The sequence below is a fragment of the Vespula vulgaris genome, chromosome 9, assembly GCF_905475345.1.
Source record: "Vespula vulgaris chromosome 9, iyVesVulg1.1, whole genome shotgun sequence".
Lineage (NCBI taxonomy): Eukaryota > Metazoa > Arthropoda > Insecta > Hymenoptera > Vespidae > Vespula > Vespula vulgaris.
In genome coordinates, this window is record NC_066594.1 from 2,085,001 (window position 1) to 2,142,500 (window position 57,500).

General features: G+C 38.6%; 1 protein-coding gene and 1 long non-coding RNA gene across 4 annotated transcripts in view; both read left to right on the plus strand.

The window, feature by feature from the left end:
• Positions 1-6,612: 6,612 nt before the first annotated feature.
• On the plus strand, positions 6,613-14,480 carry LOC127066282 (uncharacterized). The gene is made up of 4 exons (XR_007782347.1): positions 6,613-6,956; positions 7,518-9,813; positions 10,510-10,719; positions 13,423-14,480. It is a non-coding gene; the product is annotated as an uncharacterized LOC127066282 (long non-coding RNA).
• Positions 14,481-48,169: 33,689 nt separating this feature from the next.
• The window catches only part of LOC127066270 (uncharacterized), a 40,119-nt gene continuing 30,788 nt past the window's right edge, over positions 48,170-57,500 (plus strand). For 2 of the 3 annotated variants that reach the window (XM_050999775.1, XM_050999779.1), the window contains exons 1-2: positions 48,170-48,306; positions 56,737-56,874. In XM_050999775.1, the coding sequence (XP_050855732.1) occupies positions 56,872-56,874 (3 nt within the window). In that variant the 5' untranslated portion in view covers positions 48,170-48,306; positions 56,737-56,871. The remainder of the gene's footprint in view (positions 48,307-56,736; positions 56,875-57,500) is intronic. The other variant, XM_050999778.1, reaches the window with a different exon arrangement.

The following is a 57,500-nucleotide window of genomic DNA, read 5'->3' on the forward strand; positions in this document are numbered from 1 at the left end:
TTTACCAGAAGACAGGTACAACGTATAAATATTCTCTAAGTAATTACAAGAAATTGCGCGATGCCGGACGATGAGTATCCATAAATATTAATGCGACGTGTTATTAATAAGAGGAAAGGTGCGACAACGTGTATTAGACGGAATTAAAGCGAATAGAAAATGCACTTACTACTTCTGCTTTGCTTTCGAGTTCCGTAAACTCGACCTGTGGTTTATTTTCTACTTTCTCTGTCTCTGTCTCTCTCTCTCTCTCTCTTTTTCTTTTTTTCTTTTTCTCTTTCTTTCTTTCTCTTTATCGTTCTGTCTTCCTCTTTCATAAATATATTAATGCAATCAAAGACGAGAGAGCAAGAATGGAGAAAAGAAATAGAAGAAGTATAACGCGTTCGATAACGTATAAACGTCTGCTCTCTGCCGTCCCGTTAGCGATGACTCGCTCGATTACGCTGACTTTTATCGTTTTAACTTCGTCGAATCGCGACGAAATAATTATTTCCGCGTACCTTTTTACTCTACCTTATATTATCTTTTTTTTTTCTTCTTTTTATATCTACAAGAATATTCGTGACAAATCGAATTACGTATGGACTTTTCATTGGATTCTTAAAAGTGTCACCAGAGAGGAAGAGGAAGGATAAAAAGAGGTAGAAGAGGGTGGAAGGAGCATATTCGTTCGTTCGTATAGATATATCGTATCTTTATCAATAACGTGAAATCATCGATAAGGAAATGACTTTCCTTAAATCATATTCTCCCTTTTTTATTTCCTCTTTCTCTTCCGTTTTATTCCATTGGGATATATGTAAAACAACCGAAACAAAAGGGAAGAAAAGAGAGGAGAGAAAAGAAAAGAAATATATATATATATAAGAGCATGTATCGGCAACATTCAATTTTAGTCGAGTAATCGTTTTTCCTTCGTAAAGAAAGGCTGCGTAAGTTTTTATACGCGAGTCGAATCAAACTAATACCTCTATTCGTGCGAGAAGACGAAGAAAATAGAAGAGGAAAGAGGAAAAGTCAGGGCGAGGCTTTACCGATCTCTTATTCTCGAACGAGAAGACTCGAGAGGAGGAGAAGAAGAAAAAGGAGAAGAGAGATGGAGAGATAGAGAGATAGAGAGATAGAGATATAGAGATAGAAAGAAAGAGAGAGAAAGAAAGGAAGAAAAAAAAATATAAAATCTACTCGATCGCGCCGTTATTGTCCAAGTTTACCGCAATAAGTTTCCAGGATAATCTGCGCGTAGATGGAGGAGCCTAGAAGCCAAGGGAGGTAGCAAGAACGGATAATGACAGGCCCCTGGACTCGTTAGGTGCCCGTAAACCAAGAACAAAAAGACCTACGAACGAAGCAACGAAGCAACGAACGAACGAATGAACGAACGAACGAACGGACAGACGAAGGAAGGAAGGAACGAACGAACGGAGGAAGGATAAAAAGAAAAAGCGGGGCGCACCTGTGCCTAGCAGTAGTAACACTTTACTACCTCGATGATGTAAACGTGAACGTAAATGAGAATAAGTGGTTGGACTTAAGAAAATTGCGCTTGCTCGAGAGCGAGTGTGCACGATCGGCAAGAGGAGAGTCGTCTACAAGCGACAATCCTACGTAGTTGAGTCTTGCGATCGATCGAGGAGATGGACCCCATGGATGGATGCTGTGATCAACAACAGAAAGATAGACAGATGGATAGATAGATAGATAAGATAGATAAAGAGAAGAAGAGAGAAAGAAAGAGTGTATATTTCTCTCGTTCTTTTTAATATGTTCTTTATTTCTTTTCATTTGAAAATCTCTCATCGTTCTCGACCTCGAAGGAAAGGTTCATCCTATCGTTAATCTCGTACATCGTTAGGATGATAATTCATCGTCTAGTTAGGTCTTCGTCTCGTCTCGACTCGACTCGTCTCTTCCCGTCCCGTCTTCAACATCCGACGACGACGAAGAGAAGAGAACCGGAATGAAGAGGAGACAAAATTCGATTTATTTTACGATCCAACGAAGCCCCTACTCTCCTCCCCTCCTCTCCTCTCCCCATCTCCTCCCGCTCAATGATATATCCCGGTAGTTGCTTTACGACGACTTTTAGACGATAAAGGAGAGTTAAACACACTATATGTAATACTAACATAAGCGAGCGAAAGTTTCTCGATATTTCGTAAAAGCCATCTCCTATAATTCGCGCCGCGTTGTGGATACATGTAAGTAGGTAAAGGTGGTTTAACTCAAGTGACACGTGTCGCAATACGTCTTTTCTGATCCATCGTATTTAGATAGGTACCTATTTACCCCACCGGAGTTTTTTCTTTCTTCTGTTAATTTTCCATTCCATTCCGGATATCCTTGATTTTTTAATTTTCCCTTCTTCTTTCTTTTTTTCTGAACGAATCCGGTGGAACAATTAAATTTCGAACGTGCTAAAAAGTATCTCTATAATAAAACGATATAATATATTGCATTTGCATTTAACTTTATCGAAAATTTTTGACGACTTTCCATATTTTGTACAAGAACAACGATGGAAGGGAAAGCAAAAAAAAAAAGATTAGAAAAAAAGAGAGAAAGGAGAGAATAGATAAAAAAGAAAACAAAAAATATATATACCGAATAGATTTTCACGAGAGCAGACGGAACGGAGCGGAGTGAGAGGGGCATATAAACACGTAGCGTTTATACGCGCGTAAGGACGCGGCACATCGTCCTCCTCCCTTTCTTCGTTCGCGTTGTGTCGTCGTCTCTCTTCGTACACGTATACGAGAGACTCGAGGAGGTTAAGTTCATTGCCTTCTCGTGCGAGAGTTGCACGCTGGGCACCACTGCTTGCGTACGCGTGTCTCTCTCTCTCTCTCTTTCTTTCTCTCTCTCTTTCTCTCTCTTTCTTACTCTTTTCGTATTGGAAAGATGCGTGAGTGAGTTTACACACGAACAGGACTCCTACCATCACCATCAACATCGGCAGAAGAGAGGCTTCTCGGTGTATTTACGGGCGTGTGTTAACTCGACTCTCCCTCTCTTTCTTTTCTTCTCTCTCTCCCTCTCTCTCTTTCTTTCTTTCTTTCTCGTACCTCTCTTTAAACTCTCCCCTCTCTCGATTCTCGCGAGAGTGCATATGTGACGCTCGTAAATATACGAGTCACGTGCTGCCTGAAGACGTCAAAATGTGAGACGTAACTCACGGGTAAGATACACCGGTGCACCGCGACTCCCACGCAACGATCCCCTCCCCCACTTTACCACCATCACCTCCTCCTCCTCCTCCTCCTCCTCAGTATCCTCATCACCCTCTTCTCTTGCGATCGCTGCTCCCGTCGTTTCACGGTCCTCGACGACTTTCAATCGGGTATTGTTCTCGGATCGATGACGATCCATGAGGGTTTTATTAGCGTGGAATCGTATAATTTTGTCGGTTCTCTTGTATCTTCCCTTTCTCTTTCTTTTTCTCTTTCTCTCTCTCTCTCTCTCTCTCTCTCTCTCTCTTTTTCTCTTTCACCAACTCACTGACATCTCGGTGAAGATGTTTAACAAGTGTAAAGACCGTGCGTTTTCCATGCTCTCCTTTGCTCGAAATTTATTTCATGGATTTATCACTGCGATTTCCAGTTACCGAACTATCGGAAGGAACTACCGATCCATTATTTATTCGCAGGAGGAGAATATTTGCGAGAAACTTATCGCATTTCTGAAGACAGATACGATTAAGAGATATTATCTCTTCGGATGCTTCTTGTTCGATCACCTACGACCAAGCTGGAGAATGATATCTCGATTATTTGTATGTGTGCGATAGTACGACAGAGATGAAGAATGGAAAGAGATATTATATATACATACAAATATACATATACACACATACACACGCACATATGTATATATAATATATATATTTATATATGTATATGTACATATATATAAGTAGGCGGATTACATTTGACTGACTTGACAACGCAACGCGTGCATTGCAACAAGTTCTCGTCGAGAGAAGTGGAGAGGGTAGACATAGAAGTCACGAGTGTGAAAGACGAAGAAAACAGAAAGAGAGAAAGAGAAGAGAATACGTTCGTGTGCATACTTTGCCTTTACACATAGACATGAACACACATATAGTATACATATATATATTTATATATATATATATATAGAGTGTATGCGCACGAGTACCGTTGCCACCGTTCGTTGAAAAGGGACGAAGAAATTACGTTGTGGCGCAGCTTATGCGCCCTCGGGGCACCATTATATGGTAATCTCTGCATCTCCTTCTCTCTCTGTCTCTCTCTCTCTCTTTCTCTCTCTCTTTCTCTCTCTCTCCCTCTTTCTCTTTCTTTTCTCTAGCAGCGCCGAGTTTCTATCTTCCTTGCACACGACTCAGTGAAGCATGTACACGTCACGGCGTTTCTCCTATTCCTCCCATTCCCTCCGTCAGAAGCTACCACCCCCTCCCTCTACCTTATCCCTACTCCTTTTCTCTCTCTCTTTCTCTCTTTCTCTTCGTCCCTATCTCCCTTTATAGTTTATTTTCCGTTTACCACCAGGTAATTGCGTGCTCCTTCTCTTTCTCTTTCTCTTTCTCTTTCTCTCATTTTCTTTCTTCCTTTCTTTCTTTCTTACTTTCTTTTATTCTTTCTTTTTTTTCTTAGCTTTTACACATTCGACGTTCTCTATTTTCCCTTGCATGTATGTACTTACGTACCCACGCCATCGCTATTTCTATTTGTTTCCGTGTTTTCTCTCTTTTCTTCTTCTCTTTTTCTTTTGCTTTTTTCTTTTTTCCTTGCAAACATTTACTACCACTATCGCAACTCTCAGTTTCTTCAGATCGATTCGACGTTTCTACGTGTTCCCGTGTCCACTGCGATCTTTTCCGTGACCGAGTTTCAGATCGATTTGTGGAAAGAACGAAGGGGTTGATAAAGCGTATAAATACTGCGAGATATCGGAACTAAAGATCATCTCTTGAGTTTTGAAACTTTAAACGTTTTATAAAATTGTAGGAGCGAAACGAGGCTACTTCTATTATCCGTTGTCCCACCGTTGATAAACAAACTATCCCCATTCTTTTCTCTCTTGGTACTCTCGCAAACAAGAAAGGTTAACGTACCCAGTGATACTCGCGGATGACGAAGTCCATGGAAATCGGATCGCACGAAAGGGGGTGGCTTGTTTTGCTCTCGCAGCTTCGACGAGACGGAAACTTGCCGGATTCTATAATGGGTAAAGCGATACGCGGTCTCGTTTATGGGTAAAGACTGCCGGGCGAAGAGAGAATGACAGAAGAGGGTGAACAACATGAGAGAGAGAGAGAGAGAAGAGAGAATGGCGTGTGTATGACTGCCCTCTCGGTAATTTAAACGACGAGCTCGTATGCACGGTTCCGATGAGTTATGGGGTGTTAAAGCATAGGTGACTTAACTGGGCGTTGTGCGCGAGAGAGTAACTCGTGAATCCTTCGATCTTCGCCATGCCGGTAAGATATTACGGTGCTTTGAACGATTTGTATACGTCGAGTCCGTTAAAACGGCACGTTAAACGTGATTTAGAGATGTTCTTTTCTATTATCTCTTCTTTTCGTTTATCGCAACGACCAAACGAATATCGAAGGATTATTTTCAATCCCAATTCCGATACTATGAGATCTACAAAAATTTCATTTCGATAGTTCGATCGATTTCTTATTCCAGTTACCTACTTAGATCCATTTATGTTCGATAGATCATAACTATTTCATTATTGGCAATTATATCGGACAATGGTAGATCGCAATTGGTATTGTATTATATTTTGAGTCTGTGAGAGAGAGAGAGAGAGAGAAAGAGAGAGAGGAAAAGACAAAACTCGTTTGTCCGCGATCGACTGATAGAAAGAGAAAGAGAGAGGGGTACTCCGCATAGAAGAGAAAAGGACGAAGGAGAAGAAGAAGAAGAAGGAGAAAAGGAAGGAGAAGAAGAGGAGGGGGTGGGGTAGGGTGAGGTTCTCGTTTAAAGGCCGCTCAATCGGCTGAATTGGCGGCTCAATGTGGCGCGTGCTACCAACACACGCTTCCTCCGCTCACGGAGTCTACTGTAGCTGCTGGCTCTTTTATTATATTATGTATTATTATCTACTTATCGAGCTATTGTCCGTATTGACTCCATTGCATTCGATCTCGGCGTACATTCTTCTCTCTTTCTCTCTCTCTCTCTTTCTATTTATCTATCTATCTCTATTTATCTATCTTCCTCTTGCCGCTCGTGGACGAAGATGATTCTTCCTCTCGGAAGCTTATATGCCCTTAAGGAGGAAAAAAAGGCATCTCTCCTTGTTAGTTTCATTTTGGAGTCAAGAGAAAGAGAAAAAGAGAGAGAAAGATCGATTAGCGAAGCACGAATCTCAGTGAACATTAATTTCTGCATCTCTCTGACCGATCCCTTCGCTCTTTCTTTTTTTTTCTTTGCTTTTTTTTTCTTTCTTCTCATTTTCTTTCTCTCTCTCTCTCTCTTTCTTTTTCTCTTTCTCTCGTTTAATATCTTTTCGCCACGAGCTATTATCTATTATCCACTTAACCGTGGACTCGGCAGCACGGACTTAGTCCGATCTGATAGCGAAGGCGTAGTATATACTCCGCCTTCTTGCGAACACGCCATAAATGCTCTTTGCGAGAAATCCAACGTGCTCGCGCGAACGGTAACGAGCAGCAAGCACAACTACGACGACGACGACGACGACAACGACGACGACGATGACGACGATGGCGATGGCGATGGCGTATGGTGGCAACGGCACAGTAGTGCCGGGAACGCCGGCAACGGTTCAAAAACCTCGATGGAAAACTAAAACCAATCGAGCAACCTAGGCGCATTTAACGAGTTTTACTACTCCACGGGATTTCTTATCTCAACCGCGGCGTTGCGTAACCACTCATTGTGTTGGATGCGAGCGCGTTAACTCGACTGAAATAATGCGGCGAACCACCGTTCTCTGTGTGTTCCACATTTGGCGAGAAAAATAGACTGAGTCTGAGAGTGAGAGTGAAAATATAAGAGAGAGAGAGAGGTAGACAAAGATAGAGAAAAGACTCGAGCAAATTTCGTCGAATTTTTACGATGATCGTACCGTACCTTTCCCAACTACTACATCTCACGTTACCAACCATTTTCGCCTAATAGACGCTCAATTTCGCGCGCAAATTGAGAGTGGAAAGAAGTAATAGATAGTCGATAGAGAGGGGAAACGTCAATGTATTTCGACCCTCTTCTATTTTCTTTCTTTCTCTCTCTCTCTCTCTCTCTTGTTTTTCTTTTTTCTTTTCTTTTTTTTTTAATTCCGAGTTCAGGCCCGGTCTTAATTAACGTGCCAATGAAGTAGAAAGAGGGGACAATGACGGAGTCGGATTAATTCGTCGGCTTTCGTCCCTCTTCTCTTACTCTTGCTAGCCTTTTCGTTCTCATTTTCGTTCTCTCTCTCTCTCTCTCTCTCTCTCTCTCTCTCTCTCTCTCTCTGTCTCTCTTTCTCTGAGTCGAGCGTTCTCATCGTATTTCCAGGTTCACGTGCGAGTAGAAACGCGCAACGCGAAGAATGCGCGCTCATTGTGAGGAGGAGATGGGGGTGGAGGACGCGGACGAAGACGAGGACGAGGAGGAGGAAGAGGAAGAGAAGGAGGACCTAGGGCTTCCACAGCGTAATATGTCGCATAACGCGCCGTAATACTACACCAGACGACGACGAAGAAGAGTGCCAGGTTGTAACCCAATAGGAGCCGTGTTGGGCACACTTGTGGCATGCGCCAGCTTCACTCTTTCCCTCTCGCTTCTACTACTATTACTCCCTCTTTCTCTCTCTTTCTTTCTCTCTCTCTCTCTCTCTCTCTCTCTCTCTCTCTCTGTTTCGATCCACAAGCGTTCTCGAGCACGGCTCGACCGCGCGTCACGCTCGACGAATAAATATACGATCTAATTTCTCTGATTGTATCAACGGGTATACACGTCGACAACGAAAATTCTAAAAATAATTCCACGGAAAGAGAGGGAGAGAGAAAGGGGGAAAGATAAAGTTTCTCCTTCGTTGGTTTTTTATTTTTTATTTTTTTATTTTTTTTATTTTATTTTTTATGGAAGAACGTGCGTTCTCTCTTGAGAATCCCTTTCGGTATTCATCGGTAAAATCTGAGAACATTTGACGAGTCACGTCTGATCGTATAAGTCTTGCAACTTTCGTGATATCTCGTTGCGATAAGAGAGCTGTAACGAGTCCGGTAACTCGATCGAAAGCATTCAACGTTTGCATCAAAATCGTACATATACATGTATACACACACACACGCGCACACACACACACACACACACATATACATATATACATACAATTAATATAATTAATATAACGAATAAAAATTTCTAAAAATTTCGAATATGTCTCAACGTCTGAATTAAAGACTTTGCTTTAAACGTTGATAAATACACATCGATCGATATTTTACCTCTTTTTCCCTTTCTTTTTCTCTTTCGTTTCCTTTCGTTTCAAGCAACGATCGAACGAAAATCTTATACGAAGGATTCTCCGAAGCGAGAGTGGACGCGTGGCAAGCTTCTCTCTTAGCACGTGACGACTGCTAAAGTAAGTGGCTGTCTTAAGTCAAAAGCCGAGCACAGGTGTGCGAGCGTAATCGCGATGTCACGGCCGAGTCACGGCCGAATCACGAACCCCGCCCCCCACCCTTCGCATCCTTCCACCTCCTCCTCCTCCTCCTCCTCCTTTCTCCGTTCTACGACCTCTTCCTCTTCTCCCTTCTTTCGATCATCTTTCTTTCCCTTTTTTCCTCCCCCTCTCTTCCCCCTCTCTCTCTCCTCTCTTCCTCCTTCTTCTCCCCACTCCTTCTCACAGTTACTCTTTTCCTCCCACCCCCCTTCATCACAGAACGAACCCGTTTACGCGAAGAGCCTTGGACCTTTCTTACAGCCACCGTAATATCTTGTTTTATCTGCCCACTTTCTGAAAGTTGTTCATTACTTTCTTGTTGACCCGGAGGCTGCCTCCATCCAGCTATAACTTCTTTCTACCTGTTTCTATCTTCGTCGTTGAACTTGACCGATCATGAAGGAAGCACCGATCACGTTACTTTAACCCTTTAAGGTTCGTCGTAAAAAAAGAAAAAAAAAATAAAGAAAAGGGAAGAGAAAAGGGAAGGAAGAGGAATGAAAGAAAGTCAAAAGAAAATGAGAAAAAAGAAAAACAGAATCATGTTGGTGCTATTTCTCATGAGTGAAATTACGTCGTACTAGGTATATTATCTTTTTTATTCAAAAAGGAAAAAAAAGAGAGAGGAAGATTATACGACGAAAGAAAAGAAGAAGAAGAAGAAGAAGAACAAATTCTGTCGTATCGAATGAAAACGAGGAAAAAAAAAACAAAAATAAAAAAAAGATTCAATCTTAAACAACGACTTGATTTGCAAATATAACGCGAGAGCGACGTGCAAGTATAAGAAAAACAATAATTTCACTTTCGATATTTCTCGCGTCAATTTGTACTTGTTGTATAATTCACAGCTGATAAATAAGATCCTTTTAAGATGTCCAATAGGAGAATAATCTTCGACGATAATTCTTTAACGTCTGAAGAAAATGAAAAGAAAAAGATTAAAATAGAACGTAGAAAATTCCCGATGAGAAATGATATAATTTTCTTCAAGAAATAAGACGTTGAAGACGCGCGCACGTTAGATGAATAAAGTGTGGTCCGATGATGCGGCAGAAGCAGTGGCAGTCGTTCCGGAGACGGTAGTGGCTACCGACGACTCCTCTCCTTCAGGGGTGGATGACTCCGGGGTCGGCTCGCTCGGTAGGTCTCTCGACGTGCAGCTACTGTTCGCCACATGGCCTTCCACCTCTCTCTTTCTCTCTCCTTCTCTCTCTCTCTCTTTCTCTATCTCTGTTTCTCTCTCTATCTCTCTATTTCTCTCGCACTCACTCTCTTACTCTCTCCTTTTCTCTCGTCTTCTTCTCTTTCGCGGTACCCGAGAGTCCGCAATTATTGCCAGCATTCTGAACTGACGTGACGTGACGCGACTCTCTCTCTCTCTCTTTCTTTCTCTTTCTCTCTTTTTCTCTATCTCTCTCTTTTTCTATCTTTCTGTCTCTCTCTCTCTCTCTCTTTCTGTCGGCCCATGTGCGAGGTCAGCCTTTGGGGTTAGCTGAAATTACGGGCGGCGGCAGGCGCCGTGCCGAGGAACGAGTTACGTGTACGCGTGCCGTAGCTTCTTTACCATCTTTTCTCTCTTTCTCCTTCCTTTAACAATTTCTTCGTAAACGCGTTAGAGAGAGATAAATATATACGTAGAGAGAGAAAGATAAAGAATGAGAGAGAGAGAATAAATTCATTTGAGTTTTCCGTTCAATATTTTTCTTTTTTTAAATCTCGAACAATTTCATTCTTAGCGTTCACTTTCGTCATCATCAAGAAGATTGTTAACGACGAAACGTTTTGATGCACCGAGTGAAAGAGGAATTGCAAAAATGTTCTATTTTTTTTTTTGAGGTGAAGAAGAGGGAGGGAAAGTAGAGCGAGGATCCAAGGTGAAGTTAGAAGATAGCAACCACCAGGCCTGGCGGAGGAAGGCAACGCGTGCACGTTCTGGGCGGAGTAGGAGAACGATCCGTAGGGCCAGGAGTCATCGAGTGACACACGCACGACCGCCACGCTTCGTGGTCACGGTCAAAGCGCACGCGGAACACCACGAAGAGCTAGGTAGGAGAGAGAAAGAGAAAGAGAAAGAGAAAGAGAGAAAGAGAAGGGACACGCTTCGATTGCTCTTGTAAACGGAGTGCCTCCTGCTTTCAGAGAGTAAGAGAGAGAGAGAGAGAGAGAGAGAGAGAGAAAGAGAGTGTATATACCACCGGACCTCGAAGATCCAGCCACGAGGTTCTTCGGTTTCCAACATGATCGTCGAGATCGAATTCGATTATCCTGCTACGGAGAACAAGGGATCGCGATATACGGTTACATTCGTGAGGAGCGATAAACGCGAATCTCGCGAAGTGTATAGTAGAGTAGAGTAGTGGAAGGAAACCGATAGTATAGAACTCTATCGACGTAACTCTTTGTTCTACGTTACGTTCCACGAATTAATTCAACGATCGGTCAGTCTCATGCTGGCCATTCCTCATGCAACTCCGTCGTGACGACGACAACGACGGCAATTACGACGACGATGATGATAGTGATGATGATGATGATATACAGAGAGCAACGTTAAGTCTTATTTCTTTGCTCGATTCTCGATAGTTTTCAAGATATCGAGATTTTACCGTACTTTGACGAGTATGAGAGAACTAATGCGATTATAATTAAGACAATTTTCCAGAAAGGGAAAGGTCGTTTACCTTTTCGCGCCTATTCTGAAGGATTTTCTGGAAGTCGACTTTTAAGTCCTTCTATATATTTCTCTCTCTTCCTTTCTCTCTCTTTTTCTATATATCTATCTCTTACTCTCTAGTATACCATAAACGAGCGTAGACGTTAAGGATGATCTCGTTACCAGACATCGTAACGTGATACGTAGGACGATCTAAAAGCAAGCTTCTATCCTTTCTCCATACGTTACTACTACCTAGTAGTATAGTACTCTTTGGTGTAAAACGGTAGCGCGGATTCCGTGTCTCTCCGTCGTTTTAAACGACGAATGCTTTCACCCTATTTCTTTCTCTCTCTCTCTCTCTTTCTCGTAATGCTCGTAGCTTAATGAATATTACGAGACAAGATATTACAAGTTGTCTCCCGATGACTCGAGTTACGATCAGCCGAGCCCAGTAATGTCGGATAATTACGAAGGAGGGATAGGCTGAGATAGGAGATGTCATCGTGGCTCCATTAGGCTGCCCGGCACGTTCTCTCTCTCTCTCTCTCTCTCTCTCTCTCTCTCTCTCTCTCTCTCTCTCTCTTTCTCTCTTTCTGTCTATCTATCTTTCTCTCTTTCTCTCTTTCTCTTTTACAACCCTGAGTGCTACTACTTCGAGGAGCGCAGAGAGTTTAATCTTTTCTGCGATGGCCGCAGCTTCCCTTTAATTAGGCTTTGCTCTCCGTACAGCAAAGAGGAGCCACCTGGGTAAACCTTCTTTTCCACCAAGTAGCACCGTCTTTCAGAGACAAGACGAAAGGTTATTCCACTTTCGCGCATACCTTCCACCCTCTCCACCCCTTACCCTTAACCCCCTATCCTTCTATCCTCCCTGCACAACGCTACTTAACGATTTTAACGAACAAACATTAATTAAAGGAACTTGAGAACGTGCTACCACAAAATGGAATATAGCTATCGTACTGTGATCCAATTTTATTTTATTTTATTTTATTTTATTTTATTTTACTGTACTTTTTTATTGTTTCTGTTTTGATCACATGAAGATTTTATAAAGTTTTTAATAAATATATTGCAAATATAAATTTATATTATTTTTTGATCCTTAAAAGTTATCATTGTAAAAATCACGTTAATACTGTTCATTTAAATATGTATCTATATATCTTTTAATATTGTAGTATTAAATGAATATAACGTTATGTGAAAATTGATTTTTACAAATACCATGGCAGCAAGTAGGATGAATAAATTGTTGACAATATGAATTACGACTTATATATTTCTGATCTTTTTGAAAAGAAAATTGATGATAACTTTCATTGTTTAGAAGATTTGATAAATCTGTATACTAATATAAATAAATAATCGAGTCCTCTTTTCATCGGTCATTCACATTTAAAGAGATATTATAGACATACCGACAAAAAAAAAGAGAAAGAAAAAGAAGTATCCTTCCGGTCAGACAATCACCGATATTATCAAAATTAAGTTTAAAACAGCGTAACGCGCGTGTTCATATATACATAAACATACATATATACATACATACATACACACACATATATATATATATATTGTGTGTATGCAAGAAAAAAGTTGATAGCACGTCTTGCTCGAGGTATATCGAAGGATGGAAGTTCCCGTGCTAGTGCTATTAACCAGCACGCTTGTAAATAATATCTTGGAAAAATTAGCAGTCTTGTTGAACGGGGGTGGAGTGGGGTGGGATGCGATGGGACGGGATGGGATGAATTCGCGACGCGTTTGTTGTATAAGCCAGGACGTTAACCTTCGCATGAATCACAATGTATTCATTTTGATCGCATGTTTGCGAAACGCTGAATACCGAGCTTCGAAAAAGGGAAGGCGCGCGGATACAGCCCATACACGCCCATCACCTTTGTTAGACCCTTTTTCAATCCTTTCATCGACCCTTTTTTTTGAAAGAAACGAAACCAGAACAAAGAACATTGCCATCTTCAAAGCCACCGGAGATACTTTGAACATCTCTCTTTCTCTCTCTCTCTCTCTTTCTTTCTCTCTCACACACACACACACATACATCTTTACGCTCCTTACTCTTCTTTTAGATCCTACTTTCGCGAAATACGAAAAATCTACATTTTATTCCCTCTGGTAATGAAACGGTAGAGAAGAAGAAGAAGAGGGCTGTGAACGGGACCTCGGATGAAGAAGGAATGAAGGATTTTCATTGATCGGGAACATTGCTTATACGAGAAGGTTTTTCAAGATGTGTGTGGTAAACAAAAAGATGTAAATAAATATATCCCGATAGAAGCTTACGCTATCTCAAATAGTACGAAAGTAAATAGGAATGAAAAAGAGAGAGAGGGGGAAAAGTCTCTCATTAGCAAGGTTATTCGAGAGGACACTGACGTTCGCGTTTCATAAAACGAACAACGCTCACGCACCAGGACGCACATGAGTATAACAGGGAGGACTGTGATTTTTCTTCGCGTGGCCCCACGCGGGCCACGACGTATGTACGCCCACTGACAACAACCATGAAGCAGAGAAAGAGAGAGAAGAAGAAGAAGAAGGAGAAGAAGAAAAAGAAGGAGAAAAAGAATAATAAGAAGAAGACGACAACGAAGACGACGACGCATCGTACGCGTAATATAAAAGGGCTCAAATTATCCAGGAAGCGAGGAGAACCCGGACGAGGAGCTATGCTCGAGCGTAAAGAAGGTCTTTTCTCGAGTGTAGGCCATTGCATCAAAGAGGGGACCTTCTTCGTGTGAGCGAAAGAGAGAGAGGGAGAGAGAGAGAGAGAGGGTGTTCGAGCTACGTACCTATATTGCCGTAATTTTCACAGCGAGAGAGGAGAAAGAGGAAGGGCTTCCCTCGAACGGTGCTACGATCTCTGATGCAACGTATAATCAAACGAACAGCGATGTGTTCAGGTCAGTGGCTGATAGCGTCGAATCTTTTTTATTATATATATATATATATGTGTGTGTGTATTTTTTTCTTTTCATTTTTCTTTTCTTTTTTTTTTCTATTCTTCTTTTTGTCTTTTTTACATCCAACATTATACGGAGAGCATTGCGTTCCGTCCTTTTTTATTCGATTTGTAATTTTATGTTGCTGATATCAATTATATTATATGTTAATGATATCAATTAACGCGAGAAACGATACAAAAAATATATTTATTAATTTATTAGTAATTATATGTTTATGCTTAAATTAATATATAAATAAAATAAATAATATATATATATATATAGGACGTAGATAATGATTTTATAATTTAAACGATGTTTCTATATAAATTTTAAAATTGTCTGTTTAGTTTTTATTAATAAGTAACTGTTTATCCATTTCTTTCTATCGTTTTTACAATCAATTCCTTCTTTCTTTCTCTTTGATTTCTTTAACTTCGACCGACGTAAGACCACCAACTACGATCGTCGTCCATGTTCGCAAATTAAAAGGCCCGTCTGTCTATCGTCTGTTTCTTTCGATCTTATAAGTAAAGACTCGCAAAACCGTTCTGTTGGTAAAATCTGTCTTTCTGTTTGAAGACGGTCGTCGTTGAAACGATAAAGACGTCGTCGTCTCTGATATCGGCAAAACGAAGGAAATATTATTTTCACATATGTATCGGTCTTGCGAAATGGTAATGTTGCCCTTTGACAGGACATCGAAGGTGAACCGAGCCACGTGCGATCGTCGGTGAATGTAAATAATAAATCGTAATAGGATGTAACTGAAACGACGGAGTTTTGTCGTCGTATATTTTTCTCTTTTCTTTCTTCTACGATCTCTCTCTTTTCTCAATGAGAAAATGATAGAGAGAGAGAGAGAGAGAGAGGAAAAGAAAGAAAGAAAGAGACTTTCTTTTTGAGAAAGACTGTCAGTGAGAAAATTTCGCGGCTCTAATTTTCGTGCGTATCTACTCGGATAACAATGTCGGTACTTGTTATTATACTTCATCGACTGTACAAAGAGAAGTCTGTAATTTGTGGAAGTAATCGTAACGAAATTATACCTTTAAGAGATCCACGAAGCAAAAATACAAGGTATCCCTACTTGAATGCATAGCTTTTTTGTAAGCTATTATCAGGGATCATGCACGGCATCTATTAACAGAAAGGAACGTTATCGTTTCTTCTTTTCTCTCTTTCTCTCTCTCTCTCTTTCTCTCTCTTTCTTTCTTTCTCTTGACTTTTATTTTATTTTTGTACGTCTTCTGCCACAAGAGAGATAAAAAGAAAGAGAGAGAGAGAACGGCCAAGGGTCCCCTTATCCCGAGGGTAAAATATACTTTTCTCTCGGCGATGAGTTACGCGTATTGGTGTTAGATAAATAACGATGTTATTACCAACAAGAACGTACGAGAACGATCTAATGTAAGAGAAGAAAAAAAAAGAAAAAAAAGATGAAAAGAAATGAATCCAACGACCATTTCTTTTAACGTCACGCGTAGTATAACTTGGATACGATTTAGATAACATATCGTCGATAAAAAAAATTTGTTTGTTTCGTTCGTTCGTTTGTTCGTTCGTTTGAAGGGTACGCAGGACGAACTGTTCTATTATTTCGATATTAAATAGAAGTTTCGTATGAGTCAGTGAGTAAGGGACTTTTCGAGGGAACGGATCGGAAAATCACGTATCGAAGTTGATCGTTGAACGAACGAAGGAGAAGGAGGAGAAGGAGGAGAAGGAGGAGGAGGAGGAGGAGGAGGAGGAGAGTCCTTCCAGCTGGTGAAATGCAATCGTCGTGATAACAAGAGTATTACTTATACACGTTAATAGTTTCTCCATTATATGGCCTCGTTCAAAGAGTCGACGGTGAGTGTGGCAATGCGGCTGCTATTGTAACGATAATTGCTACTACGTAATACTCGATAGATCGATGTATGATCGCCATTACCAATGGATTATTTATAGTCCTTTCAGTATCATTAATACGCATCAGAAATATTATATTGACCGAATGAAATTATAAGTCAATTAAAAAAAAAAAAAGGAAAAGAGAAAAAAGATAGATAAAAAGGTAAAACAAAGAAAAGAAATTAATTCAATTAATTCGAAAGAAAATTAAATCACGACTACCGGAATAGTAGTGGTTCTATTGATTTATCTCGATTATTGTCGCTTCGACGACGAACTCGTTCACGCAGTAAACGATTTGCAATCTAGAAAGCAAAGGCAACAACAGCAGCAGCAACAGGAGCAACCAGCAGTAAGAGGAACAGCAATAGGTACCGACTCGTCGGCAAATAACCACGGCTTTCGCAATAACGCGAGTCCGCGCGCTAATTGCGATCTTTGTGAGCGAGTAAGAGACTAGGCATCGTTAGGTTTATGCGTATTAATTGTATACCTAGCTGAAATAATTGTAGCTTCGGGGGTAGTATGTATCCTTCTCTCTCTCTCTCTCTCTCTCTCTCTCTCTCTCTCTCTCTCTCTCTCTCTTTATCTTTCTCTTTCTTCGTTGTGTTCTCTCTGTATATCTGTAAGAGATTTCTTATTATGTGTCTATCTTATCTAAGATACACGTATATTTTCTTATGTCGATCCTTTCCGATATTACCTTTTTCAAATCTACGTGTTCATGATCTCTCTCTCTCTCTCTCGAAAGAAGAGAGAGAGAGAAAAAGAGAAAGCCAGATAGAGAGAGAAATATATATATATATTTATATAAATATAGATAGATACAGAGAGACGACCTCGAAGATTCCGTTCACCAAGAACCAGATGCGACGCAAATCTATTCTCAACTTCGTCCAAGACGAAGGAAAAAGAGAGATTAGGGTTGGCATCGTCAAACCGACGTATTAATTAACCTTAAAACCGACCGACTCGCAAGCCCTTCTATCCCTACTCCTTCCTTACCTATCAACCTATCTACCTACCTACCTACCTACCTACCAACCAACCTACTCTACGTTCTATCTAGAACCGCAAACACTTTGGGATTATCCGTGCGTGAAGAGCGATCAGTCACTATCTGCCATCGGTGTCGGCAATCCCTCTGCGGCTCTCGAATCGAAGCTTTCGAACATGCTCGATCCGTCCGCATGACACATACGTTTCGGTCCCCGATCGTCGCTGTTCCACCATCGGCATCACTACTACCAGCACATCGTCACGATCACTACCGCATCCACCCAACCTACTTCACATTGCTATTTATATTTCGAATCGCGCGATGCGTTTACCTACCCTCGGAAAAGCGACACGTACTACTGGCACATAAGCACCAAACATTGCTACCCTCGAATTAGCGCACCCTTTCTCGACAGTTGCATTTCATTTTCTCCTTTTCCCCTCTTCCGATAATCCTTTCTCGTCTCTCTCTCTCTCTCTTTCTCTCCTTTCTCTCTGTCTCTCTTTTTATCTGGCTACAACTCTTTCTGTCTCTTTTAACACTCCCATATGTATGACGACGATTCGTCAGCCGGCCAATTGTCATACGAAAATTCCTTCGGTAGGACCGACATTATTTTCATTGGTACCCTCCCAAGCCAGTATACGTACACGAACTAGTTGGACAGTCTCTCTCTTCTCTATCATATGGCGTATGAATACTTAGCGAAACTAAAACCCACATGACGAAATAGTCACGAAAAATGAATCGATTAATGGACACTTTATCGTTGTTGTGTTATATCGTATCGTATTGTTCTGTTCTTTCACCGTTCAGAACGAATCGAAAGCTATTCTATTAGAGATAAGATAAATATCTATAGAGGAAGAAACGAAGAAGAGTATATTCGTTTGAGGGCCTCAACTTTGAGGATCGCATTGCCGTATGCAAATTGTTGAGAAGGAGAAGAAAAGGAAAGGTGTGCAAAGGGGTGGGGTCGATAACAAAGAGAAGTATTGTGCATTGGGAGTAGAAGACTTAAGACAAAAGCTTCTTTCCTTTATCTCTCTCTCTCCCTCTCTTTCTATTTCTTTCTCTTTCTCTCTCCATCTCTTTTTCTCTTTTTCAAACACGTCGAAGAGAAAGAACGTGTCTGCTGGGAGATCTTAATTTGCATGAACGCCTTGCTCCGAGATAAATGGGAGGGCACAATAAAAGTCTGTAAATCCTTTGGTCGTCATCGAAGGACGACAACCTGACGACGAAGGACTAAAAAGAGAGAAAGAGAGAGAGAGAGAGAGAGAGAGAGAAAGAGGAAGAAAGGAAAAAAAAGAAGGAGAAAGCCCAGATGATATAGCGCTTCTTGTAGCCCGTTATTTAAATTAGGCCAATAAACCTCGAAAGCCTTTAAGGAGTAGTACGAGGACGACAAAGAAGACGTCGAAAGATATCCTTACGTACACCCACGCGTGACGTTCGTAAAAGCCATTCTATTCCCACTCGATCTGGCCTGTAGAATAGTAAAGAACATCCATAGGATCCAACATTTTCTTCTTGGAACTCTTTCTTCACCCTTCACGAGTGTTTCCACGAATTACCAACGCGTAGCAGGCAAGTAAGTAAAGAGAGAGGGAGAGAGAAATAGATAGCGATAGAGAAGAATAAAACAGAGACAGACAGATAGATAGATAGTTTCATCGTTGTGATCGTAATTGCGCCCACTTCCTGACACCCTAGATCGCAAATCGTTTTCGGCACTAGCGAGATAGATCGCGATAAACGCGTCCCTTTCAACGACGACGACAACGACGACGAAGACAACGATGGAAATGGATGACGATCGACCGTTGGGATAAAGAAGAGCAAGTTCTCTTGGCTTATCGATGCCGATCACAACCTCGACGACTTTACGTCTATCGATTTGCATCGATCCTTTTTTACAAGAAAGAGAGAGAGAATCTTATTTTCTTTATTACGGGCACACGCGTATTGGATATTTGCCAGCTCGTTTTCCAAGATATATACGAATAGAAAAGTCTTTAAAGGTAGTATCTCTATTAAACGAAAAAGAGCCCGTGAGTGAGATACATATATATATATGTATACTGTATGTGTATCTGTGTGTATTTATGTATAGTATATATAAATAATAGTATAGCGTTTGGCTTACTTTTCGTCTTCGAAGAGATCGTCTCTTCGAGAGCGTTCGCTTTTGAGGATACTACTTAAGTTTACGATCTTGAAACCGGAGGGAGAATTTTTCACGGTAGCCGTGCCTTCGAGGAGATCTCGCGACCACAACGTGCGTTACGAAGTCGTTACCCCTCCTCCTCTTTCTCCTCCTCCTCATTTTCTATATCTTCCTCCTCCTCCTCCTCCTCCTCCTCCTCCTTTTCCTTCTTCACCTCCTTCTTGTCGATCCTCTCTTTACTTCGATTTTCCAAGAAAACCGATGGACGTTCCTCTCCTCTCTTATTCTTCTCCTTTAGCTGTGTACTATATAATGTTTACGAGGAGGAGGCCACGTGGCCCGTTACAATCGAGTTACGCGCGCCGCTTCGAAACGAGTAAGAAGGAAAGAGAGAGAGAGAGAGAGAGATAGAGAGAGAAGTCACCGAAGTAGAGAGAAAGGAGGCGATACGCTCGTGGCCTGTTCTTTCCTTATTACCGGTCCTTTACGGGCAACCGAACGACGCGGAATTATCGCTCGAGAGCGTAATAATTTAACTGAAAAATGTATGTTGCTCGCGCGCGAGCACACGACTATCCTTCCTATCGATTCGTATATCTACGAGCATTTGTATTTGTACATAGATATACATATATATATATATGCATATATATATATATATAATATATATATGTATGTATGTATATTGAGACGGAAGACCATTTCCGTCAAATGCGTTTACTTTAGTGAAACGCGATTGGTAGCTTTCTATTCTGTTTGAAAATAATCGAGTTTCCGTCGATGTCGTTTATCGATATAAACTATCGTAATGATAATCTTGTTAATAATAATCGTGGATCATCATTATTATTACTATTATTATTATTATTATGATTATTGTTATCGTCATCATAGTCCTCGTCGTCCTCATCATCATCATCATCATCATCATCAACATCATCATCATCATCATGTAAAATACGCGGTCGAACGTAGAACTCGAACGAAATTCGATCACATATCCGTCCGGATCGGTCTCGCATTCGTTAGAAATAACGAGGTAATTTTCTAAAATAATTTTATTTATCCCCTCGGGGCTATATATGGAAGCGAAGTTAAACTACGCATGTACATAAATACATACATATGTATCTATCTGTCGACGTAGTACAGGGGTAGATGGAGGAGTATGTACGGTCCTCGTCGGTAACGTGGGGTAACCACTACGAATCGACAATGGCCACGGATCCACGATGAGTTTTTCAATGCCAGAGGCGTCGCTCTAACCGAACGTTTCCCGTTCGCAAATCGGCTCCTCTTCGTTCGTTCGTTCGTTCGTTCGTTCGTTCGTTCGTCGCCATCGTCGTCGTGGATGTGTACGGGCCGCATCGATTTCGACCTCAGCCCACCCCCTACCTCCTACCCTTCTATTCCCTCCCTCTTTATACCACCCAACGACCCCTGTACCCACAGCAGCCTCGTTTAATTGATCGACTATCGAACCGGTCATCTCGTTGATGACCGTAATGATTGTTCTCCCCTCTTTCCCTTCCTTCCGCTTCTCTCTTTCTATCCCCTCTCGTCGTCCTATTTTCATTATCGCGAACGCATTCAGTCTAATACCGATTGGATTCTTTACGTAAGTGTGTACGTTTGTTTGCGTCTACATGTTTGTATGCGTGTACGCATGTGGTTGGTTGGTTGGTTGGTTGGTTGGTTGGTTTGTTTGTTTGTTTGTTTGTATGGCATCAGGATGCCTAGGTACCTGAACGGATGACGCTTCCAACACAGGGCAGTTTCATCCCTCGTTCATTTACATATTTCGAGTTCGGCCGAGCTAACATTCGGCCCGGTCAATAGATTAGATCGATTAGGTTTATTAATTTAAATCGAGACGAAGAAAACCAATGGCCGCTTCCCAATATCTATCTAGAGCTTTTTTATAAATTTCAATAGGCAATGTTGGATCGCCAAATGAAAATTGACGATTCGACGTTTGGAAGTGGCAAAAGAGGAGGACAACGTTAAATCTCGTTCCCATTTATTTTCCTTTCTTATTAACGTTGGACGAGCACGAGCAACGAGCACTTTCCAAGGTAAACATTTATCTGGTACCATGACTTTTCTCTCGTATTTTTGTTTAGCGTTAGAATGACGATAAAACAATTTCCCTTGGCATATTTCGAATCGATCATTGGCTTGACAAATTTGGATGGTTTTAAAATGGTTTCGCGAATTCGATGGACGATCGAGAGGGATATTTTTTCTTTCTCTTTTTCTTTTTTTTCCTTCCTTTTTTTTCATTTTTCACATATATGTATATACCTTATCGTAAACATCGCGAAAGGAATCCCGTCGCGTAATTGGACGTTGTCAGGTTAGTTATACGCTCATCATTGGCAGCCTCGTAAACGACGTATCGAGTCACACGTGAGGCGACGTTAAAAACGTGTGCGAACAGTTTTACCGTCGACGACGTCAATCAAGACAGGTACGCGGAAGTACGACGAGGAATAGCAAGTTAAATGGCACATAAGGCAAAAGTACACAATGGTAGTTGATCGGTACCACGGTCACGAATAGGAGACGTGCGAAATGATCGTGCATGAAGTTGTCCATGGCTCTATTAAAAGTTTAACGTACGACAGTTAAACCAATTGGAATTCTATAAAATAATAGATTCTTCTGTTTTTCATAAACCTCTGTCTCTCTCTCTCTCTCTCTCTTCTCTCTGTCTCATACATACACACACGCGCGAGCGGTTTATATAATCGTACAGCTTAGATCACTTATTTCATTTCTATAAAAAAAAAAAAGAAAATAAGATTTCATTTTTCGATCATTCGTGAAAATCAAACGAATTTACATCGATGCTTCGCATTACACTCATATTCAGAAAACGCCTATTACAGATTAATAATCGTTGAATAGCAAACACAATACATATGTTTGGATTCATTTTGCCAGAACATGCCGATATATCCATTCTGATTCCTCATTCTGTCTACAAAATATATGAAATGGGTACATACGTTCGCGAATCGTTTATTTTTCCTTTCTTTTGGAAAATCTAAGGGGATTACAAAAGAGCACGGAGAGCCATATAGAATGAGAATGAGATAGACAGAGATAGACAGAAAGAGAGAGAAAAAGAAAGAGAGAGAGAGAGAGATTGTACAGACGAAAGGAGATTACATGCGTGAACGAACGACGAGAAAGGCAGATTAATTTGTCGACGATAGCACGAAAATTCGAGATATATCGATGAGAAATAAAGAGGGACTGAGAGGATAAGGGGGTAGGAAGAGGAGGAGGAGGAGGTGAAAGAGGGTCTCGTTGGAAAGAGAGAGCAGGAAGAAGGGGGTGGTACGTTAAACCGGGCACACGGAATAATATCGCAGCAATCATATTACGAAACAGGCAAATACGTCAACACAACGTGTATGCACTGAATAATGCATTGTTGGTGCAGCTAATGCACGGTCAGCTACCGTACGGATAGCATCCCCGTGTAATTGGGGTTCGTGTTTGCGAATCAAAGTCATCATCGACCGTCATCGTTGCCGGCTCGCAGCGGCTATGATGAAATGACCAGACGACGACGATACAGCGATTCTCGTTGGGCAAACACGTCAGTTAGTACGATGCGCGTTTCGTACGATGCTAAAAAGAGAACCGTAACGAAAGAAGAATCAAAAAGAAAAAGAAAAAGAATAAGAATCTTTTTCTCAAAAGACACTCGAAAAACTCATCAAAATTTCATCGAATTGTCTTATTCGTTAGATAATTTGCTTCATGTAGATAATTCATTATTATTTTATTATTATTATTATAGTATGCTTTTTATTAATACAAATCGTACACATACCTATAGAAGAGCAGAAAGAAAGAGGGAGTCGCAACACGTGCGGATACAATATTTCTTAAATTAAAGCGAAAACGCAATCTTCTTCCTTACCAGGCGTGTTTCATCATCGTTTTATAAAAGAAATCGGATCTCTCTTTCTCTCTCTCTCTCTCTCTCTCTCTCTCTATATATATATATATATATATATATATATATATATATATATATATCTTTCCCTGTCGTCTGTCTGTCCTGCCTCAGCAGCGTGGTTTGTAAGCACGGTAGCACATTCGTAGGTGGTATAGGTGGGGGAGGGGTCGCTCAATATAATGGAGAAGAGACTTTTATAGGTGCAGCCAGCAGTCGAGCTGTCTCGGTTGCCCGTTGCCAGTAGCGCCGGTGGTGGTGGTGCTGGTGTTGTTGTTGCCGGTGATGATGGTGACGGTGGTGCTGCTGCTGATGGTGGTGTTGGTCGTGGCGATGGTAGTAGTGGTCGAGTCTCACATAAGGGAGTAATAAGGGGTAGAAAGAGAGAGAGAGAGAGCGAACTGACTCGTGTGTGCTTCGTCTCCTGCCAGTAGAAATTTCAGCCAAGGCAAAATTACATTCCACCATCCATACGTCGTTCGTTTCTCTCTCTCTCTCTCTCTCTCTTTCTTTCTTTCTTTCTGTCTTTCTCTCTTGCATTCTTTTTCTTTCTTACACGCAAAGAACACACACGTAGAAAGACGAACGACATGGAATGCGAGAACCAGGAAGATTTCCTAGCGACGACGGAAAAGTCCTTCGCAATTAGCCGACCCGATTTTCCACGGCACTGTTCCGAACCTCGCTCGATTCTGAAAATTTATTTCTTTCTTTTTCTCCTCCCTTTTACGAGCTTCGTTCGTTCTATCGTTCGTTCTTTCGTTCGTTCGTTCTTTCGTTCGTTCATTGCCTGTATAGGCAGGCCATGAAAGCTTTCGGGAAATTTATTCGAATGCCAAGGACGATTCCGTTGCAAATTGTGATTCGGGTCTAAATGAATCCATTCCCTGGGTGGATAAGAAAGGTTTCCTTTTCCTTTAGCAAATCGAAGAACGTCGTGGCTGCCAAAGATAATCTTTACCAAAACGAAACATCCTATACGAATTTGTTCTCTTATTGAAGTAGCGTAACGCTCTTTTGGTCGATCATTATTTTCTTTCTCTCTCTCTCTCTCTCTCTCTCTCTCTCTTTCTTTCTCTTTTTTTTCTTTTTTACATCAACTTTACGCGTCGTTACGTTCGATTCGAAACGATTCAAGAAGCCCTTCGTTCTTCTTGTCAACGTTGAAATTTTATAAGAAGAAGAAGAAAAAAAAGAAAAAGAGGAAAGAGGAGATAAAGAAAGAGAGAGAGAGAGAGGGGGGAAGAGAGGATAAAGAAATAAGCACCGGATCTTTCGGTTCTCAGACGAACGCAGAAAATGATTTTTCGGTGACTACGCCGATGGTGCGTAGCCCGGTAGCAGGTTCCCATCCCACACCTGCGAGTCCAGCCCCTACCTCTCTCATTATCCCAACCTGATCTTTCGGAAGATATATCCCAACTTTCGTTATTTATCAAGAGGTTAACGATCCGAATTTCTAAGGACTTATTTTCGAAACATTTCTCTCTATCTCTTTCTTTCTTTTTTTATTCTCATTTCTTAATTCTCATCGATCTATATAATAGATTTTGTGATTTTCTTTAAAAAAAAATATCGAAAGCAATACGAATAAAATAATACTTATAATCAAACTAATAATGAAAATCGATGGCAAATCGAGATAAGTTTTCCAATTACTCCGCATTGAAATTTAATTAACAGATGTCGAGAGAAACGAAAGGGCCGAGGAAACGCCATACGTACTTATTAAACATATGCTCGAGTTTTTCTCCAAGGTTACTGCCCAAGCCCACCCCGAGTTACGAGAAGGAGAGCAATGCAGAGCTAGTAGTCGTTGGATACACCCCTCGACTTTGGAATGATAATGGCTCGTAATCCTTCTAGCCTCTACGCGTTCCACATAATAATTGGGGTTGAGGGTTCGAAGTCGCTTCCAAGCTCACCTACGTAGGGTCGAGGCCAACCACCAAACTATATACTTGTAAATATATATACATATATATATATATATCCATACATATATTTTCTATTCGTATATATATACGTGTGTGTGTGTGTGTATACTCCCGAAATAGAAAACACCATATGGTGCGTGCAGGTGTACGACGAGGACCGATTAGGAGTCCACATCGCATGAATTTACATTAATGTGCCCTAAAGGATTTACATCGTTTACCGGATTTATTATTTTCGACGTGATTCAACATTTTTCGAAGAAGGATCGGAAATAAAGAGAACGAGAGAAACAGAGAGAGAGAGAGAGAGAGAGAGAGAGAGAGAGAGAGAGAGAGAGAACGAAACAATCACGACTTCTAAGACACGTGTTCTTATTTTTGTTTTTTTTTACATCGAAACATAACAACAATTACTTTACAATTATCAGATCCTAGAAGCATTCGATAAAGAAATACTTTAAAAATGTAAAAAAGAAGTATGGATGATTCTTCAAGAGAAATCTCGTTTTACGTTAGAATTTTTCAAGATAGTATTCAAAAAGTATATGGATTATCGTTATCCGTGAGTTATCGCGAGTTATATTGCAATTTCTTCTACTTGAACTTTTGCAAACATGTTACTTAACTATCAACAAGTAGGTATGTCTGCAAGATAATTGATAATTCTATTTAAACTTTAGTAAACATATTCTATATAAATAAGTATATCTGTTACGTAATCGAATAACTCCTTATTGTTTCATTTATAACAGATTGAATCTGTGGATTGATCGGATAACTCTACCGATAAACGATTTGAAGAATCGAAAGCGAAATTCTAGCCGATAGGAGAAGAGGTATCGCAGAACGCATACGATGACGTCATATCTAGGTAGGCATTCTCAAAACGAGAGCAGTTGGGCTTACACGCGATGCCCACCTGTGCGGGCGTTTTAATTCAACGATGCCAAGGCAAGATTATTACTTTGCGATTAGGATCCTCGGTGAATGTATTAACGATCGGGTATTAGCATAGATCCATCGTAGATCCTCGTTGGTCGTGCGATCGAATAGACGATACATACATATGTTCGCCATTTAGATGTGTATGAGTAAGCACACGTGGTCGAATTCACAAAGTTTTCGTTTCTTTTTCGAAAGAAAAAGAGAGATAGAGAAAGAGAGAGAAAAAGGATGATATTTTTTTCATGGGTATTCTTTATCATCTTCGATGTTCATTCTCCTTTTACGTTTTGTTCTAACTCTTTCGAAAGGGATATATATATATATATATATATATATATATATATATATATAGACAGATAGATAGAATCTAAGCACCGCTTCCTTCCGCAAAGGCGGTCCAGACTGACTCATAAAACGTTCGACCGACTGGAAACTCGAAAGAAAGGGTCCAACGAACGAGAAGGCTACCGTGTAATCGACCGATTCACTTTCTACGTTCGATCTCTTCTACCCTTTCGTCGACAAAAAGAGAGAGAGAGAGAGCGAGAGAGAGAGAGAGAGATGAATACGTAGATATATATTTAAATATGGAGAATATATATATATATACGATACACGTTATTAAATAACGAGAAGCAATTATTTTTTCTTTTTTCTTTTCTCCTTATCCACATCTTCTCCAAGAAGAAATAGATAAATCGGATAAATCTCATCTTTGAAATATGCATCTACGAAAATATAAATTATCTCAAACACCGTTATAGTTACGAAATAGACGAAATTTTTGAAGGAGGAACGGATAAGAGAAGTGTAAGTCTTTCCGAAAAAAAAGAAAAGAAAAAAAAAGAAAAGTAAAGAAAAAAAATAAGTATGTCGGATGATCTCTCGTGTAAGAGGGTAGAAGGAAAAGATGAGAAGGAAGGAGAAGAAAAAGAAAGAAAGATAGAAAGAAAGAAAGAAAGAAAGAGAGAGAGAAAAAGTATCGTGCCATCTCGCTGGCACGCAATTTACATAGCGACGTCGACGTAACGGGAAAACGTGAGTCACCTCAATTTGCCGATGAACTCCGTCTGGATGGAAACAGGTACCTATCTTTCTCTCTCTTTCTTTCTCTTTCTCTTTCCATTTCTCTTTCTCTTTCTTTCTCACATGTTAAACTCTTCGCGACAACGACAACGACAATGACGACAACAACGACGTCGTCGTCGTCGACGACGACGACGAAGAGGAGGAGGAATCGATTCCTCTCTCTCGCTCGATGGTACCCTCTCACATTCGTGTTCGTTTACTTCGAACGAAAGAGGGGCTGCTGGCAGGTTCGTGCAAAGCTACGGAAGGCGCACTACGATTATTATTGCGTAAAGTCGTTTGGAAGCGAACAGTGGCGAGTGGCAATTAAGTATAAGAGAGAAAGAGACAGAGAAAAATAAAGAAAGAGAGAGAGAGAGAGAGAGAGAGTAACAACGCCAATCCGATGCAATATTTCACCTGGACGCCTTATGACGTGATAAACAAAGTCATTATATCGCGAAGTCGTGCCATAAGGGCCTCGTCACGAAACCCATCCAACTGGAAGGAGAAAGGTACAAGGATTATATTCTAAAAAGGGAAGGATAGATAGCTTCAAATACGCTCGATTACTTCTCGGGATACTGTTGTGAGAGTGTACCTGTCCGAAAGGAAGAAAAAAAAAAGAGATAAAAGAAGAAAAATAAGAATGAAATTTGCAACACCCAAGGGAGAACGATTAGGATTTGCATCGAACGATTTTACGTCTTTTCTCTTTCTCCCTTTCCCTCTTTTTCTTTCTCTCCTTTTTAATTTCTTTCTTTTTATTTTGTTTTTACTCTCTCTCTCTCTCTCCCTTTCTCTCTCGACCATTCCCAATCGAGTTTCCGTCCTTATTGCCACTGGAAACCATCGTCCAATGAAACGAGCGTTATGTATCCCATGTTTCTGAAATGTGTTCAGTCAGATCGACAAAAAAAAAGAAGGAAAAGAACAAATATTCGCGAAAATTACGCTCCATTACGGGATTGCATCGAGAGTAACGATCGTTGCAACGAGCGTCCGTCGTTTCATCAGCCAGACGTATCGTTTTGTATCGATAAGATAAAGACACGTACGCACAAACACATACACAGACGTACGCAGACGAATTCAAAGATATATACACACAAATCTATATAAACGAAGGCCATTCAAACAACATTTTACACAGTACAATTTATTGTCAAAATTGATCTTTCACGAACGATATGACTTACTTTTTAAAGGAGATTTAAAAAATGGAAAACAAAAGCGAAGAAAATTCTTTTCATTCCGACCGAATTCGCAAGAAGAGAAACAAATGGAAATAAATTTTTTCTTTCGGCTTTCAACATATATATATATATACATAGAAGGTAATAGAAGGTCTCGATTCAATCTGGTTCCTCTCGATCATGGAACAAATTCGACCTAAAGGGAGGATCAACTGTCACCACTGATGAGGAAAGGCCGAGGACGGTCGTAGGGCCAGAGGGTACGTAGCTAAGGACGAAGGGAGGTACACGTTTTATATGGGAAAACGGGGTAGTCTCGACATCTCGACGCCAAAGTGGAAGGGAGATGTGGGGTTTTATGTCCCGTAACTCCCTCGGGAGCTTCACGTTTATGTTCTATCCTGTCATCATGATGTCCACCTATATGCTGGACGAAACAAAACACTATTCGACCTTTCCTTTCTCTCTTTTTCTTATTCTTAGTTTTCTTTCTTCTTCTTTCTTCTTCCTTTTTCCTTTTTCCTTCGTGGTAATAGAAATTCACTAGGAAATGCCAAGCATTTCTCTCGAAGGGCAAAAATCCTCCTTCTCCTCCTACGTGTCCGTATCTCCGTATCTACTTGCTCGTTTTTATTTCATCGAGAAACAGACTCGAGATTATTCGCACTACAGGCAACAACAGATTTCGATCGAGAATCCTCCATCGAGAATTTCATGCATATCGTCGAACAATCGGTATTATAACGAATTGAACAACTTTATACAGCTATTATATTTATTTATACTCGAATCTTAGGATATTTCTCTCGAGTGCCTTATCGATTCCTATGTATAATACTTACTTACAAGTTTCCATTCTCTTATTAGAGTTATTTTACGTTGTTTAGTTAACGGTCAGAGATCGTTCGTGGAAAAGAGTTTGTACGATAAGTGCTCCTTCGTTGATCGTTTCGACGTATAGACGCAGGAGGAATCTAATTCTAAGTGAAACGAGAGAGTGAAATTTTTCGAAGAAAAGCTATATAACGCAATGGGATATTGTAAAAAAAAAAAGAAAGAAAGAGAGAGAAAGAGAGAAACAATAGAAGGAAAAAAAAGAAAAAGAAAAGAAAGACAAAAGATAAAAAAGAAAAAACTAGATACATTCCCAATGGTATATTTTCGTTATTACCATTACCGAATAAATGGCTACTACGTTTAAGAGTTTCATTTTCTTCTTTCTTTCCTTTTTCAAAGTACCCAAAGTGAGGCCTCAACTATCTTATAATTTACGTATCAGGGATATAACGATACGTCTCGATTCGTTCGCTATACTGTAATTTATAAAGCGTTAGGATCTATCTCGTCCGTGATATCAAACGATCGGATCTTCAGAGTCTATTTCGTGTCGATGAAAGCACCAGAATGAATTTTACGATCGAACGAGGTCGTCGAAAGTGTCACGACGTACGTACACGATCTTAACGTTCGAACGTTTTCCCCTTCGAATCAAATAAAACATTTTGGACGTAGAGAGAAGAGAAGGATAAGGTAAACGAGTAAATAAAGAGAGAAAAAGAGAGAGAGAGAAAAGAAAAGAAAAAGAAAAATCGAATGAGAGACACAAAGGAACCGATCATTTTTATCATAGGGATAAAATAGAGGGGCGGTAAAGGGAAGAGAGGTCATCCATATAGTTCACGAACATTTACATTCGTCCAACACCTGCGATCGTTGGTGCATGTCGCCCTAAAATCCAAAACCCACCTCTGTCTCTTTCTCTCTCTCTTTCTTTCATACACACACACAGCTTTGCAGTCGTAAAATTGATGAGTTATTAGCACGTTAACGAGCACCTCTTCTCCCATATTTCCAATCTGTCTGTCTACGAGGATAAACGCTCAACGATCGTTTTCGAGCCAACCAACGTATTGTTCAAGGAGTTACGTGAAATAGGACTGAAGATATAGTGATCCATATATATCAATAGTATATACACATAGCTAGATAGTACGTATAGGACGGATTTGAAAAGATAGATTCGTTATTACTTCGTATTACTTTGTCATCTTAAAGATGATTCAAACGTTTAGAGAAACTCGTATAGAAATAGTAGGAGATTTTATTTCGAGGCGTGTTACGTTCCTCAAGCGTGAAAAGAGAGAGAGAGAGAGAAGCGTATATGAAGGATCGATGTGAGAATTAAACCGATTCCTTTTCAATGGGCTTTGATGTGAATAAAAGACAGATAGAGAAAATCTCTCTCTCTCTCTCTCTCTCTCTCTCTCTCTCTATCTGTGTATCTCTCACTCTCTTTCTTGTCTCTTCTCTTCGTCATCGAAGCGCGACATGGAATCGCACCTTTCCACGGATGAGAGAGCCTCCTATAGGCTGATCCGTATTTACGTACCAATAAGCGTAAAATTGGCCTAACTCTACGAACAGACGAAGACATTGGGAGAGATACTAGAGTAAAGAGAGAGAGAGAGGGGGAGAACGCTAGAGAGAGAGAGAGAGAGAGACTCGGGCAATCATGCGTAATTGAATTCACCTTTGTACGGAGAGGGTTGGAACCGTATGAATATTCAATTCCGCAATTTCCCGCGCGAGCATACACGTTCAATTTGGCGAGAAGCGCCAAGGAGAGTAAGCTTCGATAAGGCCTCTCTTCTCTCTATCCAACCTCGTCGACCAATTACAAGGGAGTTGTATGGAATTGAGAGAGACCGATGAAAATGAGTGAGAGTAGGAGTGAGCGTGTTAGTAAGCTACGAACCGCTTCCGAGTTTGTTCTCGACAACGTGTTTTAGTCGTGCAAACAGATTCGATACGTTCTCTTATACGTTACAGACATTTCTCTTCAAACATTTCGCTTCGTCGGAGCAAATCGCGATCGGCTTCGAGAGTATACCTACCATTGCTAATTCGAACGATATACACGTGTAATACTCGAGAGGATAATATTATCACTTGACAGATATTTTCTATGTTATCTTATCATAGATCGGATATTTTATATATACATACATACATACATACATATATATATATATATATATATATATATATATATATATATTTATACGTTGATTGTATTACTTGAAATTAAACGAGGTAGCAAAAAGCAATAAAAAGAGAGTAAGAGAAAAAGAAATAGACAGATAAACAGATAGATACAGAGAGAGAGAGAGAGAGAGAGAGAGAGAGAGAATAGGGCTAGCTCGCAAACTTTCGAATATATACGTTTATCGTGAACATGGCTTAGACCGGAAAGCAGTGGATTCATGTCGACGATACCACGTCGGACATTACTTACACTCGACGATTACAATCAACAGCCATTCAGAGAAACCACCCCACCAAAGGGGATAGATAATGCCCGCTTATATAGTATACACTCGATGTTTTACTTTCCATTTGAACGATGCGAGTCGCCACGTGACCGTAATCACTGTACTGTTTGTGAGTACTTACAAGACTGTTTAACAAATATAAAGGACCACCAATTTTTTTCTCTCGTCCTCCCGCATTTCTTTCTTTCTTTCTTTCTTTTCTTTTTAAATACCACTCGATTTTAGCCAACCTACCAAATGTGCATTTAAGTAACCTAAGAAAAAAAGAAGAAAGACTCGACAAAGCAAAAGTTCCAACTCATTTTCGATATCAAACGAGGCTTCAAGAACTTCGATACTTCTCCTAACGATGCCAATGTACAAAAAGAATATCGTAAATATAATTTGACAACAATGAAATTGACGGAGATCATAGAATCTAATTTTCTGGTCTCGTTCGACACAATCGTCTTAATTATTACGTAATGCGTCTCGTTAAGGCTTTTACTCTCGTCTCAGGTCGATCGCAAGTTGTAAAGCATCGACTCGAGAGAACGAACTAAGATGTAATGGATTGCTGTCCAAAGGCATTAGGTTTAAGTGTCGGAGTGGCGCCGTTCCTAGACGTTGTTCTCCACGGCTCAAAGCCGTTCGTTCTCTTCTCTCCTCATTCCTGATTTGTCTTTTCTCTCTCTCTCTCTCTCTCTTTCTCTATATATATCTATCTATCTCTCTTTCTCTTTCTCTCTCTCTCTCTCTCTCTCTCTCCTTCTCCCTTCCTCTTTCTCTCTATCTATCTGTTCTCGAGGCAACGACTCGGTCCTCAGCTTTCGTGATCTTTGCCTGGCATCTGCATCACGTAGAGACGTTGTCTCCGCGAAGACGTCGTCGTGGAGCCGCGTCCGTCGTGGATTAACGTCGATCCAAGCCGCACGAACATCGACTGCAATTACGTCGGCTTTGTCAGCTCCTTCGTCTTAATAACTTACTCCTTACTACGAAAGGGTGAATGAAGATGATAACACGCCTATCTTCCTAGAAAATACGCTATTTTTCACACGATATCACTTTGTTATCATTCCTAATCAAATACACAAGAAATATATATTTTCAAGTTCATATGTAATACATATATATATTGTTCTTGATCGTAATATCAATACGTAATATTAATCAAGATACGTATTATTGATCGAAAACTATTATAGCGTCTGTCATAGCTGCAACTACTGTTATAACGTTCTATTAATTATTATAGGGTTCTATTAATATTTATGACTACTATTATAACGTTGTATTAACTACGTTTACAACTATTATAATGTTATATTAATTAATATAATGTTATATTAATATTAATTATGAATTATTAATAACTTCGAAAATCGCGTACTATATATGTGATTGTTTTTAGTAGCTTATAACATTTTTCTTCTTTTCTTTTCCTTTTTGCGTCCTATAAAATTAATTGTTTATTCATATTAGATGATTAATATTTGTTAATTATAATTTCGTTTTTAAATACGAACAATAAATTAGATTTTTGAAGAATGTAGAATAAAAATACGATTAAGTACTCTCTGTGTACTTATCTTGTGAAGGATATTTATTTTTCTTAATAGCTACTGAAATAAATTTAGATAATAATAACGATGATAATAATAATTAAACTATTTAACAATGCTTATAATTATCGACAGACAAATAGACTAATAAACGAACTAAACCTTGACGGACTAATCGCGCGACTGACTAATTTATCATCGTAGACATACTATTCTCACTGTGAATGTCATAAAACTTTATCATTTATGTATGTATGAAGTGAATCACACATCTATGTAAATAAGTACATATGTTAGAAGAAATATGAGACGGTTCCATCTTTATAATCTTTCCTTTATTTTTCTTTTCTTTTTTTATTTATATATTAATTTTTTTCTCTGCAAATTTGTTCTAAATCCTTTTTCAAATCTTGTATATAAGCAAGATTCAACAACAAAAAAAAAGAAAAAATACTAATTGCATTTCATTAGAAAAACAATTACACCATAACAAGTACTTACTTAAATTAAAAATCTCTTGAATCGAATTTCTTATATTAATTTTTTAATTCTTTCTTTTGATTTAATCTTAAAATTTATTTAAATTAGAATTAAAAAAGCACTTAAATCGATACGAGTAGTAATTAAACAAAATTGATATCTATAGATTAATAAGAACTTTCCTCGATATTTATTGTTTGTTATTCTCATATATAAAATTTGTAAGAGTTTCGATAATCGTTCAGAAGCTTAATAAGAAATATGAGTTTTTAATTGAAAAATGAAAAACCACACCTTCTTTTCCAATCCCGCCCATTGTCTTCGATAATCGATCGAAAACATTAGTCGAGAATCTTTCGATTTGATCGGTATCTTAAATAGCAACAATTGATGATGTGTATCGATAACGATGAGAATATTTATCGTCGTTGATAATCCTATCAATTATCTTTTATTTTTGTTTTCTTTCTTTTGAGCAAAGCTTTTTACGTCATACAGATTTAACAAACTAATTAAAAGGAACTTTTAACAACGAACTACGTTATTTATAATTCTTCTAATACACGAGAGACATATTTTTTTTTGTATTTTTTATTTTTTACTTTTGGCAATTTCTCTCGTCATTCTTATCATCGTCGTCGTCGTCGTCGTAGATAGTCGTCATCGTCGTCGTCGTAGTAGTTGTTGGACGATGTCGACTAACAAGCGTCGCTGCACCACGGCACGGGGGGTAATTAACAGCACTAATTTTAATTGCTATGCAACAAAGAGCGGATGAACTCGGCTTTCCCACGGGATATACACCGGCCTCCGAGTACTCCGTTGATGAACGATAATTTCGGCAGATTCCCTTTTCGTACTCTCCCTCCTTCTCTCTCTCTCTCTTTATATATATATATATATGCATATCCATTCTCTTTGGACGAATCCCCGTCTTCTCCTTCCCTTCTTCTCTCTCTCTCTCTCTCTCTCTCTCTCTCTCTCTCTCTCTGTCTATGTCTCTCTGTCTTTCTACGATGATTACACGATTCGATTTCCTGCGATGTTAGGAAGGCTCTTTAAACCAATGCGATTTAATCCGCTTCAAACGAGTGCACAGATACACATAGAGCTACACACACATATGCATGTATTTACGTATACGCGTACGTATATTACATATGTGTATACACAAATTTCCCTTAGATGTTTTTTCATAAAGAAGACATGAACGAAAGAGATCGTTAACGCGATAGGTTAAAAATCGACCGATCGGCGCCGAGATATTTCGCGTTCTCTCCTTTCGATTCGAATTCAAGAAGGCAAATTACGATACGTATACGTGTCAGCCTTATACGGACGAAGAAAATTGCGTGACTTTTGGTATGGCGCGAACGCTTATTAAAGAATTCTATAAAAGGAAAGGAGCATAAGTCCGGACCGATCTTCTCGCAACATATAGGTACCTATATATGTATTTTATCGAGCTAGAGAGCCTATTAGTAGATAGGTTTATTATTATACCTATATAGATATGTACATACATATTTACATGCATACGTTATTAAATGACTGAAATGAGTTTTCCTAAAACGACTTAGTAATACTTTGGAAAAGCTTCCCCTGAGGGCTTTCTCGAGTAAAGTAATTTTCTTAGGAACGATTTTGGTTCGCGTAAAATCGATAAAAATCTTAAGTTAATTAAGCGACATTTGTAACGAAATGAATGGTAAAATACATATATCGTTAAGGTTCCTATTGAAAACGTTACGTTGCGTAACTACATACGTAATCTGAAAATTTATGTTGACTGACGATCGTCAAAAACAGACAGGTGAGAGAGAGAGAGAGAGAGAGAAAGAGAGAGGGAGAGAGAGAGAGAGAGAGCCCTCGCGATGAAAATCCCATCAGGATAGAGATCATGAATAAAAAATTTGTATCAGCCTATCAGAGCATCTGGTTGACCAGACACCCCGCATTAAGGTTGATATCCAGAAACGCTCTGTGAGATTGTTGTTATACCTCTCTTTTCTTTCTCTCTCTCTCTCTCTCTCTTTCTCTTCGTTCATTCAACGCCCGTAAATTCGATGGCCCGGGTAAACTACCCCTTATTGCGTCGGTGATCGACTCGAGGGGTAATCGAGTTCGTTTCGGTGCAATTTTTCCCGTCGTTATAAAATCGAGATGAAGAGAGAAAGAGAAAGAGAGAGGGAGGGAGAGAGGGGTGGGAGGGTCGAAAACGCATCGACTTTAAAATGGACAATAACGGGCCGTCAAAATGGATGCTTTATATCTATCACGTTATCATATCTCTACCTACATCAAATCGAGAATAATTTCGATAGGTTACCATGAGCAATATATCGTATTCATGAATGGATAATATCCAGTTCGATCGTTATCAATTATTATTAGTGTAATAGCAGGGAGTATACGTGTTTAACGCATACAAATGATGCGTCAAGCTGATAGAATCGTATTAAGACGTAACCCCGGGTAAATGTTTGTCCTCATCTTCTAACGCCATCTCATTTTTTTTATTATTCTTTTTTCTTTCTCTCTCTTCTTTCTTTCTTTCCTTCCTTTCCTTTTTTTTTTTCTATATCCATAGCATTTTAATCTCGTAATGTCAAAGCCGTGCTTCGCTATTGAGGATCATTAGTCAAGCTGTCATAGCGATATTAATAGTCCATGCGAGTATCGAAGTATGCACTCCATGGAAATGCATTTCATTTATTTCCCGGCACAGCAACTCGGGTGACATTGTTGAATGACTTCGGCCTCTTTTCCTGAATTTTTCCCCCTGATATCTTTGCCTACGTCTTGCGCAAAACTTTTCCCTCGTTCTTGCGAAGGATACTACCGGTGGTGAGATCCTCTTGCCGCGTCTTTTGCACGGTAAGAGAAGAAAAAAGAAAGAAAAAAAAAGAAAAGAGAAGGAGACGGCAAAGAGGACGAAGAGGAGAGAAAGGACGACGACGACGACGGAGGAGATGTACTTTCCGCAAAATAAAATATTACCACGCGATGATGATGCGACCCAAGGATACCCGCTGAGAAAATTTTTATAATCAAAAGTTTGATGTGTTGTATTAAAAAGAGAAAGAAAAGAAAAGGAAAAAGAAAAAAATTACGATGAAATGAAAAAGAGAAAAAAAAATAGAAATGAACGAATATTTCTTTTTTTTTTCTACGCGTACAGCTGCCGTGTCAGAAGGAAAAATTGATAATAAAAATAATCAAGCATACACCTATCGTAATATCGCAATGACTCACCAATGAAAACGTCCCGCATCTATTAGCTCGATACTCATACACGGATATATCTAACGGGTAAGGAATGCTTTATAATGTCGTAGAATATCTACGAAACTAACGACGATGTTGAGTCTCTAACCATCGTGGTACGTTCTTACTTTCTAACTTCGCGCTACTCGCCGATAAGATCTTATCTGATTTCACCTGTTGCGACACCGACTAGCGCTGTTTCTATAAATTTCAAAAGTGTGACAAAAGTAGCGAGATAACAAGGAAAAGGGAGAAAGGAGAAGAATGAAATAGGGAGGGAGAGAGAAAGAGAGAAGGGAACAAAGGGGAGTTTGCTCGGCGTTGAAATCGAAAGTTCAAAGTTTAAAAGTTAGTCGCTACTTGAAAAGAGCAACTTGCAAAACTTTAACCGAGCGAAATATCAAGGTGTTTGAATTTCTCGTTGTCATTGTATCGAATTTAACGTTAACCCTCTAAGAACGATCAATTTTTATAATGTGAATTTTTTAAATTGTATAGAATTATAAAAACGATTTTGTTTCTTATGTTCAACAAGATACATCATAATAGAATAGGTTTATTCAGTTAGTATTACTCAAAAAGCCAATCGGATCATTCTTGTACATACAAGCCAGACGATTTACAAGGGATAACATTTGAGAAAAAGAAAGAAAGATAAAAAAAGAAAAAGAAAGAAAGAGATACACAGCATGTAACTCAGCGCGTATTGTAGAAAACAGAATAATTAGCGTGTTAGTACAAGGTGTACGCCTGGTCTAACAAAGTTAGCTAGTCTGCTCGGTTTGAGGGTCTGCGTTTAAAGTTCGTGCCCTCTTTGGGATCCTTTAGTTGCTCCTCCTCTTTCACCTCTTCTCTCCATGATCGATTCTTCCGGAGGGCCGGGATAGAGGTGAGTCATCCGTCCGACCCTCGCAAAGCATCATAGTAGTTGTAGTCGTCGTCGTCGTCGTCGTCGTCGTCATCGTCACTGGCAGCGTCGGTTGCAGCAACAACATCGACGTTTGAGTACGTCGACGATGACGATGACTACGACGATTCCGATGGTGGCAAGTGTCGATGGTGCGTGTTAATGTTAGTGGTGGTAGGTAGGTAGGTAGGTAGGTAGGTAGGTAGGTAGGTAGTTAATAGAGGTAGGTGGGTATAGTAATTCTCGAGACCCCCTTCGAAAGAGCCACCCTCTCTCTGTTTCCACGTGTTCGAGGCGCCTTTCTTAGTCATGCGGGATGATTTTTTTCCCCCTCTTCTTTTTTCTCTCCTTTTCCCTCTCATTCTCTCATTCTCTCTCTCTCTCTCTCTTTCTCTTTCTCTCTTATTATTCGTTTTGCCTCACCTGATCGAGCACGTGTGCGTCAGCACGAGTGTATAGAAGAGAAACAGCGTGTATATACGAGAGAGAACTAGAGAAAACTTGTGTCTAGGTCAACGTACGAACTGAATTTACAAGCGATCGTATGAGTCATCGGCAAACGACGACTACAACGAGAACGAGGAGGATAGCGATGGTCAGGAACCAGCAACGGCACCACCGGTCCGTGAACGCACACCGACGTTCATACGTTCAACGTGCGACGGAATACTCGCACTCTTCTCTTCTCTTCTCTTCTCTTCTCTTCTCTTCTCTTCTCTTCTCTTCTCTTCTCTTCTCTTCTCTTCTCTTCTCCTCTCTTCTTTTCTCTTCTCTTCTCGTTTGACGGCTTGCGGAATGCGAGTAGCCAGAGCGGTTGCTGAACCTTCCAGTTTGTACGATGAGTCGTACGGCGACACGCTAACCCTTTACGGACTCTCTCTCTCTCTCTCTCTCTTCCTCCCTCTCTTTTCCTCCCTCTCCCTCTCTCTCTCTCTTTCTCTTTCTTTCTCTCTTTCTGTCTCTCTTCCACTCTCGTGCTTCTTCTTTCGCGCCAGATACGTATACGATGAGTCAAGACCCCACCGGATCCAAACACCCTGCCATTCGACTTGTTACGTAACGCAACATGCTCGACCATTGGACCGTGAAATTCATAATTCCTATTAGAAAGTCTTCACGGCGTTTCTCTTTTCCAGGACAACGATATGCACCTTTGCTAATTGATTAATAGCGCTAATTAACCTTCTTAAAGCTAGAGAGAGAGAGAATGAAAGAGAAAGAAAGATGCATACATCGTCCGATCGTTTTTTATTAAATACAAATACGCGTAAAAGAGGTCGAACGTGATTAGATCACACAACAAGTAAAGGATAGAAAAATTAATGATATATTTGACGAAGAAAAGAATTGAATGATTCAAAAAGCCGAGCTATCATCCTCGTTGCCAACCTCTTATCCCTTATTCACTCCCTCTTTAAATTCCTTCCTTTCTTTTTTTGTTCTTTGTTTCGAACCACCTCCATCCTCCTCCTTCGTTTTCAAGTTCTTCATGGCGACTATTCTAGCTGCTCGTTCGTTTGACGAAAGTACTCTCTTTCTTTCCCTTTCTTTTTCTTGTTCTTCTTTTTTTTTCTTTTTCTTCTTCCTTCTTCCTTCTCTCTCTCTCTCTCTCTCTCTCTCTCTTTTCCTATCCCTTTCGAGTATCTTGATAAATAAAGAGGGACCGCTTTCCTCTCAGAGGACCGACCATGCGAAATCCTGACGCATAATCCCTCTCTCTCTCTCTCTTCCTCTTTCTCTCTCGACAAATCCGCGTTCCAGGTGACACCATGCTTCAACTCTTTTGCTACGACAAAACGCCACTGCCAAACAGATATTCGTTCCATAAATGTACAAATTCAGTCTTCTACGGTACTTCGAGTTTGCTTCTTGCACTTTTGAAACATTTCTTTGATAATAAAAATCAAAGTCGTGTTAATAAAAAATCAATGAGAAATAGAAAGACTATAATATTCTATGAATGAGACATTGAAGCATCGACAAATGTATATTTGTTAATTCAGTTAACCAATTAATTGTGAAATTTTGTTTGAAAAGTCCTTTACTAGGACTAAACAATTATTTCTAGTATATACACGTGCATACAGACATACACGTACGTACTAATTTTGTCAATTGCGTTCGGTAAAATTTCATTTTATTTAATTACCTATTTTACTTGGTACTATTCTTATTCCTTCCTTTCTTCTAACAATTTATTTCGACGAGGAACACTATTGTGTGCCCTTTTTGTCTAATGAAACGGTGACTGGGAAAGGGAGAATAGAAAAGGGACACTAATTTGAAAAATTATAACTTTGCCGAGAAGAAGTCCCTCGTTTTGCACGAAAAATAAGATCGGGGATGGTCACGGAAAGATAGAAATGGTGAAAAAGATTAGCAGAGAGAGCGAAAGAAAGAGAAAGAGAAAGAGAAAAAGAGAGAAAAACAGAGAGAGAGAGAGAAACAAAGATGTAGCGTCGGTATCACGAAGAGGTCCATATAATTTTGGGAAAGGTACGAGAACCTTCACCCTCTTTCGTCTGGAACAAAACCGGTAAGGGAGTACGATTTGTAGAGGTCAAAGAACGTCTCGTGTGTATCGAGAATCGAGCGTGGAAACGATTCTCTTCTCTCTCTCATTATCTCTCATACACAGTCTATCTCTATCTCTATTTCTATCTCTATCTCTATTTCTAAAAATTGCAATAATTCGTCGTTACGTTTTGGCTTCCCATAATAATCTTTGAAACGCCCATCGATTATAAGCGCGTTGACCATCGCCCGTAGCGATTTTCCATAAGGCAAACACCATAGGCCTGCCTTCTTTCACTTTTATAGATCCTTCCTTTTTCCCTTTCTTTTTCGTCTTCCCTTCGGGCGTTCTTCTCTACGCTGTTAGCATTTCGCACTGTTCTTAACGTTTATTAAAATACAGAAGAAAAGGTAGAAGAAGAAAGAGAGAGAGAGAGAGAAAGAAAGAAAGAAAAAGAAAGAAAAAAAAGAGAAAGACAGAGGGAGAAAGAAAGAGAGAAAGAGAGAAAAAGATAGAGAAGCATCATGGCTCTTATCCATGACTCCCATAAGAAAATTACAGTGATTAGTCGACTCCACTCGCCCTCCCACGCTAACCACCGTTCTAACTTGGCCTAATTCTATCCTCACGGACGTAGTACAGAAAGCGTATCTGTCTCACTTATTTTCTCCTGCCTTCTTCCTTCGAGCCCTGGTTCAAGGTTAACTCCCACTACTCTACTCTTCCTTCTTCCCTTCTTCTTCGACATCCTCCTCTTTCTTCTCCTCCTACTTCTTCTTCTCCTCCTCCCCACTTCTTTCTCGTCACGCTAAAGAAATCACTTTTCCTTCGGATAACTGCTCCCTAAGTTTCAGGAATACATAATATCTAATACTCTTTTCTTGATTTTTTTTTTCTGCGCAGAAGTTAAAGAAGATAACTATTTTCTCTATCTCTTTCTCTCTCTCTCTTTCTCTCCGACTTCGAGTTACAGGTTTTACAAGCATTATCGTATTTGAGAAGCGAAGAAAGAAGAAGGAATATTTTTCTTTGCCGATAACTGAGATCCTACTACTACCCTCTCTCTCTCTCTCTCTCTCTCTGGTATATGTATACATATATACACATGTACGTTCTCTTTCTCTCTCTATCTTTCAAGAGTCCTGCGTTCGTAGTAAGGGGTCCGAAAGTCTGAGAAAACCTCGACGAATTCCAGGAAGCCGAGACCCCTCGAGCAAGGAGGCCCCTTTTTGTCCACCTTCACGGGGAGATCCCATAAAGATAGGGGCACCGACGGACAGAGAACGAGAGAGAACGAGAAAGAACGAGAGATAGAGAGAGAAAGAGAGATGAAGAGTGGGACCAGTTTTCAGGGCCCCACACTCCATTTGTTACGTGACGTAGCTTGCCTCTTTTCACGAAATATCCAAACGAAAAGAAAAGACGAAAGAGAGTCTTCTGCCAGATGTGCCACCGCACACAGGCCAAAGTTGTTTCGTTTCTACGTCTTTAAACTCCTCCTGCATCGTTGACTTTTCTCGTGGATACAAACGATAGGACGAAGGGACGGACGGATGGATGGATGGATGTATGGATGGAAGGATGGACGGACGAACCGCCGGACGGTCGACCATGGTTCTGGTTGGACCTTTTGCAAGGAGAGACCAAGTTCTCGCCTTTCGTAAAGATCGCGTTTACACAAGTGTGTTGCAACAACGACGCACTAGTCGAAAATAGGAGGATATAAGAAGAGAGAAAGAGATGGAATGATAGAGAAAAAAATAAATGGACAGTCGTAAACCTTTTTCTTTTCCTTTTCCTTTTCCTTTTCTTTCTCCTTTTCTTTCTTTTCTTTTTTTTTTCTCTTTTCTTTCCTTCCCTTTCCCCATTCCCACCTGTTTCTTCTCTTTTCTTCTTTCTTTCTTTTTCTTCTTCTTTTTCCTTTTCGTCATCGACCAGTTACACCAGACCGTGAAAAAATATCGATACAAATCGCGAAACGTTGTTTGCATTTTTAAAATCGCTAACAACCTCGAAAATCATTTGTCTCCTATACGTTTCTAATATTGAATCAACGAGATAAAATATAACTCGAGTACTCAAATATTGTATACTTCGTCTATAGTTTAGATATATGTATACATACATACATAGATATATATAGATAAATAGATGCACACATAGATACAGTGTCTACACGGACACGCAACAAATCGTTCTCCTATGAATTTAATCTCTTATCTATAAGCCTGATCGTTCGACGTATAACTATAACTACTTATACTACTTATGGCTTAACGTTATAGCCATAGCAATGTATAGATAACGTTATCTCCATAGTCTTCCGTTGCTACCGCATCGAGCAAGGAGGAAACAACGCTGCTGCATCCACCTACTTATTTAAATAAATCTTTTTTAACAACTTTTTTATCAACAATTTGTACGATTAAATACGATCGAGAGACAGATGATCATAAATAATCCACGAACGAATAATATGCATCACCATATTTATTTACATACATACATACATATATTTGCATATACCAATATATTCCTGTTTATTTATTCTTCTCTTAAACCGTTGCGTAGTATAATGTTGCGGAATAAGAAAAACTTGTCCTAACTTTAGAGAAACGAATTTTCAAAAACTTACGACGCAGTTTCGTTCTTTTCCTAACAGTTTTCTGGAAAACTAGTGGGACCGGTAAAAAGGCTAAGGACCGAACGAGGGACGGGGGGAGGGTTTAGGAGGTAGGTAGAAGAGAGGAGCAGGTAGAAAAGAAGCGGCCTGAGATAAGATGAGAGAGAAAGATGAGGGAGAGAGAAAGAGAGACGGAGACGGAGACAGAGACAGAGACAGAGTAAAAGAGACAGAGTAAAAGAGAAAGAAAAAGAGAGAGAGAGAGAAAAAGAGAGAAAGAGAGAAAAGGACGGGGAATCCGAGCCGGATGGACCTGTCGAGACCTGTTCCGTCTTCTTGCAGGTGCATTGCCTGAGTCTGGGGTCCAGGCTTGTGGTAGAAAATAATGCACGGGGTCGAGCGAGAAAAAGGACAAAGGAAAGTGGGCGCGTCTTTTGCGCCGTTGAAAATCACTCCTGCGTCGATTTCGAGATTCCGCCTTTTCACTCTCTCTCTCTCTCTGTCTCTCTTTCTGTTTCTCTTTCTCTCTTTCTCTTTCTTTTTCTCTATCTCTTTATCTCTCTCTCTCTCTCTCTTTTTCTTTCTCTTTCTCTTTCTCTATTTCTTTATCTTTCTCTCTCTCTCTTTCTGTTTCTTTTTTTGCCTATATCTGCGTCTAATCTTTTTCTTCTCTATCCCAGTATTCTATATCCTATATGATAATATACCTCGCAACCAACCAACTTACCATGTCGAGGTTCGAGGTCAAGTTTTGTTGTTGTTGTTGTTGGATATTTGGCCAAGGACAATATTCACCTTGACGATATTATCACTTCGATGTATTTATCCTTATGTAATCGATCTTCGTCGTTTCTTTTCCTCTTTGTTTTCCATTTCCATATCTCTCGGCGACAATAGATATTATCATCGTCGAATAATTTATTTACATACGGTAGAGGAAGTAACTCAATGTACGTTTTTGTATATGTATAAACATTTACGTGGGTATATCGTTCGTCGTTCGTAAATGAGAGTTAGTACGTCGCGAACTCTTCTCTCGAAAGGAGGTAAGGTGTAGAAAAATACACGTACGTGCGTGAGTGAGTGCTTGTGTGTTTGTGCGCGCGTTTATGTGATATGTGGAAAAGACAGAAAAAGACGGAGATAGAGAGAAAAGGTTTTACGTAAAGAAACTGTTGTGTTTAAGAGGAAAAATACAAGAAGGAGTAAGAAGATGCTCGAAATCCCTCACGTTTAGGAAGAGGCTCGTCGGCCCTCGGCAACAGTGGCGGAGCAAAAGCAATAAGAATATCAAGGCGGACCTTAAAGAGGTAAAAAAAAAGGCTCTCACCGTCCGTCCGTCTGGTGTCTGTCTGTCTGGCGACTGTCTGGCGGTATCGCTCGTTCTTACTGGCTCCTCCACGACGCGTTCTGACCATCCTCGCGATTAACGCTTTTGCTTAGAATCTTATGACAAGTTAGATCGTAATCCTTTTGCATTTTGTCGAAACTTAGGTAGAAATAGAAATAATTTTTATTTGAAGCGAATCAAGAGCGAAAAATTAGCATGACGATTTTTTTTCTGATATGATACATATATAACATGTGTGTGTGAATGTATGTGCGAATATATGTGTATATGTATATTGTATGTCTGTGTAATTGCGATCAATCGAACGATTTATTTCTTCAAATTGAAATAATAAATTAGATTGGTATTATTTCGTAATATTAATCATTCTAACAAATGATTATTACAGATATATGAGATCGTTTTTTTACAGGTGTATGAAATCGAAAAGTTACCACGTAGATCACGTTTATTATTTAATGAAAATATCTATTTCGTTTGTTAAGATATAACAACGAATGCGTTCGTAGTTGGCTGAGAGAAAAAAAAAAGAAATAAAGAAAAGGTCGTAAGAAGACAATCACTCATATTTTCGAAGGATCAACAACGCAAGGTCACTCGTTAGAATCACACCGAACTATTTAAACTAAATCAAGCGTGTATTCCTTGTTTCAAAGACTATCGTAATTTTATTCGTAATTTTATCGTAATTTTATTCTCACGAACGATCGTCGACACGTTCGTAATTATTTCATCGGAAAAAACGAAAAGATATAAAAGAAGGAATAGATTGAGAGAAAAAGAAGTGAATTCACGCGAATAGGAAATTTATTGAGAAGCATTTATAACTCTGAGTCGGGGCCATGCGTTCGTGTTATCTCGTTATCGGTTTTATCGGAAGCTAAGCCTCAATGCAGTTGGAGGCATCCTGCGTGAAAAATCGTCTTCGCCGTTTCCTGCTTACGTGCTTACCTCCTCCTTCACCTTCTCCTCCTCCTCCTCCTCCCCCTCTTCTTTGCGGGACGAGCCTTCTCTTAATACTTTTTCTTTTTGGTTTTTTATTTTTTATTTCTTTTTTTTTTTACTCTGCGTTACTTTTTCGTTTTCTTTCATTCTCGTAGCGTTCTCTCGACGCTGATTAAGATAATAAATAAACGTCCTCCTTAAATCGCAAGAGGAAGAAGATCAACGTAGTTAATTAATTAGATAATTAAAGCGTGTTAAACTCAAAGAAAATTTTACAGGAGACATATTGCGAGTTTGTATTTTAATTCCGCTTTTAACCGTTTTATAATTTCGTCATTCTTTTAACCGGAAGATCGAACCACCATACGTCGTCGTCGTTATCATCGTCATCGTCGTCGTCGTCGTCGTCGTCGTCGTCGTCGTCGTTGAAGGACCTTTGTCTGGACCCTCGTAATAATCGCCTTATCGTTACGTAACGTGATTACGATAAAAATGTTTTAGTCATGAAAACCGCAAGAACCTTCTATCTCTTCTATTTTTTCTCTTTTCCTTTTTTATTTTTTCAAATTTATCATAAGCTAGAGTAATCGACCCTCGTCTCGCGATTAAACGTATACGCGTCAAAAAAATAAAGAAGGAAAAAGGAGTAGAAAGAAAATTTTTTATAAAAATTATGCGATAACTATTGCACATTATCAGTCTAAAAGAGATAAGTAAGGAACGAAACGAGCGAACAAATAAAAATAAAAAGAAAATCAAAAGACGTAGAAAGGGAAAAGAACGAAAACGAAATAGAAAGGTTTTTAGTTCATAGTTGTGAGGTAGCAACAGCAGCTCCCTTATTTCGACTTTGACCTTGGTAATAGAAGAACCAACGATAGAAAAGACAAAGGAAGAACGTGATTTCATCCGCGAAGGTCAACCTTGATATACTACATAGGATATACATACGTACGTATACACATACATACGACCGTAGGTATTGTACATTCGAACAAACATGCGTATATTGTTGTATACTATTTATCTGTACTACGTATATATCTATACTACGAATACACAGTACAAAAGTTTTCAATCGCGTAACGAGCCTCTAGGAGAACATAACGCATCGTTTTGCAGTGCATCGGCTCGATAACGAGGTTACGCGATGCGCGTCACACAGAGAAACGAGACGAGGCGTAACCAAGCCTCGTAAAGAGGCTCTACTACACGGTGGTTGTGCTGTAAGAGAGAAAGAGAGAGAGAGAGAAAGAGAGAGGAAGAGTGAAAAGAGAAGAGAAACAGAGAAAGAAAGAAAGAGATAGATAGATAGATAGATAGAGAGCTCTTGTACACTCCCACCACCATCCCTCTTGCCTGTGTCCTCCTCTTTCGTTAATTCGTTTCTCCCGGTGCGTTGGTGAGTCATCCTCTCGACCTCTTCCTCTCTCTCTTCTCTCACGCTTTTTCTCTCTGAGATTCGTTTCCCCGACTGGAATAAGAGAAGAGAAGAGAAGAGAAGAGAAAAGAAGAGAAGAGAAGAGAAGAGAAAAGAAGAGAAGAGAAAAGAAGAGAGAAGAGAAGAGAAGAGCATACTCCATTCCGGCTAACTTCATCGTTCTTCGCGCGTATAGTTCTAACACGAGGTTAGCGACGAAAGACAGCTATCTATCTATCTATTTCTCTCTTTTTCCCTTTCTCCTTTTCTTTTTCTTTTTCTTTTTCTTTCTTTTTCTTTCTCTTTCGCTTTTTTCTCTTTATTCTTTCCTTTCGGCAAAGCAAAGCAAAGCAACGCAAAAAGGTCTTCCGACTGCGAGCCATCTTCAACTTCACCACTACTTCCACCCTCAACTCCTCCTCCTCCTCCACCACCTCCTTTTTTTTTTCTTCCTCAGAGGTCTTAAAAAAAAAATGCGCTCGGTGTTCGTGGACGGTTGCTAGGCGCGAACCTGTTCTTTCGAAAAATCACGTGATTCATCTCGCTTCTGACTAACCCGCTTGATATTTCGCTGAATCTATCTATCTCTCTCTCTCTCTCTCTCTCTCTCTCCCTTTTTCTCTCTCCCTTCTTTCCTCTCTCTTTCTTTCTCTTTCTCTCTACCTGAAGGTTTTGATGAGTCAATATATACGACCGCAAGGTGTATAAACAAAATTGACCTTCTCCGATTAAGAACTAATTAACAAACTTCAGCTCTAATTATCTTTATTCTGCGATTACGTTTTATCGAAAAACGCGTTATCTATATTACCTTTTGGCTATTTTATCGAATACTACAAAGTTTTCGGAAGTTACAAAATTTTGTGAAAATTAAGACTTTCGTAAATGCGAACGATCGGTTACGTATATATAATATATCGGTTCGTATTATATAATGATAATTATAAATCTTATCGATATAATTATAGTTCTGGTTATCTTTGTTTCACAATCGTGCTCGTGAAAAAAGATACGGTTTAATAGAAAACTTTATAATTTTCAAAAAGTAGACACTATGTCTACTATTTTCGTGACTCTAAACGTTCTTATTATTTAAGTATATTGTATTACTCATGATGTATATTATAGATTATTTCAAGCATTTTATAAAAGAGGTAAGATAAATAAACTGACGTAGAGGAAGAAAGAATCAGAAGTCGGCTGTTCGAATAGCGAACCAATCAGAATCAATCATACATTGACATCTGATAAAACTAATCATATCCGTATGTTCTATAAATTGTAACGCCAATTTCCGAGAGATCATTCTTCAAACCTTAGAGATCGATACAACTATCTAATTGTAGTTTATCCGAAATAATTGTTGAATTAAAAAAAAAGTGAGAATGATTATCCATCGTAACAATTTTGTGATTTATAAATAAGTGATTCATAAATAAGTAAGTATATATAATTGTTCGAATATATCTTTATGTCTGTCGAAACTTTATCATTAGTTTTTATTTTTCTTATTTTTTTCTTATACCATAAAATATCGATCGTGCGAACTTCGATCTTCGAGATCGAATGCTTCTCTTTATTATTTCAAATGCATTTGAGAAACAAATACGCGTTCGTCGATATAGGTGTAAATGTCTTCAGCGTATTATTTATCGTCTTGTTTTTTCACGCTTATTACAACGGTTATAATTTTTATTGTCAATGAAACTACTCAAGACGTCAGAAATAAATTCGAAATGTCAGAGTTTATCCGTCCACGAATTTGTACACTTGTATTATGGAATCTCGTTCAGCATTCCGCTGCATTCCCAGCATCGTAACAAAAGAATTAAGGATGATTTCATCAGATATTGGTATCATCGTATTCACGTGTTTATATTGATCTTTTGAAGCGTGAACGAGGCTATCAATTTATCGAATTTTCACAATTAATATGTATTAACGTACATTAGTGTATAAAGGAAAGAGAGAGAGAGAGAGAGAAAGAGAGAAAGAAACTTCTCAGAAACTGATAAAAACACTGTGTCCGAGAAAGAGAAGATAGAAAAATAAATTAATAAGTTATCACAACGTAGATAATAATTCCGATAATCCAATAACAACGTATAACCAACTTAATAAAACAAATCGTGTAAATTTGTATAAATTGTATTTCGAGGATACGATGAATGAATGAATCATTTTTTTTTTCTTTTTATTTCTCTTAAACATTTTCACGTTGTAATTAAGGAGTGTTATTTTTTTTATTACATCGATGTCACATTGATTTCTTTTTCTCTACGAATGCGTCACGAATAGAAAAGGATCTTTACTGGTAAAAAAAGGCGATCAAGATAAATCGATCGTTCGTCTTTTTATTTCTCTTTTTTTTCCTCTCTTCTTTTTTCCTTCTTTCTTTTATTTTGCTTTATAATGCAACGTGAAACAACGGAATACGAACTTGTCGAAGAAAATTTTATACTTAGATAGTATAAAATACTCACGACGCGATCTACGAAATCCTTTTAGTTTTCAAATCACGTTCGTTGTCGATTATTCATAAAAAAACGTAACACGCGAGTAGATAACTAACAAAACTCGTGTATGTATGTATGTATGTATGTACGTGTATATATGTATATATATATATATATATAATGCTCGGTATAATAAAGTGACCATCCCATATATATATAGAAATTTCTTAAAACTAACGTTTTTAATGGAACAATATCCTATTATCAGACTTTTTTAAAAGGTTTATTATCACACTAAACATTTGGTAGAAAAATTGATAGAGTATTTGCTATAACAAAACAAGCATTTTCATGTATGACAAAAGAAGTGACCACTTTATAAATCTTAATCTATACTTTGAAGAAACCAAAGTTATTATTTAGTAGTGCATTCTTTAATCTTAATGACTGCTGCTTATCGTTTGGGTTGCATCCAGATTATGCAGATAATTGAAGATACCAAAGGATACCATATTAAATACTAAGTTTGGTTTCTTCAAAATATAGATTAAGATTTATAAATTAGTCTCTTTTTTCCATGCATGAAAATACTGTTAAAAATTAGTTACTGTTAATAAATATTGTTAATAAATAGATAACAAGTATTGAGTACGTCGAAAGAAATTAAATTTTTTTATTATTCGTTAAAAAATTCATTCGACAAAATAATTAAAGTTTATTGAAAGGTATAGAATATGAGATAGAACGAGTTAGAGATAGACAGAGACAGAGAGGGAGAGAGAAAGAAAAAGAGAGATTAAAATAAAGGAACAAATCCAATCATTCTTCGAAATATCCTTATCGTTATAATGTTGGTATCCGTACATTAAAAGACCTTGATGATACTTCACGGTTAATACTTATCTTCCTTAGTCTACGTATACCTACATATTACGCCCCCATAGTCCTCGAAAGAATGCACGTCCGTGCACCTGCAAAGAGGAGAAATTGCATGAGCTTAGTCACGAGTCGTGCGTTCGCGTTCAACATACTTTTTCCTTCTTCTCTCTCTCTCTCTCTCTCTCTCTCTCTCTCTCTCTCTCTCTCTCTCTTTCTCTATCTCTCGCAATCGTTCTTGATACGCACACATACACACACATATACACGCACATACATCTTCGACTAGCATTCTTCCTTTTTCCATATAAACATTCACGGATTTATCCTTTAAAGGAGAACCAAGAGAAATTAGAAATTTTTTAAATCTCATTGAAATGAATCGATTATACACCATATATATTATATCGTTTAAATTATCGATGAAAATGACAAAATGATGATAAGTAACCTGTAAAAATTCAATTAGTCACTAATATATTTAGATATAACAATTTTATATCGATTCATCGGATAATTAAATGAAATTAATTATATATATATATATATATATATATATAAATTTTTTTATTTTGTCATATGGATTGGGGAACACCTATGTCTTACGTAACCCGAGGGGAAACCACTTTAACCACCTGTGCATAAAACCATCACTGAATGCAAATATTTGTTTCTCCCGTACGATCAAGGACGAATCATGCGACGATCGATCGATGACGCGTCGTTCAACGTTTTCTTACAGCTACGCAGTAAGGGAGAAAAATCAATCGTAAAACTTAGGCGACCTTGAAAGATGACATTCGGAGATTTCGACGAATGGCGATTCGTAGAAATCGTATGACCTAAATACCGATGAAGGGAATCGCGCAGACGAATATCCGACTTAGCAATATCAGTAAAGATACGCTAAATTTCCGTCAATGAAGAATCTATCCTCCTTTTCAAGCTTTTTTTAAATTTTTTAAATTGTTCGATAACATTTAATGTCAATTATACGTCGAGCACGAATTTTTTTACAATTACAGTTAAACGTTGTATGTTTTCGACTCGATTTCCGTGATTAACGTAAATATTGTGCAGGGAACATTAATCGCAACGCGTCATACTTTTGTCGTCTTCTCTATGTCTCTGGGAAAGAAAAAGAAAAAGAAAAAAAAAATAGACCGCAAGAATCGTACGCGATTCGAAGAAAAACACATTGCGGTTTTTATGATTAAGCAACATAGATTATTTTTCTTTGACAACTGGCATCGCGACTCGACCATTTCTTTTATTTTTTTTTTATTTGCTCTTCGAAACGAATCGTGATCCGATAAGATAGTTAGTCTCGTATTAATTAAAAACATCTAATGGTATAGATAAAATCGTAACTTAATAGATTACATTGTCTTAAAAATTCAATACACTTGTGTATAAAATTATTTTATCAAAATTTTCTTTCTTTCTTTTTCTTTTTCTTTTATTTTATTTATACGATTTCTAAGAAATAGAGAAAAAGTAAAGATGATCGATTCGAAAATTATCCGCTTTAATGAACGATATCTATGTTTTCAATGGTACGAATTAAAGTTAAAGGAAACTTGAATCGTATAAATCAAAAATTTTATTTCGTAACTATCGGGATATTTATTATTTCACGCGTTGTTATAACAGTACACCGAATCGGATTGCATATATATACTTTCTTCTTTTTTTTTTTTGATAAGCTGTCATTTGTCATTTTCAATAGTCTTTCGATAAAAGATAGAAAATAGAACAATGTGAGGGAAGGAAAGGTCGATTGGAAGGCGAAATAAATAAAGGTACGTGTTCCAGTTCGTGAGTATGTCCTCCGGTAGAGGTAACGTTAAGCTTGCGACATTGTTGCAGAGACCGCAGACGATCGGCCATTGTTACGGGGCCGTGCCGACGTCTAGACCGGCGCCAGGCTAGTACGACTAGTAGCTAGCTTGCCGCATGAAATTTCGCTCTTAGAGACAACTATATACATAGGTACATATATGTATATACGTACATACATATCGTATGCGCGTGTGTGTATGTCCTCTCTCATTTCGAAAGATTTCAACGAAAGAAAAAAAAAAAAAAAGAAAGAGAAAAGAAGAAGAATCGAAAAGAAAACGCAATAATATCCTAAATTATCGAGTACTTCATAATAACGTTTACGTGCCCTTATAATATCATTACCATGTATTTTTTCTACTTATCAGACATTTTTAAAATCCACAATCATGTGACATACGTGCGTACATAGTGACGTAATAATATATCTTATTCGAAACCGGTGTGACGTTCGATAAAAATACGTTTTCCTCGGATCTCTGTAAATAAACACTATCGAATCTTTTATCGGCGAGGGAGAGAAAGAAAAAGAAAGAGAGAAAAAGAGAGAGAGAGAAAGTTACGTATGTAGGTATTATAACAGTCTACGTTCGTGATCGTGAGACGAACTCGCAACGTGTCCGAACGCGTACGCACGTGTTTCCACGAAGAACCTGTTCGGTTAGGTTTCAACGAAATCAAACAGCTTCTTTATCTTCTTCTTACGATTTGTTTCGATCATCATTTGTCAATTAAAATCATTTTTTATCGAACAATAATCATCTTCAAATTTTTAATCTTCAAAATTATACAAATTAACAAAATTATACAAAACTACCAATATCTTCAAAATTTTTATTTGTAAGCTTATAATTATTTATAAATACACTTAAAGCATTATTATTGAAATATGTATATATTATTTTTTAAATTCATTAATATCCTACGATCTTTAATAGCTTATAAATCCGATAACAATAGAAATGTAATTTTTCGTTTACTTTGACATTGAGATTCATTTAACGACGCAAATGATCGGTTCGCGAGGACACGTAAGTCACTCTCTCTTTCTCTCTCTCTCTCTCTCTCTTTTTCTCTCTCTTTCTTTAGCTCGAAGGGTTCGTGACTTCTACGAACGGAGTCTCCTCCTGACTTCTCAAAGCCAACGACGAACGCCTGGAAGAAAATATCAAATTACAGATATTAGTTTTTGTCCTAGTAGCCGTGTATGATAAATCTATATGTGGTCATTCTTTGCTTAGCTTTACGAGTGTGCGTATTTTCAGATGTTTACACGAAGCTTTATCATTAAACTCTCTTTCTCTCTCTCTCTCTCTCTCTCTTTCTTTCCCTTTCGACCATTTTCTTTTTCTCTCTTTCTCCTATATACTCATATATATATATATATATATACACACACGCACATATACATACGAATATATATACTCACACGTATAGTTTGCAGTTTATCAGCGATAAGAAACACTGTTTATGCACCGCGATGCACTGTAAGCGCGCACGACGGTAATCGAATTTCGATGTCTAGCCGCCATTTTTCTTTCGTTATCTATCGCGAAAACGTGGTCGCAACCGCGTTTTACGTATCCCCCGTGGATCCCCATTATCGCTTTATTATTAGAAAAATCGACGTGCATCGTTCGGACTTTCGAGATCGACCGATTATCAACTATCTCCCTTTTTCTTTCTCTCTCTCTCTCTCTTTCTCTCTCCTGTTCTCTGTCCTATAGGATAGATATTAGAATAATATCGATAGCAGCGAATCAAGAGGAAACAAAATGATAATTTCTGGCAGCTAACGATGACATGAGTTCTCCAGTTGTCGGCAATTTTCTAATTCCTTATCGTAAGCTGACGAATGCTTGGTATCGCGCGCCGTTACCATTATCTTTATTATAAAACTCCTTGTGTGGTACTTCCGTCGTGGATTTCATAGTGAAGGTCGCACTCGATCATTTCCTTCCATTTAGTTTTATTCGTGAGAAAACATATTTTTTATCTTTTTTTTGTCTTCTTTTAATATCTATTATTTACCTAGTTACGTTGACACCAAAAAATGAAAAAAGAAAAAAGTAGAAAGAATGATCCATTTCGAATTTCTGTTTCCTGTTTTCGTCGATAGATTCTCTTCCCCTCTTCCCCTCTTTCTCTCTCTCTCTCTCTCTCTCTCTTCCTTTTCTTTCTATCTATCGTCACCTACGAAGAGACATTACATTTTTAACGATGATAAAATGAAAACCAAATCGTATAAACAATTTCGTACTCGAATCACGTTCGATGAACCGCCGATCGAAGGGGTGAACGTACGAATCGAGCCGATAAAATTGATAAGGGACCCAATTCGTGACATCGTCAACGACGCAGACAAGTTTACTCACCTTTCGTAATGTTCCATTTTCTCGTGCGTTTCGAGTTAGTACCCTCGAAGTTAGTTCGATCTTGTTAGTTAACGTTAATGTTATTCTAATTATTTCGATGTTTTATAGAAATCGTTAAAGAGAATCTATCAGATCGATTAATGATTTATTTCGGAATTGTCGATATCTTTTATATTTAAATAAATAATATATATATATATATATAAAAACATAATTTAAATGATGCAATAGTATAGTGTTGAGTTGGTAAATAAATAGTACAGTTGTTGGTGTTACTTGATTAAAAAAAAAATGCACACAGTGTCGCCTCTGACTAATCGAGAGACCAGAATGCGTGTCGCCTCTGATAATATTCATCACTAACGGACGTGCGATAATTTCATCGATAATTGAACTTCCGATAATTGAACGACTACAAAATTCGTCGTTCTTATCTGCCCACCTCGATTGTTTATAAAATTTATTAAATAAGATTCGATGAAAAATCGATAAATAAGATCAACGAAAAAGATCGATTAATCATTTTAAAATTGTATTAAGATTAAATTCTTATTGTACGTATCTATCATACATATAGTGCACAATTGAAAATGGATTGTCTCGTAATGGTCGTAAAAGATATGGACACGTACGTGTAACAAATTAGATTCTTATCTAATCGCTCGGTTGTAAACGACAGTCGTACGATCTCGTACGATGATCTCGTAGATTCTCGTCTCTCATCGAGGAAATAGGGGAATCTCGATCGATGAGAAAGAAATAAAGGAAATAAAATTATCAAAAAAAAATGAAATAAATTAATTAATAAAAGAGAAAGGAAAAACACACGCCCATACACATACATGCACACAGACACAAAAGGAGACTTAAAGGAACCCTAGGATAATAATAATTCGTTCTTTCGCAGGATTATTCTTTATTAATATTTTTTTACCGCTTAGACCTTTTCGACGATTTTAATCCTCCGTTTTACAAGACACTTCGCGTCGACGTTTGTAATCAAGCGAAGAATGTAAGAAAAATCTATGGGGTGGAGGTAGATGGCGGAGGGAAGACGAGACGTCTTTCCTACCTCTCGACAAGATGATCGCGGCGATGAGAGTGCATAAGCTCGAAACAAAGTAACACGAGTTCCTGGACCGGTGACCAGCAAACCAACCGCCCACGCGACCACGGTGGTCGTTCTAAAAATATACACACTCGGTTCCACGCGCACTGTGCTACCGGTTTTAAATCTCACCGCTACCGGACCGAAACCAATGTGGAACGTAACAATCCACCCCTACCCCCCTCTACACCCCTTCGCCATCGAAATAAAAGGGATGAAAATGTTTTCTTTTTTCCTCTCTTTCCATTTTCTCTCTTTCTATATCTCTTTTTATTTCTTAAAACATTATTTTATAAGTCGGTTAATTCAGTGGATCTAGAAAATTGTAACCCTTCGAACATTTTTTATGAATCATTCTTCATAATCAATGATGATATCATGATAACGAATATCGGTGATGAAATCTTTTTATTATGTTCTTACACCAATTTTATAATCTTATCGAGATTGTATGAATCATTATAAATTTTTTCTTCAATATAGTTTTTTATAAATTTTCTTTCTTTCTTCTTCTTTTTTGTTTTATTTTGGAGGTAATTTCACAATCGATGAGATCGATTGTGAAAAATAAAACTGGGTAAATTGATATATATATATACTTTTATTTGGAGAATTATTCTTAAAGCTTTGCGTTTAATTTCGTCGATCAAAGTCCACGTCAAGAAATTTTACTTCGATGGCTCACGTAATCCTTCGAAATTTTATGTCAATTGAGTAATTTGAGACGATAAGATAAGTCTTTTTTTGATCATTTAGAGATTAAAGGAAATAATTTGCGTTTTACGTTTTAGTTGAAAGTTCTTTTGTTTAGTAATACGTTTGTAAAAGATACGGTCAACGATATGATTCAGTAGCAAATAGATATATCGAGAAAAGAATTTTCATTATCAAGTTTAATCTAATAAGATAAATATGAAAAAAGTTTTCTAGGAAAACAAATAAAAATTATTAGAAATTCAGGGATGAACCCGTGTGAATTTTCATTCTTATCAATACCGTCGGGGAAGTATCGATCGTCTTTCTAAAAATAGTCACCTTGAGATATATTAAAAAAAAAAAAAAATGATAAAAGAAAAATGAATATTTACCCTGTTCTTATTTCTTTATAAGTATAATAACATATACCTATGTATGTATAAAACAAACAAAAAATTGATCGATACGATTTTTAAATTATTAAATATAAAAAAGAATGCATGATATATTTTACAGATAATTGAAGAGGAAGATGAAGGATTTGTATTAGAATCGAAGGTGGAACGAAAAAGATAGGATCACGTGGTAATCAGCTCGTATTTGAAGAAAAGTGACGAGTGAACGTTGAAATCCAGTTATCATCGACTTATAATGGTAATATCATCTTTGTCTAAAGTCATTCTGTCGATGTGTCGAGATTCACCTGGCCTTTAACTCCTTTCGGCCGATATCCAATGACAATGTCTCTCTGCTCTTCTCTCGCCATTAATCTATTCTCTACTCTCGCTCTTGTCGCCATCGCTACGTTCGTGCGTACGTATACATGCACATACATACATACATAGATACACACACATATATATAGAGGTACGTGCATTTATCTTTACGTATCTAGCTAGCTAGATACTACATGTATTAGAGACACGGATACATAGAAACGAGACGAGTGAATGCGTCTAGTACCAGCCGATTGATTCAAGTGGGTCGTTACGCGACGCTATAGAAACCGAGATCGATGCATACATACCCGAGTACGCTTACTTTGTCGCGGAAAACCAGTTTTATTACCGTTTCATCGTATTTTAGATCGAACTTAAACGTTTCCGAGAGACGTTATTGGAGTTTCACCATTTTTCTTGTTCTTTTTCTCTTTTACATTTTTTGTGCACCTTACCTCTCTCCCTCTCACCCTCATCACTCCCCCATCTATCACCATTTAAATTTATTCATATACGCTTTGTATTATGTAATCGATGTATGCGCGATAAAAGGAGATACCG